This window comes from Triturus cristatus, chromosome 4_1, assembly GCF_964204655.1.
Source record: "Triturus cristatus chromosome 4_1, aTriCri1.1, whole genome shotgun sequence".
Taxonomy (NCBI): domain Eukaryota; kingdom Metazoa; phylum Chordata; class Amphibia; order Caudata; family Salamandridae; genus Triturus; species Triturus cristatus.
In genome coordinates, this window is record NC_140585.1 from 363,485,684 (window position 1) to 363,557,772 (window position 72,089).

A 72,089-nucleotide genomic window follows, 5' to 3' on the forward strand; every position below is an offset into this window, starting at 1 on the left:
AATCCCATTAGCATTTAAAGAAATTCCCACTGCTGGAATTAAAGCTCCAAAAATGTCACCCACAATTTCAGACCAAGTTTTCCTCTTGAAGCGCATTAGTAAATTAATATGTTCTACATCTTCTATTCTATCTATATGAAAAATCTTTGGAAAAACCAGGCCCACATAACACGTGCCATACCAATGGTCAGGCAACTTGTAATAAGCCTTGTTCCCACAAACATAATACACTCCTGGAAAAATTGTATCTTCTCCACCTCTGAAACCCCATCCTGTTGCAATGAAGTATGTATCATGACATTCACTAGTCCCAACAAAATATGTATCATATTGGGATTTCCCTCTTGTAATGCACAGCTTACCCTTCTGTGGTGCATCTAAAGCTAAAGTTGGACTAGCTCCATTTCTCAATTCTTTTCCCATCTCAATGTCCCAAATTGTCTCACTCACTTTATATTTCCCTGCCTTTTCATGCATACTCAATCTCCTCTCCTCCACCATGTTCAGGAAAGCTTTCTCCTCTTCTTCCAAACTACAAGTTAAATTATTCTTAAAAATGTAATCTAATGTTAATTCTTCTTTCTCAATAAAAAATCTCACCAAAAATGTTAGCTTCTTTAGCTGGATTCAGCTCTTTGTTCATTGGCAAGTGCCCAAAAATACTATCTTTGTTAGACATCTTATAATCTATTTTACCTAACAAATAAAAAACACTACTTAATACACTACAAGAAATTCCATACGTAGCTGGTAAATGGTGATAAGTAACACCCTCTGAAACGGATGCAGGTAATTGCATACAAACGTAGCAATCCCTTACTTCCGTTGTTTTCACATATTCGTATAACAACTTTGAAAAAACATTACTAGAAAAATCATTAATTGACCTATCTTTATGCATGTAAGTATTACTAATTCTAGTTGGAACTACTTTTTGCGAATTCTTTTCTACATTTGTCTCATTCTCAGTATTTATTCCAAATGTACCTATTGAAACTCTAAATGTAACTAATAAAGCTAAAATACCCCATAGTAGCATTAATAATCCAGTACAGCAGCAGCACATTCTACACCATCTTTTTAAGAAGGCACATCTACTTTGATTATTCTCTATTTTAGCCATTTTACTACTTTGACCTTGTCTTTTGACTTAGCCTCTACTACTCCACTACTGTAATTTCTCAAACTTTGGATTACTTCAGACAGCTGAGTTTCAGACTTTCTCCTTTTCACTTTCTCCAAGTGATCTCTTCAGTTCACTCAATTTGGATATTCATCACTTTTCACTCCTTCTTCTTCAGCAACATCAAATTGTATCAGATCATCAACAACATCCTGTGCATCTGACTCTTCTCCAATGTCAGTCAGAATAACTGTTAAGATTCCAACAGATTCTTCCTTTTCCTCAACCACTTTTCTCAAGATCCCTTCCGGATTATCTCGAGTCACTGTTTCTTCTTCTCCTCCTTCTTCAGACAGTGCCACATAAGACCATTCCGGTGATCTGTACTTTTGGTTGGGTCTTCTAATTCTCTTTATTTCCTCAGGTTCTCTTGACTCCTTTTGCTCCTTCCTTTTTACTTCGTTTTGACTCGATACTTCATTCACTTGTTCAGCTTTCGATGTATTTCCTCTTATCAGTCTGTATCTCAGCCTCTTTACTCTGTTATTAGGCCAAAAATCTCCTCTTACGACCTTTTTCGGTCTTATCTCTGTATTATTTCTTTCTCCAATCCAAGTTCTCTTTCTCAGAACTCGACCCTTTGATTTTTCATTTTCACCCGATTCTGTTTCAAATGCCTCTTGTTCTTCAGCAGTTTTCTTTCGCTCCACAGTCTTTTTCACCACTATTTGAGACTTCCCTACTTCTTTCCCTCCTCGGGTCTCCGACACGCAATCTTCTTGCTGTCTACTTGTCCCTTCACCTAGCTTATTAGAAGTGTTCCCTACACCTCCTCGGGGGTCTTCCGCAATCTGTCCCTCTCTATCTTCTTCTGACCCTACTTCTTCAGATATAATCTCAAGTGGTTCTTCAATCTCCTCCTCTTCTGATTCTGGAGTAATTTCTGTGGAACTGCTCTTTTCTTTTCTTTTTCCTCCACTGCTTTTTGGAACTTCAGGCTCTCTTTCAGAATCAGATCTCCTTTCTGAAATTCTCAATGGTTCTCTTGAACTTGAAGCCTTTTCTGCTTCTTTTCCTGAACCTTGATTCTTTCTCACTGGTTCTGGGTCTTCATCATCACTGGAATCTGATTCTTCAAAATACTCTCTACCAGTCCCATCCTTTGGGTTTGGAACTCTCAGAGTATGACTCGCATGCACCCAGTTTTTCACACCAGCACACTTCACTGCAGTCGTCGTAGTTAGAATGACTTGTCTTGGTCTTCCCCACCTTGGAACCAAGCAATTTCTTCTTCTGTGAACCTTAATCCTCACCCAGTCTCCTGGACTCAGATCATGAGCTTGCTTCTTCTCAAGTGTAGTAGCTTCTTCTCCAATCTGGTGAAACACAGAATGGACTGCGTCAGCCAGGCCTTTACAGTAATCCAAAATCATGTCATCAGTTATTGTCATCAACTTATTGACAGGTACATATGCATGTCGCATTGCACGTCCCATTATGATTTCATGCGGACTTAAACCAGTAGTTCTATCTGGAGTAGATCTAATAGTCATTAGCACTAGAGGCAAGACATCTGGCCATTTCATGCCAGTGGCTAAGCACATCTTACCAATCCTGTTCTTGATTGTGCCATTTATCTGCTCAACCACACCAGAAGCCTCTGGTCTGTATGCACAATGTAGCTTCTGCTGTATGCTTAATGCTTCACAAATCAAACTCATGAGTTCATTATAGAAGTGTCCACCTCTATCAGACTCAATCGTTACCGGAAATCCGTACCTAGGAATCAACTCTCTCAACAGTAACTTTGCCACTGTTACTCCATCATTTCTCCTAGTCGGATAGGCCTCAACCCATCTTGAAAACAAACAGACTACCACTAGTACATATCTCAGTCTGTTCACTTGGGGCATTTCAATGAAATCAATCTGCATTCTTGTAAAAGGACCTCCTTCTCTGCCTATTGTTCCCAGACTCACCACTGTCTTCTTCCCAGTGTTAAATTGCTGGCGAATCAAACATCTTTGACAGATACTTTCTGCAATTGTCCTGAACTTTGCATTGTACCAGGTCTGCTTAAAAGACCTAATCATTGAATCCCTTCCCAAATGTCCCTGGCCATGATACATCCTTGCCATTGCTGACAGCATGGAGTTTGGCATTACTGGTCTGCCATCTCTATAGACCCAAACATGGTCTGTCTCTCTCGGGGCACAACCTGCCTTAATCCAATCTTTCTTTTCTTCCTCCTCTGCCTCATCCTGCAACTGTTTCACTTCATCCCATGTCTCTAAGACATTAGTAAACATCACAGAACAAAAAGACATTTCACCCTCTCGTTCCCGATTAATAGATTGGTTATTTTTGGCACAATATTGTGCAATGTCGTTAGCATATCTATTGCCAACTGTCACAAAATCATCTCCTTGTCCATGAGCAGCACATTTCACAACTGCTAATTCTTTAGGCACCTGTATCGCCTCAAGCAATTTCCCAATCACTTCAGCATTCTTTATTGGAGTCCCACTCGACGTCAAGAAACCTCTTTGTAGCCAAAGTTGGCCAAAGTCATGCACAACTCCAAATCCATACTGACTATCAGTCATCACAGTCACTCTCAAATCTTTCCCAATTTCACAAGCTTTTGTCAATGCAATTAATTCAGCAACTTGCGCAGATTTCACTCCTTTCAATGATGATGCTTCCATTACTTCTGAAACCTTACACACTGCATATGCTGCACATAGCACACCCTCATCATTCCTCAGGCATGATCCATCCACAAACAACACATGATCACTCTCATGCAAGGGAAGATCCCTTATGTCTGGTCTCGGTTTTGTACAGTAATCAAGCACATCCAAACAATTGTGATCATCTTCTGTTTTCACACCTACATTCTCAATATCCGGCAACAATGTCGCTGGATTCACATTCACACATCTCTCAAGAGTCACATTTGATGCTCCCAGAATGACTTTCTCATATTTAGTCAGCCGACTATGTGACATGTACTGAGTTCTGCTTCTTGTCAAAAGAATTGCCACATTATGAGGTACGAATACCCTTACAGGATATCCCATTATGATTCCCTCACTCTGTTCTAGGCTTCTGCATGTTGCAGCCACAGATTTCAGACAACCTGGTAAACCCACAGCTACAGGGTCAAGTGTCGATGAGAAGTACGCAATAGGCCTTCTCAGTAATCCATGCTTCTGAATTAACACTGAAAGTGCACATCCATTTCTCTCACTGCAGTACAATTCAAATTCTTTTTCATAGTCTGGCATACCCAAAGCAGGGGCTTCACACATTCTGCTTTTTAACTCTTCAAATGCTGCCATTTGTTCTCCATCTAGTTCCAATGGGTCTGTCATCTCACTTTTAGTCAGCTTAATCAGTGGCTTTGCTATCAGCGAAAAATTAATTATCCACTGGCGACAATAACCCACCATTCCCAGGAACATTCTCACTTCCCTCTGGGTCTTTGGGGCTTTCATTTCCCTGATAATTTTGATCCTGTCATCAGTCACTTTTCTCAGACCTTTCTCAATATTGTGTCCAAGATAATGCACCTCTTTCTTGCAGAATTGTTATTTAGCTGGAGATACTTTTAACCCTCCATCTGCCAGATGATTCAGTAAAGCTATAGTATCTACTTCACAAGCTTCACGTGTCTTTGATGCCACAAGTAGGTCATCAATATACTGCACTAATACTGAGTTTTCAGGCATAATCAAACTCTCCAATGACTTTTTCAATAACTGATTGAACATTGAAGGACTCTCTGTATACCCCTGTGGGATACGACACCATGCTAAGATACGCTGGCCAAATCTAAATGCAAAAATCGGCTGGCTGTCATGATGCAATGGAATTGAAAAGAAAGCATGACACAAATCAATCACTGTATACCACTCAGCATCATGTGGAATCTGATACAAAATCACTGATGGATTTGGCACAATAGGACAACATGCCACCACAATTTGATTAACTTTTCTCAAATCCTGTACGATCCTGAACTTCCCATTAGGCTTCTTTAGCCCCATTATCGGTGAATTACACGGACTACTCAGTAGTTCTCTCAGAACTCCCTGCTGAATCATTTTCTCAATTATAGGAGTTATTCCCTCAATTATTTCTGGTGTCATTTTGTACTGAGGAATGTTAGGATAAGTAATTCCCTCTTTCACTGAAATTTTCACAGGATCTACATTATTCATCAATCCCACATCCTCTCCAGTAAAATCCCAAACTGTCCTTTTCACTATGTCTCTCAGCTCTTGAGGCAAATCCTCCAGATCAAACACAGCATATGCACCAATTAACTCACTTTCTCTATTTTCTAGAGTCATTCGGTACAAAACATCCTCATCTGGTGTTTCAAAAGCTATTCCATCTGGTGTACAAAAAATTGTACAGTTCATTTTACAGAGTAGATCCCTACCTAACAGGTTCACTGGACTTGTGTCACAGACGATAAATCTGTGCATGTCTGAAAATTTCCCTATTTGTACTCTTACTGGTTCAGTAAGACGTGTTCTTATTTGTGTATTGGCTACACCAACTACTTGGATTGCTTCATCCGAGAGAGGAAGATTTCTAATATCTGTTGACCTGACAGTTGATCTTGTCGCACCTGTGTCTACTAAAAAAGTAACACCTTCTTCATTTATTTTTCCATCCACAAATGGTCCTGCCTGGTCTATTTCTAGAGTTGCACCAAGTATGCACTCTTCCTCCTCTCTTCGGCACCGTCAATAATCACCCTCAGACTCACTCCCTTCATTCTTTAACAAGTACTGTTGTACCTGGTTAGAACGTCTTGGTTTGTTTACCTGCTCATCATTGTAGAATCCCGAATCCGGATTATACTTTTGTGCTCCTCTATTCTGCGGCAAGGGCGGTTTTGGCTCTTGACTCTGTTGTCTCACAACTTTCTGCTGTTGCTGCTGTTGATTTTTCCCCTCGTTCTGCACCTGTTGATTCAAGGAGTTTCCCTCATTATTCACTAATGGTGGATTGGTACATTCTGATCTCCAATGTCCCAGTTGGCCACAGTTGTGACATGGGAACTTCTTTTTTGCTTCCTCAAGATTCCCCTTTCCTTTCCCTGCATACCTAGGTCTATTCCCTGCATTATTTCCTGGATTATTCGCCTGTTCCACCAACTGTGCTTCCTGTCTTTCCGCAACTTTCACCTGTGCCCACATTGCTTTCTCTTTCAGCTTTCTCTGTTTTGCTTCAATCTCATCACTGAAGTATTTTGCATGTCTCAGAATCTCATCTATTTTCTTACTCTGCCAATCCACAGTATGCTCACGAATTCTTTCACTAATCTCAGGTGTCAGGCCATATACAAATCTGTATACAAAATGACTCAAATCCTTGTCACCCAGGTGTTCATCTCCACTGAATTGTTTAAATGCCAGTATCAGCCTCTCGTAAAAAGCATGAACTGATTCTTTTGCTTCCTGATGTGTTCGATCTATTTTAACCCAGTCTGTTTCTTTTGGAGGTACTTTATTTTTCAGGTATACAATCACCTGCTCATACTTTCTCATTACTTCTGGATCTGGTGCTCCTGTTCTCTGATCCCTTGGATATTCCTCAGTAGGCCAACTCACAACTATTTTACACTCAGCCCACAAGTCTGCTGGAACAATTATATCAAACAGACTATTCAGGTCAATCCACAGCACTTTTGACAATTTCACAAACCTGTCTACCTGCCTATACCACTCGACGGGCTTTTCTCTCAATCGAGGGAAATCATTTGTAAATGATAAAATATCCTGTCTGGTCCATGGAACATGTACATATCCTCCTCCAGGTATTTCTCTCATAGGATAAGTATCCACTGGTTTTTCCTTTTCTCTCACAGGAAATGCTGAATAAGTCCTATCCCCTGATTCTTCTCTCTTTTTGTACCATCTATCCTTCCACTTTTCAACATCACCCCATTTTCGCAATAAAGCGATCATCTCTTTAATCTGTCCTGTTCTACCAGTACCATTCAAATTTTCTATGTCTTTATCTGTGAAATCCATCCTGTAAGACTTCTGCAAAACTTTCACTTTATCAATGTCAACTCCATAGTCATTTGCTATTGCTCTTAATCTGTCATGTGTATTTCTCGCTCTCCAGGTAATGTTCTTACACATAAACAATAATTCACCATCATGATGATTTTTTAGAATTTCTGTTGGAACTGTCCCTGCAACAAGCTCTTCTAATTCTACACGTAACCTAGCAACATCAATTGCTTGTGAATCTTTATCCCTCTTTTGAAGAACTTTCATCCATTCATTCAGATCCTCAGCTGTTATTTTAGTAGATTTTCTCACTGGAACCACTTTCTTCTGCGGTTCTAAAATCGGCATCCCTGAACAACTAGCTTCACCAGCATCCAGTCCTGAATTAGACTCCTCTAATCCTTCATTACATGTGTCATGTCTGAATTTTTTCCTGAATCTCCTGAAGGACCAGCCAAACTTGTCAATCTATTCCCACCGTATGGAATAACCAAACCATTCTCACCCTTCCTCTGCTTATCAAAAACAGGCATAACCGGACCTATGGTTACGGGTACCGTAACAGCGTCTAGATTCTTTGTCAGTTCTTTGATCTTTTCAGTCAACTCCGATGTAGTTCTGGCTAATTCTCTCGTATTTTCGCCACTGCTTCTATTCTCTCTCTCCCTGAAAGGATTACCACTTCTTAACTCAGGTGTCACATTTTCTGTCTCAATGATACGATGCGTATCTCTTATCGGAGAAACAACTGGTGTACTCTCTTCTGGTTCCGGTCTATATGGAGGTGGTCTTTTGTAAATCATGTCATTTAAAACCTCATCCTCATATTCATTCACTCCATATCTTCTCACTTCTGCCTCAGGAACTCTTTCTGCTCCCTCTTCAACTGTTCTCACAGGATATAATCCCTCTGACATACTAGCATCTCGCCATCTTGTCATTCGATCATGATGAGTTTCACGACCAGGTCTCCTCCCGAACATGTACCTATAGTTGCCTCCAGACCTCTGTTTCTCCCGCTCATGTACTTCCTCTTCCCATTCCACTAAAGCCTCGAATTGTGTCGGCCTTGGTCTTGGGTCAAGACATAACATCTTTTCCCGTAAATTTTTCAACACGGCCAGATTAAATGAACCATGTTCTGGAAATGCTAAAACTCCATCTTCTTTAGTATACCTAACCCAATTTTCCAACCATATACAGGTATGATACCCATATCTCGCAGCCATGAAGGATGCAGGCGTTTTCGATGGAGGTAACAATTCACCCTCTCTCGTTTTAACATCTTTATCCTTGTCGAACCAATTTTTAATCTTTCTAAACAAAGATTTTTTCTTTTTCTCTTCTTGATAATACATTTTAACGCTTACCAAAACTTTCTAATCCCTTCCGTAATACAACTACACAATATGATTTTTCAACCAATAACAGCGCGACTCACACTAACGCACCAATCCTGGAACATTACGTCACTAGAATAGCTCCACCAATCCTTGCGCGGCTCACACCAACGCACCAATCTCAGCGCGAGCACTATTCTGATCTAATATCCAATGAGAGCGCGGTCTGTTTGACGTCAGCAGTCGCTGCAGTTTCTCGCTCCTGTCTCCTGTCAGTCGTCACTCGTCTACCCCTCCTTTACAAAATTTCTCAGTAGACTGTCAAATTTCTACAAAATCTATTAGTTACAACATATAAACATCTCCATTGTCTGCTTCGCTAACCAAAGAATAGTAAAGAAAATCTATTTCACAAGAATCAACGAAATTCTTTCATACATTCCTTAACTGTTTCCTCTAGGACTTGTCCAAAGAGTCTTACAGTCAACTAAATATACGAACATTCACGCACATTCATACAAGAAAATATAGTACATACACACAGAATCCTGCTTTTCCCGAGAACAGCGAACAATCTGCTCCACTACAGAATTATAACACACGTTAACCAAGCAGCTTACCTCTGCCCAGTTTCTCAAACAAGCTCAGAGAATACCTATTACTTCTCCCGTGATAAGCTTTAACGGCGAACCTTACGGATCCCTGGGACTTAAAACCAGAGTTTCATAGATAACCTTCACTACCATACGCACTCCTTATATACCAGAAATATCTCTAATAGTAACATATAACAATGTCACTGATTCCGAACCCAGACAATGTGAATTTTCCTGCATACGTACAGGACCAACAATCCCGTCTTTCCCGAGAGCAGCATATACTTCCCTCTGCCCTACTACGGAACTGCTACTAGCTCCCAAGTTCCAGAAGCACTACATATAACTCAACATGACGACTCCAACATATAGTATTAGTACATATACCAACATCAATCAATAATCAATAATCAATAAGCTAATGTACAAGCAATCTAATCAGATCAAGACAATCATCAATAACCATAATCACTCTGCTACCAGGAACTTGATGCAGATTGGGGTGTACAAAATCTCCCTACTTCCACGGATAGAGTAATTTCACAGTTACACGCACATATACTCACCATACACTAGGGCCCATTTCACTAACATACACTCAAATACTCTACCAGCATTGAACCTGTGGAAAGAAACCTTCTAAAACTCCTGAACCCCACACCTACACCGAGGTCGATAAGACCTAGCTATTGCAATTGTCATAATCTAAACAATCTATACATCAATAATCAAATAGAATACTCAATAATTGACAAGAAATAATCACCAACACCGTATTTAAAATTATGATTCTTTATCTAAAATTAGTCAAAGAAATTAATCAGAATAAATCATTTTCTCATAATTACCTATTCTAGCTAAATGTCAGAATGGGTCATCAGGACAAGTCTCTCAGTAGAAATCTCCCAAGTCACCGTCTTCACAGCATCGATCCTCACCAACGCAGGTTTGGGAAGAAAATGGCAAAGTGGCCTAAACGCAATGATGCAAACCCTCTCTAGTCTAGTATATTTATAATAATTCAGACAAAAGAAAGAAACATTTAATATTACTTCATCCGCCGAACCGCTGAGCAGAGCGAGAAGGAAAAGGATGTAGCATCGCTACATTTGAAAAATCTCCGCTCAGAAAAAGTCACAAAAATAAAAAGACAGAACAGGAACTAAATATTAAATGTATCTTCTCAACTTCCACACATTTCCTCTGGTGAGCTCAGAGTTTAGAGTCTTTCTTTAAGGCTCCTTTGTTTTCCAAGGCTGCCAAGGCTGTCCCAATGCATCTGGAGACTTGCCCAGATCTGCTGCTGTCCTCACGGAAAGTTTTAACCAGGCAAGGACTGTGGACAGATGACTCGCATCCATATTCAGCAAGGCCTTTTCCATCACAAATTCTCACTCGAAACCTGGCTTCAAAAGTCAGCCATCTTTGATTAGGCCACAATAGGCCACAATAGACCATCTTAATTAAAAGAGACAAAAACAACGTTACCACAGCATAGTGATTAAACAGTGTTAACCCCACTAATACCCTTATGTGTATGTAATTAATGATTATTAATTTTAATCATGACAAATAGACAAACCAGAGCTTCAAAAACCCTATAGATTTTCATTTAGAAAATCCTGCTCCAGCACTTACACCATGTGCTGCTGTCTGCACCAGACGGTCGCATGAGCAGCAAAGGACCAGACAAGGCCATGCAAAGGCTGCTTGGAAGGTTAGTGAGAAAAGGGGCTCTTTGGCTGAGTGTCTCAATGTGGAGCATGAGTGAACAAATGTGTTTGTGAGTGTTTAGGTGCATATACAGCTGGAAACGTGAGACTGACAAATTGATTGATGTTGAGCACTTTCAACGCCTTCCAAGTCACCACTGAGGTTACCCCTCATTTTGGAGAGCATCGAAAATGAAAGAACAGGACACCAACTACCTAGCTGGTAAAAGCCCATTTTTGGTAACATTTTAAAAATGAGGGGAAAAAAGAAAACAAAAGAAGTTCTAGTTATGGGTATACTTTAGAAGTACTAAGATATAGGCGCGGCAGAAGTATCCTATAGGAAGAGGCAAGGCATTGGGGAGACAAAGTGGTAGAAGAACAATGTGTAGGTAGGAGTAGAGGTACCAGATTATAGGCGGCTATAGAAGTAGACTGGTGTAGGTAGGGGTAGAAGTAGTGCGTAGTGAGAGATGTACTAGAACACTGACGGGGTAGGTGTGCTAGTGTTCAGATATGGGTAGACACCTGGTGCAAGAAGCTGTGCTAGGCTATACGTAAATGTACAAGCACAGGAATTGGCACGGACTGAAGATCGGTAGTACAGCTGTTATTAATACAAGTGGAAGTAATTAGATTAAAGGCACGGTTAAAAGTCCCCTGGAAGTGTATGGTTACAAGGGAGGAGAACCCAGGGTATGGACAATGGGTAGACTAAGTGAGGTATAGGTACTAAGGTAGGCCTAGGCGGAGAAGGATAAGCAAAAACAGAACAAAACAAAAAAACAGTAAAGGGAGAAAGTAAGTTAATCGTCAAGGGTTTAGAAGAGATTGATGGAGATTGGCAAGAATGCGAAAAGAGGACAAACTGAGTTAAAAGGAGAAAAAAAAAAAATCTACAGGATCTGGAGGAAAACAAAACTTCGACAAAAGGAGACTTCACCATGAATTACTGGACATCCTGTTCCAGAACCTTAGATGCACAAGTCCTTAAACCAGCGAACCGGAAATGGACCAGGTGACATTAATATGGCAGATTAGAAAGACATGAATTTGAGGGTGCAACCATTTCAATAACTGTTCTGGTAAGTAATGGGAACGGGAGCTCCCATCACAAGCACAGCCGGCAGAAAGACTACAGACAACTACCGAACTCTTAATACAGCGACTCGCTTTCTGGGTCTGGTAGCACAATGCCGCCCTCAGCAGGCCCGGGTTTCAAGGGGGATACGGGGGCAGCACATCAAGTTCTGAATCCTTTTAATATAGTCTGTGGGTAGCAATTCACATACACACAACTCGGTTGTGCGTAAGATCTTACCAGCCGACCTGCGCTAGCTAGCTCTCCAACTTTCCCATATTTAGGCAATGGTGGACTTGGCGATATGAAGTTCATACTGGAATGTAAAGTAAAAGCTTGTCTTATGCTTTCAGATAATGTTGAACACAACACAGCCCGTGCTGTACAGTAATGTGGACATTGGCTGGGTGATGATTGCATTGAGATTAAAGACAGAGGTTCGTGGTGTAGAAGACGGCCATGTTCCTTACAGATGTGGGCATCACTGCTACATGCACGTGTATACATTATCCGCTCATATGTAACCTATGCTACTGCTTGCATGTTAATAAGCTGGGAGAGGAATTTGTGCACCCCTTATAGCATTTAACATTTCACCATAGCTGGGGATCTGGGTTGAGAGTAATTGACCGCGTAGGACTCTAGATCAGAGGAACAACAGCTGTAACCTCGAGGTGCTTCCGACAAATCTGAACAGAGACCTGGTTTATCACCCTGCATAAGAAGTATAGGAGCCCAGCACAAGCAAACCTCCTCTTCCCCGTGGGTATACGCGCGAAAAGCCTTGAAGGATACTGGTGTTTGCGACAGGGCAAGGGAGTTGGGCAGCTGCTAGAGGGCTGCTGGGATACGGCATAAAACAGCGAAAAATATTGAATACCCAAGCTACAAACCAGTTAATTGTAACCTGCTAAGAATTTCGATTACCTAGTTTGAGGGGTGTAGTGCAGTACGATTGCTGTGCATATTAGCATTCACAATGTTGCACGTCAAAGTGTTAAAAATGAGGAGAATAATTCTCAGACATTGTAGGCATAGCACAAAGATTTGCCTATTGTAAAATACTGGTACTTCTATGTATATGGATGTATTTCGATGTTCAAGGTGAGACTATGCCAGATCACATGCAGCATACCGATTATAGGACAGGTCTGCCTTACCCACACGAGCATAATTCCAGTCATGACACAAGCCAGTTTTAATGTTAGCCTAGCTGAAATGGCACTTTTGGTTAGGTGCTTGGAAATCAACCAGGTGTGAGCCCAAACATTTTCGAGAATAGCACCAACTCGCATAAAAACTTCTACCTAGCTTTTGACTTTTCCCCCACGTGGACTAACTTGAAAAGTATAAGGTCCTCAACAGAGAACCAGCGGGGAGAAGCAAGACTAGTAGGGTGAACAGATGAGGAGACGAGAAAAACGGGCCAGTGAAGACATACAATTAGGACTAAAGCCTTTAGTCTTACTTCTATATCGGGGCTGTCCCTTTTTTTGCATAGCCTTGTAAATATGTGCACATACATATACACACACACACTGGGCTTGTAAGTGTGTGCTTATCTATGGCAGGACCCTTCCACCCCGAGCTCCCCTGCCCTCCTCCCCACTCGGTCTCTGGCAGCCGTTCCCTTCCTGTACAGCCTGACAGGAAAATATAAATTACTTAATACGTTTCAGTCTACAGAGGCGCCTGTGAATTGAGTGTATATCTGCTGTGCAGTGTGACCTGACCTTTGTCCCAAAAACTTGCCGACTTTTACCTAAAATTAAGAAAAGGGTCCGGGCACCCCTTTTAAAACCGGGACTATCCGGGGAAATATGGTCACCCTAAAGACTAGGCAGAAGATCATACATTGTTGGTCACACGGCTAGCTTTGCTATAGAGAAGGGGGCGGGGGAGAAGGGGGTATAGTGTATACTAGTGAAGGATCGGCAAAGCCAATAGGTATCGCCTGTGAGAGCTATTGGCGATGTTTTGCAGCTATGCTGCAGAGCAGCATGGGTGATTTGCAGGGTGGATAAAACTAATTTAGGATGTGCTACTAACATTTAAATTTAAAAAAAGATGTAATCATTTGTGTATTTGATGAATGCTTGGGTCTGCATTTTTAGGTCGAGCCTAGAGTCTGTGCGCATGCTCTGCAAGACTTGTAGTGTAGTATGAAATAGAGCAAACATCCCTCCCCTCCCCCACACTCTTCACCCATATTTGGCATTGGCTTGCATCACTGTCCTAAGTAAATGCTGGATTCTTATTCGTTAATAGGCTTGTTGGTCCCTTCTTAGTACCGCCATGTCTTCATTTGTAACCTCCCATGGCAACTGGCCCTTTTACTTCGGTTGTTACACGGGATGCTTTATTTAGTCTTTAAGCACAATGTTCTTTAAGGATTTTCTCTTACTGCAACCACAACGTGTTTGAAGGTAAGCAAAGCTCGCCATGCCTCCAGTAAGCATAGGGTGACCAGATTCTCAAAACAAAAAACGGGGACAGGTCATAGACATAGAAGTAGGACTACGGTTTGCAGTAACCATCGACATAAAGGTAGGACTATTTGACAGCTGCCATGGACATAGAAAAGGGACTATAATGACAGCTCCCTCCACAGACCGAGATGAAGCATTACAGACGACAAATCAGAGGTCTTTTATTGGCTGTAACCATTAATTCCATTTAAACAGACTTTGCCTCAACATTTGCTATAGTTGGTGACCACGGCTTTAGTGCTGGTGGCGCCCTGTGCGACAGTGTTTGTTGGCGCCCCCCCCAGACCACCTCCACCATGGATTCTCTCACTAGCACCCTTTAACAGTGACCAAGTCTCCATAACCACACTCTCTCAGATGCATTGAATTAGTTATATAGCGCCACTCATACCAGTGTAGGGTGTCCGAGCACTTCGCATCACACACACATTACACAGAGACAATCAATCATGCATGTGTAATCAGTGTATAGGAAATGTTACATAAGCCAAGGGACTAAAAGTGTAGGGAGTCACATGTCATCCATACTGGTAGGCAGTATAGTTTAAGAGTGCTTTGTGTGGAGAAGCACAAACGCAGAGTCGAAAAAGAAACAGCATAGTTGGGAGTTTTCTTTAATAATAAGAATCGATTTCTAGCCAAATTATCCCTTTTTGCAACATTAATCAATGCTCTAATAATGTATACTTTGCAGTGTGTATGCAGTTCTAGGATGAAAGTTAATAGCTCACTATTCTATATCAGGACTTTAAGTTATAAATTGCAAGTAACAAAAGGATATCTCTTTTGAAAGCAGTAATCTGCTGATCTGTTTACATCATACGCACTCTGTAATCTACTTGGTACAGGTTCTTTGCAGCAGGCATGTTAACCCTCTACACTAACTTCACCGAAGTCAAAACCTCAACTATACAAAATGCTGATCTCTCTCCAGGAAGATTATTAATCACACGAGTTATCTTGACATTTATGTGAGGCCTGGTAATTGCTGGGGGTAAAGAAACGCTGCAGCAGGCGCTTCAAAAGCACAATAAACTTTAAAACACGGCGCCCCCAGGAAGCCAGCACCCGGTGCGGTGGCACCGCTCGCACCGCCCTAAAGCCGGCCCTGGACACGAAGTACAAACAGGTTACTGTTTCTAAACAAGGATATAAGCAGGTCCTGCAAGTAGGCTTTTACAAAATAAAGACATTCAAAGACGCACTGCCATCAGTAGCTGTTGGAGCAGGAGCGCTGCATTAACAAAACAAAGGTATCTCTGGAAGCACCCTAAGTGACCGGCATTCAGGTGTGAATGTATGCAGATTGCATCCTTTGACTTCTCGGCCTGGAGACAGAGGTCACATTCAAAGCGCTGAACCTCACGCTGTGAAATGAAAGGAGCACCTCTCCCCACCCCCCATCCCATTCAAAGCCCGATTTCCCTTCCTGCTACAACGCTCACCTAAACGTCACGCTTTAATCAGTGCAAAGAGAGCATGCACGCGCATGCTCAAACAACCGAAACAAATGAAAAACCGGGACATTTGTATGTTTAACCCGGACACTGTTTAAAAACCCGGACATTTCATTGAATTGGAGAAAAGTGTCGGGACACGGGGACACTTCTCCAAAAACGGGGACCGTCCGGGGAAAACCGGGACGTCTGGTCACCCTAAGTAAGCAGCCGGGACAATGGCAGCCGCCTCTTTCCAATGCCATAGGTATTGCATTCAAAAGGCGAAACCCATTGCGTTGCAAATTTATTTTTATCTATAATGTGGAGCGCGGTGCCCACTTCAGGGACACTGCGCTCTGTTAAATTTTTTTACTTTATTGGTGTGGGCGGTGCCTGCTTCATGGATACCGTGCTCTACAAAACAATAGGTCTTGAGGGACGCACTCTTACACCAGATAGGATTCAAACTATTCTAAATTTTCCAACTCCTGTCACCCAACGAGATGTCCGAGCACTCATAGGACTGACCTCCTTTTGTAGACAATGGGTCCCTAATTTCTCCCTCATCATTAAACCACTTCTTTCTCTAGTCACCAGAGATGTATCTGACCCCGTCCCCTGGACCACCCAACACACAGAAGCATTCATGACACTACGCCAGGCCCTGTGCTCTGCTCCTGCGCTAGGTACTCCTGACTATCAAAAACATATTTTTCTTTTTGCACACGAACGATCTGGATGCAGCCTTTCACTCCTCTGTCAGACACATGTCACCCACAAGCGCCCGTGTGCTTACTTTTCTGCAGTCTTAGATCCTGTTGCTTCTGCTTTGCCCACCTGTCTACGCGCTGTAGCAGCCACGGCAGTGCGACAGACGGAGGGCATTGTTTTGGGATCCCCCTTAACCCAGCCACACTCTTACCCCTACCAACTAGTGATCCCCTCACACAGCCACCCCACCATGACTGCGTATTCCATACTGAAGCTGAAACAAAAAGTTGGGTGGATCTGAAAGATACAGCTTTCCCAGAGGCAGAAGGCCACTTATGGGTGGATGGGTCTGGTCTAAAAATACCGGACGGTACTACTTCCGCTGCCTATGCAGTCACTACAGCCCTTACAGTAATAGAAACAGCTAGAATTCTTCAGAAATCAGCCCAGGCAGCGGAAATAACAGGCCTTACACGAGCATGCATCCTTAGTACCAATATGACAGTAAATGTATATACCGACAGCCAATATGCTTTTGGCGTGGTACATAATTTTGCCATGCTATGGAAAGAACGAGGTTTTCTTACTTCCCATGGCACCCCTATTCAGCATGGCGACCTTATCAATGCCCTTTTGGAAGCAATCACTTTACCAACCAAATTGGCAGTAATCAAATGTGCTGCTCACAAAACGGTGACAGATGAAGTAGGGCGAGGAAATGCCTTAGCAGATAAGATAGCGAGACAAACAGCATTGGGGGAAGTACCAGCTCGAGTATACGTCCTTAAGTCACACACTGAGAAATGGCATGACGGTAGACAGCAGATAATTGACATACAGCGTTCAGCCACTCCTGAAGAAAAGGCCCAATGGGAAACAGCTGGAAAGATGGATGAAGAAGGGTGCTGTAGGTCCCAAGATATGCTCAAATGGAAATTACCACAGGCTTAAGTAATTCCACTACTCACTATGACTCACTTACCCGCACATATTGGTTCGCAGGCCATGTGTACAATGCTCAGGGAAGTATGGGACTACCACCGGCTCCGCCCGTCAGCAGAGCGGTTTGTCAAGCAGTGCCTCACATGTCTCCTGACACAACATGGGTCAGGGAACTAAAGTTCCAATGGCAGGGTTCGCTCTGCCTACTGCACCGTTTGAAGTCCTTCAGATGGACTATATACAGTCAATAGCTACAAATATGCATTAGTGGTCGTCTGTGCCTTTAGCAAATGGGTGGCGGCATTCCCCACAAAGGATAACACGGCCATCACTACAGCTAAGGTGTTATTGAAATCATTTTTCCCTAGATATGGCCTTTGTAGATTAATGCAAAGTGAAAGAGGGTCCCATTTTATTGGACAAACAGTTAAGAACATCTTGGGAGGGCTTGGGGTGAAGCAAAAGTTTCATGCAGCTTTTCACCCAGAGGCAACAGGGCTGGTGGAGAGGTACAATGGGATCCTTAAAGAAAAACTGGCTAAGATAGCAACCGAAACAGGACTGAATTGGGTCAATGCTCTTCCATTGGCACTACTATCTATTAGATCAGTCCCACATTCTAAATCCCACCTCACCCCATACGAGGTAGTCTTTGGCCGACCTATGAACATTTGGAATGCACCCTCTCCAAAGTCCATTTCTCACCTACCGCAGGAAGTTTTGACTGACTATTTGTATGAACTCACTGAAACCATGTCTTTAATCCATGAACAGGTGCGGGCCACTACTGAGGACAGATCCCAGGGTCCAGGCCATAACATCCTTCCCGGCGACTTTGTCCTGGTGAAATACTTCGCCCGCACCCAATCCCTGCAACCACGCTGGAAGGGCCCTCTGCAGGTGCTCCTGGCCACAAGGACAGCCGTCAGAGTGGGAGGGAGAAAATCGTGGGTGTATACTTCCCACTGCAGGAAAGTGGACCCTGTCACCAAAGAAGAGCTACAAGCCCAAAAGGAAGCCCTAGGGCACGAAAAACCTGCATCGCCACACCTTGAGTCAGACACCGAGTTGGAACTCTGTGACGAGGGAACAGACGGATACTACCTCCGATCCAAGGCTAAGCTGAAGAACAAGCCCAGTTCCAAGGGCCGTTAGTACTCCATTGACCGTTGCTGCAGGGCGGTAGTAAAATCTGGCCGAGGGTCCCAGGTTCCCCCTAATAGTGGTTTACCGGGGCAGATATTGGCCAGTGAAGCAACCAACAACTATCGGCAGCTTTTAGGGACATTGCAGTACTCTCGGGACACTTGTAGAGCGGTTATGGCTGGAGGTCACGATAATGTGGGACCAATCTCCCCAAAACCTGGATATGTCGCGATCCGTCCTATTCATGAGTACCAAAGACTAAGCACCCCCTTGAACAATGATTACCAACAAGGGCCATCATCCAGGTCTGCCAATGTTCCCCCGATGAAGAAAACCATCAACGACACAGGAACGGTATGAATCCAGAGGTCACATGCACCCGTGATACTACCCCAACGCTGAAGAAAGCTAGAATGAGAGTTTGTGGTACCCGTACCATAATATTGTTCATTCTGACCATACTTGCAATAATTGCTGGTATATCATTTTGGATCCTTGAAGAAATAGCCCCCGCCAAACATACTGTATTACCTCAAGCAACAGTTCCACCAACGCCACCTGAACATTCTCACGTACCTTGGCCAGACACACACCTCGACAGACACCTGGAGTTTCATAATACTTTTATTCAAATGTTGCACCAGTTTAATCAGGTTTCCAATGCAACAGACTGTTATGTTTGTGGACTCCTACCTCACGCAGTTCAGCACACCATCGCATTCTTAGTGTTTCCCGCCACTCCAGCCTACACTTGTGCTCTGATGTACAACTTGACGAACGTTTTTCCATCACGTTACGACAAAGGAAACCTTACCACATTCCAACCCTTTCTTTGGACTCTCCATGAAAAAAATAACACTATCTGTAATGCCTCTGACCCGCCACAAATGCATGCTATTAACTTCACCCCTATGCAGGACACCTGGGGTTACACTTTCTTTCCTACCCAAGAGAAAGAAGTCGCCATTTCAATTACACCACGTCCTGGTATACTGTGCCTGCAAGGTCAAGGGAAAATACCTATAGGAACCAGTCTATGCAATACTACCATAACTTACAATAACTTCACCCCATACCTCAGCCTTCCGTCAGGACTGCACTTTGTATGTGGAAACAAAGCTTACACCTGGCTGCCTTCTGATTGGAGTGGCACATGCTATATTGCATTCCTGCTGCCCCCTACATTTAACAGAAACAACTTGTACCACAGACAGAGGAGACGAGTACCAGATATAGACCAGACCGACACCAGCAACCAGCAATTCAGCGATGCCCTGAAGGGCCGTCTACCCTTTTGGGGTCCCATGTCCAACAGTCTCAACACCAGACGACTCACCAGGGTCCTGGAAGCTACTGCCAACATCACTGCAGGAATACTGCCCCAACACACAGCCGAGATCGATGCTACACAAATGGTTTCCCTTCAGAATCACCTGGTGCTAGACGTCATCCTGGCAGACCGGGGTGGAGCCTGTCGCATCATCGAGCCACTTGCTGTGTGTATATTCCTGATTCATCACCCTCTGTCTATGAAGCAATTTCTAAACTACACCGGATTGCCACTGAAATACGCCCAGACAATGGGACCTGGACAACTGGTTTTTGGAACATTCTGATCACTTGGGGATGGAAGATACTGGGGTTCCTCAAGATCCCCTTGGGTACCGTCTTCTTTTGCTGCCTGTGCATTCATTGTGGCCCAGCACTCTGCTCTGTGTGCTTCCATTTGCAGATCCACCCCTATGACACATCAGGCTGAAAACAGCAAAGTAGTATATCAGGCGGCATTTGAAGACCTCTGTAAAATTGACATTCACTAATGATGTTGCACACGGCAAGAGGAGGGACTGTAAGAACTAAACTTCTAAATGTTGCCATGTGTAAACTCCATCCTGCTCACAAAACCCTTTCTTGACCTCACAAAATAGTCTTCTACATGACCCCGTGTCGGTGCCCTGGGCCGGTTTCTACTGCACCCACGCATTGGTCTCAGGAACCTGTATGGGCAGCAGAGCAGGTCTGTCTCTAACCGGTCTGCCTCTGCCAACGGCCTGACACCTGGTCAGCTCACGAAACCCTTCTTACCCGCAAGGCATGAAAGCTGCCTCCAAACAGGAATATGTCCAGCGCCCTCCTGAACTTCTGCATACCCCGGACTTTCCGTTGCCTCCAACACCTGAATTTCTGCTTCAAACACCTGAATTGCTGCATACCAACGGACTTTGTTGTCCCCCTGCACACGAGGGGAGTGTCCACATTCTATAAAAGATGCGGCATGCCAATGACACATCGAACAGTCTCCTGACACCTACGCAAACAGTGGGTCTCGGACACTCTTCCATCTCTAGAGATTGTCAAACCTTTATATTAAATAAATCTTTTGTTTCCTTGCTTCCAGAACCGTGGTCTCCCATTTTTGGTATTGCAAAGTTTGACCTATTGGTATTGTAAATGACAATGCCTTTTAACATTATAAAAGGCATTGCCATTAACAATGCCAATAGCTCAAATCCTCGCGATTGCATTGTAAATGCTGGTTATCTATTGTTTTGCAGTTTAAATCATTGAAATGGCTTGGGTCGGTGTCCCTGGCTTCCAGTAATGAGTCAGTGTAGGTCCTCGGATTCCAAGAATGATTCAATGGAGAACCCCAGAGTCGACAGATTACAAAAGTTTAGCATATAAATGAGAGTTGCATGTTGCAGAGTGACGTGTAATTACATCACAGTAGGACTGGATATATATATTTTTTTACACTCAGATCAGCATTTTGAAGGTTAACTGGACCAGCCCATTCACCATCGGAATTTGAAACCTAGAACTTTACCATACAGAACATAACGATCACTTCCTCGTGGCTGTATTACTCCCTGTGCATAAGAGAGCATATAAAGGCACTTCAATATGTCCTTGAATTTCAAATGGAACACAGCCAAAACCAGTGTTGCGCCTCATCTGTTTTCGCATTGAAAATGTGGAGACAGTGACAAACTGTGTGCTCAGTTTTAAAAGCTAAAACTCAAACAATTGTCAAAGCTATATAGAAAAGGCAGATAGAAACTACAAAACAAATTGTAAAGGTTTATTGCAATATAAAAAAAATAAAATATATCAACATAAACTGGATGCAATATTTGTCTACACATTACCACTTTGCACACTCCAGAAATGTATGCCCGTACAAAAATCTCACTGTCAGTAAAACGTGTGAATATATTACAATAAAAAAGTGTTTATTACTAAAGTGTCCCTGTATCCAGGCATCAAGATTAGCTAACATAGCTTATATTGAAGTCTCACGTGTTCACATCCTGAACGAAAAAAATATACATAACATCCTTCCAGATTCTGGAAACCATAACTTAAGATGTCAGCGGGAGACACCCCAACAAAAGAAACCCCCCAAAAAACACAGGATCATCTAGCAGCACGTACAACCGCGTACAGGTAGCCAAGTAAATGAGCTCTGTTCTAAAAGTTAATAGTAATATTCACATGTAGAAACGCCTCAATAAAGTCACTGAGCTTCATACTTCTAAATAAAATACTGTTGGGTTTGAGACATCACAATGTTTCAAGTAGGGGAGAGCATGCTTGGCCAAAATCATTATATTTTCGCAATAATGTCATTTGTAATGCCACAAAAAAATTGATTTTCAGGTTTTGGAAGGAACGCCTCCACATAGCACACAAATTTGCAGTTAATTTGCATTACCTCTCGTGGTCTGCATTTCCCACGCAGCAGAGAGAATTAGCACTGGAGAAAGAGGCGACCAATACCAGAGACATAAAAAATGAAGGACTTCTGGAGGGGGCTAAACTGCTGCTGATAGAGCCCTTCCACTTGAACAGAAGCTTAATTAGCAGTGTGCTACACTTGAAGATCTTCACTCACTGTGTGAAAGGTGAAAGGGCACTCACAGAAGGTGGTGAAACCTGTACACGGCTTTGTGGCGAATTCACATTTGAATAACTAGGTCTTAAACAAGGCTTACAGTGAAGAAGGCTGCATTTTGCTCCAAACACTGCGCTCGACCAATAACTTTACAACTTTATGAGCCTTGAAAAAAAGGTTAGGTTACCAGTGAAAACAAATCCTCCACTTTCAAAGTGTGATGCCCATTTTTGTGTTCACCTCTTTAGTGTAAAACCGTATAAAGTGTCAACAGCATCTGCAAGTGCTAGTTTTCAATGCTCAAAAATGTCTTAACAGGCAAGTGTTTGGAAAGGCAGAAAAAAAACCTTCAACTTATAACAGCTGAAATTAATTGAAATCACATTGGTACATATATGCATGTGTATTTAGTACCCAAGAATACATTCTTGATCATGCGAACATAACAATGACATCCTTCTGACAAATAGGCAGTGCATTCATTCTTAGACTTCGGGCGTCGATTTTCTCAGTAAGGCACATTATCATTGGCGAGCAACTTTAGACATAGGTCACAAAGCTCCTCTTGGACTAAATGTTGGGCTTTGAGAAGGAGGCCCTATAAGTAAACCACTTCTGGGTACTTATCTTCCATGTACAACGGAAATAGGCTTGCAGTTCAGACTGGACTGTCCCTTCTGTAGCAGCACCAAGAATCAAGGAACGATGCAATGGAAGAACACAAGCACTAGAGTGGGCAGTGCCAGGTACTGCTTGCGTCTCAAACCAGTGGACACCAGTTAACAAAACACTGAATTCCCAAGATGGCGACCGTAACCAGTTTTAGGCCCTGTATGTCTGTAAATCGTTCTATGCAACTTTTCTGCTCTGCATCTCTAAATAGAGATTCTTGAAGGCACTGAAGAGGACTTTCGAATTGGGTGCTTGTGGACAACTTTTTTGCTCGGTTGAAAATGTACCTTGATTCAGCGTTGTTTTTGGCACATTAATATTCCCTGTGAAGAAAAAAATATAACGTGAGCTTCTATGTATAATTCAATTATTTCCACATTAATCCTAGCATTGACTTTGCAATAGGGAATCAGAAAAGTAGCAAATGTAACCAACCTTCAATATCAACCTACCATGTCAGTTACTGATCTCAAAATCCCATATTCCCAGCCATACACATTAGAATTGTGAAGTGTAGTTATTAAGCAATATTATAGGTTAAATCAGTGGTAAAGGAATATCCGAGCTAGCTAATCAATGAGACCGTACAGGTGTCTCCAATGGAAGTAGGGAAAGTCTCCTTCTGCCACAACTTTGATTAAACTTGGTCTATTATCACTAGGACTGCCAGATCAGTCTTGTGCCAGTGCAGCAACCAACCAAGCGCTTTGCATCTACCATTGCACGTGTGAGGTGACAGTAAAGCTACAGTTTGCACCACAACCTAGAGTGCTCACTCAACTGGAGACTGTCAACATTGGAGATCATAGGAGGTTGGGGGTTGGGAATGGGGGGGGGGGGGGGGGGGGGATGGGATACACGGTGCTAAAACCTTTCGGACAACAGTATGCACATAATTATTTTCAATGTTGACCTACTCAAGTTCCCCACTACAGTTTCTCTTCCAATTGTAGCGTCGCTTATTGGTTACAAATGTACCGGACATGGCACCATCACGGCTCCGGCTAATGTTGCCAGAGTTAATTGCCCCAAATGAAAAATCCACTCCTTTGGCATGATTTCACTCCTTTGGCAGTAGTACAGCCTGGAGTACGTCGTCATCTGGATTAGGGGTGTGTGAGTGGAATACTGGGGCTTCTGTAATAGCATCATTTAAGAGCAAATACTGTGGTACTTTGAAATTTGGGACCGCGTAGGAGGCAGGGCCCTACCCCTGTCTATTCGGGTATTAGTGAACCACGAATGGCCAATGCGTTATGTACAAGTGCTTTTCATTACATTTCATCGATAAATGCACTATGTATACAATATTATACATTGACTTCATGGGTTCCATCTTAGAGCGGTGGCCATCTTATGGTTGCCCTCACCTACGCTACACATTACAAACAAGTACGGGCCTTTAGAACACATGTACTTTCTGTTTGACTTCTCTTTGACCTGTGCAGCTTGGCTCCGCTGCCCCAGGTCAGTCCGGTCTCACGAGCTCCCCGTCCTACGGCCACCTGTGATTAGCATCAGGGTTTGACACACCATAAAGCCTTTTCATCCCACACAAGCCTCCGGCTAATCTCTTTCACATCTGACTCTGTTTCCTACTTTATGGCTTGTTTTACAAGCAGGAGGTGCCCGTTTTATTGGGGTCTGCTGATATCTGATGAGGGTTCTGAGCCTTGCTGGGTTAAAAGATTGTGGGCTGAACGAACTGGAATGTGGGATTGTCATCATGACTCTGCCTTTTCTTTGAAGCCAAAATATGTGAATGACCACTTGTGAAACAGGGGCGGTGTTGCCCAAAGCGTAATATTCTGTATAAAAGAGAAGACTGGTTTTTGTTCTAGAGACTGCCTCATTCAGTTGCTAAGGCTTCTGTGCGACGTAGTCTCACTCATTTGAGTTTAATAAAGATGTCTTTTCATATTTCAGCTTCTTTGCCAAATTCTTTGTTATATTACCATGAGAGTGGAATTTTATAATACTACGCCAACATGGAAAACGAAGTCATAGGGTGCTACCCCTGGCACCGCTGGGGTCCTAAAATCCCCGGTACTTCAATAAATACACTGAGTGCTCTGATTGATGTGTTAGGGGGAGGGTTTCTGGGCCGCTTAACTTGAGCCGGGGTGCTCAAGGATGCCCATACTAAAATGAAGGAAACAAACGTGTGAGATGCAGAAACCAAGCCAAACGGTTCAAACCATTTACTTGAAGGCGCAGCTTCAAGCTCAAGGTAATTTAGATACAGAATAGAATGACTTTTTTCACAGATTCACACTATCAGAAGGCACTGTTTTTATATAACTTTCAATGGAATTCAGAAAGCATGGAAATCGTTAGAGGAGAATCATTTCGGAGAATGCAATATGAAGTGAGCAGTTTAAAACCTCAAAGACACATTTGTGAATACAATATGGAATACACAACTTTGATCAAAAAGAATGCTCTGTAAATGTAAAACAGATTTTGGCTGAGATGCCAAAAAGGCACACGTTTCAACATGAGGGAAAAACTGCTTTGCAATTTGCAATCCAAGTACTGAATTCCAAATAAGAAAACATCAGTTTAAAGACAAAAATAGCAGATATAGCAAATATATGGCAAGTTAAATTGTATATTAAAAAAAAGTCAAAAGCTCTTGGGGAGTACCCACTAAATAAAGTGAAGAGCTCTTGGGAGTACCCACACAGTCCGTGACCCATAACACAAGACAGTGTGGTAGTCCGAGGAGTGACCGTTGGGTCTCATTCTTATATCTCTAAAAAGTAGTAATTAAATGCAGAACTGGTCAGTTGTACTGACATCAATAAAACCCACAGGGCGTACGTTTATCAGAAATAATGTAGTAATTTACAAGCAAGAGGAACTTAACCAGGCCAAGGGTCAGTATCTCACGCTAAGTGCTTGTCTTAAGTTTCATAGGGCTAGCGAGAAAATGGCGATAATATAATAAAAAAAATAGAACAACGCCCTACTTGCCACAGCACCCCTGTTCCCAACGGTGAGAAGTTCTCTATTCTCATGATCAGTTGTTCCCCTTTTGGTCAGAACTTCTGTGTTCTTGCGGTGTAAGAAAGAGGAACGATCATTGGGCTCACAGAGAAAGTTGACCACAAAGAGAGCAGAGGGTGTGGGCCAGGGTGCTTCGCAGAGAGAAAAGCGGTTTGTGATTTTAGGTCAGAGACACGAAAAATGGGCACCGAACTGTAGTAAATTTAACGAAGGCCTACAGATCGAGGTGGCAGGGCCTATGTAAGGGTTTCATGCTGGCTAACATGGCAAGGATGACCAAGGTCTTTATATATGGTAAAACTGGACCCTGTCTCAGATGCCCAAACATGGTTACTCAGCAACCCTTTCCACTCGCACACCCCATCCAAATGAATAACCCTAAATCCAGAAGATGTTAGTGGGTATATTGCGACATCAAACTGAATATATTGGACAGAACACCTTACGCATCCAAAAGTGCAGATATAGTACGCTATCACCACGATCACAGCATAACTCCTCCCCAAGCAACAGCACGCACTCAACACAAGGGAAATAAATAAAGAAATAATACATTGGCGGTTGACAATTTGAACAGTGTTGATGTTAATTAATTAAACTAGGTTTAACCACATTCATGGGCGTTTAGGATTAAATGAAATATTTGGGACATTGCTATAAAAGGCAAACTACGGGATTCGATTATGTGCACGCGCACAAAGATTGCCCAAAGTTTTTATTCAGGATTCTAGTTTAGATTTATTGCATAATATTGTGGAAAAGTATGTCTGTTGTCTTGCCATTAGCTCAGCCATTTTGCACTTCATCCTCCATTGCGACCTCTCTACAGAGGTCACAAATGCTCTGTGGTTTCACATCTTGATTCGCCTCACCTCTGCACTGCCCTGACCTACCGCCACCTGCCTGAACTCATGCTAAACCAGTCGAGCAGGACTGTCCGTGCCCTTGATTGCCACAATCTGACTGAACTCTTGCTAAACCCAGTTGAACAGGACTGTTCGCCCGCGCTTACTGTCCTCACCCTGCCCTTCGCCCTGCAGGGCTCGACAGCTACCATCTTCGGACTTATCAGATTGACCTCTGCTTGTTGTGTAATTATGGGTTTCACCTATACCCTGCAGGGGCCCAACAGTGACCATCTGCTAACTTATCAGATTGACCTCTGCTTGTATAATTATGGTTTTCATTGTTTTACTGTACACGTCTCCCTTTGTATAATGATGGTGTTAATCGTTTACTGTACACACAGGGGGTGGGGATGAAGGGTATACAAGACGTGGAACCAAGGTGCTTGGCAGATTGCCTCCTCAGACAAGCTGCGGGTGTCCGTTGCCGATGCGCATGCTCATGAGATTGTAATAAATATCCTTTCTCTCGGCGCTCCAGTGTTGGTCTCAGTTTGTATCCCAGACCGTGGACGAAGGGTGGACCCTGCACCTTTGGTTGGTCTTCCAAGGAGACACCCAAATCCACAATATCAGCCCACATATCTACTTCGAGCTTTTGATTGATAAACTGATGGTCCCGAGGAAAGAGATCCCCGCCCGCCCAATAGTGGAATCACCAAACATTAACAATGTTGCCTAGAGGGCCACATATATAGGAAGAAATATGGTGTTAGGACTGTATAAAATAGATGTGGGTTTCTAGGGTTGTGGAGGCATCTAACAACGACTGCCTTTTATAGAAGTCTTTTGATGACAGAATTCATGTTAATAAAAACTTGTGCTTTTAGATGCTATGAGCTCATATTTTAAGGCATGTTTGTTGGTCCCAAACCCTGCTCAAATTTGATAATTGTCAACTATACAATTTCATTAGGTTGGGATTTCGGACAGAGTAATCCCAGGTCTGAAAACCAGCTTACCTTGAAGTAGGGCCATGTCCACTTTTCTTTTCTTCAGTGGGATATTACTGGAAGATGCACCTGCTTTTTTCTGGATTTCTGTGAAACAGAGCAAGCGTGTCCAAGTAAGTAAGAGATGTACCAAGAAAGTGCAAAACAATACTGCAGTACTTTTAGAATAGTAGAGATTTAGAACAAAGTACACAATTTACATAAATAAGTGATATTGTTACAGTAATCTTCAATTACTGTCCTTAATGCGGGTTTATGTCCCCAGTAATATAGTAATTTACCTCTGAATGGTCCTGCAATAATATTTAGTAGGTGCAATGATTTTCCCATTGAGGCAGTCAAATTTGTATTGATATTTATACTCTGCTACCAGGGTGCAAAAAAAGCATTTGCAATGCAATAGGTCTCGTATTTGCAAGAGTTTAAGCTATTGGCATTGTAAATGACAATGCATTTTATTTATCGGTTTTGATAATTAACACATAAATAAAAGGCATTGTCATTTACAATGCCAATAGCTCGAACTCTTGTAAAAGCAAGACCTATTGCATTTCAAAGAAGGAGCTGCGATTGACCCGGGCTGCTTGGAAAGTGAAAGCGTGCTGAATGGTACAGAAAAGCATGTTGTGCCTGCAGTAGGAGAAGCTGAAAGAAAATAGTGCTTACAGACTAAAGAAGACATACCGTGTAACAACCGAAGTAAAAGGTCCAGTCCTCATGGGAGGTAACAAATGAAGACAAGGCGGCACTAAGGAGGGACTAACAAGCCTATTAAGGATCAGATGCCAGCATTTACGAAGGACAATGACACAAGCCAATGACAAATATGGGCGGAGAGTGGGCGGGCTTCAAGTCCATTCTCTAATACATGCCTCACGGAGCAGCGCATGTGCTACCCAGGCTCGACCTAAAAAAAAAGCACTAATTAGTAGGTGCAAATTGCATGTGATTTTTTTTTTTACTGCTGGGTGGAACATATTGGAAACTTCGGAACGATTAATTGCAGGATAAGCAAAGCCCAACATAAGCCATTGTAAAGTGCTAGAACTCTATTATTCACGAATGACTTACCTCATGCACAAAACAGGTTACATAGGTCAGTATGTGCCGAGGTAATGTTATTGTGAAGAATACAGTATATGACAAATGTTAAAATATCTGGAGCTCAATGAAAGGTTTATTGGTATACTAACCTTGGTGTACATTTGTGCAAAATGATCACCAGTATGACAGACCCAAAACGCAAACTATCAGCACAGATGTGCGATTGCTCCCAATCACTACGCAAGCGATGCTGGTACCCCGCCTATGACAACTTGATGATCAAAATTGCTCAATCATTATTTTGATCAGTCTCTTAAAGCCAGATAGAGAATGCTTGTGAAGAGCCAGATTCACAAATTCCTGCTTTCAAATATGGATATCTACTCCTATTTTTAGGTCTCGCCTAGGCTGTCTCTTCGAGACATGCAGTATTCAAGATATGGGCATGAAGCTCCGGCCATCTTTTTAATTGGCCTACGTCCCTGTCCTTTGTAAATAGTGGCATTTACTTTGTTAGTAGGCTTATCACTCCCTTCTTAGTGCCCCCTCTCTTCTGTTACCTCCCATGAGGACTGGCCCAGGTACAGGTTGTTACTCAGTATGTTTTATTTACTGTTACTGGGCACTATTTTGTGAGTTGTCTTTTTCGATATTGCTGTAGCAGCCACCGCCCATTCTCTCTTTCCTGCAACTCGTTCTGGCTTTAAAGTGCATTGGGACACTGCAGAGAAAATTCGATTTTTTTTTATTTTTATTTTTTTAATAGTGCCATATTTTTGTTCGGAATGCTCTGGGTGTAAATTGCATTCTGATGCTAAAGAGGTACAAAAATATAAGAAGGAAAAAAAAAGTGTGTGTACTTATATTTGTTTCATTTTTATTTTCAGCGTGCCATGCACACTTTCACAATTCCTTCAGCTGATTGTGAGCTTCATTGCATTAAATGTAACACCTCCTGATCCCTTTGACAGAACCTCTAAATTGTGGCTATGTTGCCTAGGCTGTCTTACCCTGCTAAAATGGTCACTTGAGCCCTTTTCAGGCACACCTTTACATGTGTGGTCATGTAATAAGAGCTACTTTATGTACAACGAAACTCCTCCCAAGCTCCATTATAAGAGCTGTGATAGTGCAAGTGTACACTAATGGCCACCTTATGCAAAATTATCAGCAGCGATCACCACAGTGCATAAGGCACGGTTGCCAACAATAAAAGCTTTGCTAATATGGAATGCCTGTACATGGGTAACACACAATAGCTATAGCTGCAATGCTCCTGGCATCAAGCTAATATTAGCATCAAGTCTCCCCAATGCAAACGGTGAATGCTCAAATATCAGCTATAAATAGGTTAGAAATTCCACCATTATTCTCCAAACATCAGCATGAATTCCGAAAACATGCTCTTGAATACACGCGTTTTAATTTGGGGTACATAGTTTAAGCTTGTAATTTAGTAGGGAGAGTTGCACACAGGAGAGCTACTTACAGCTAGCTCGAGAGCTACTTGCTGGAGAAGCCCAACCTACACACTTAAGATTGTCTGGGTGTTCAATACATATTGTATGGTTACAACCACCTCCTGCACAAGTCGGCAATCTTCTTTATGAGCCGTCTAAAAAAAGCCACTGGAATTATGCGATTTTGCGGCTGTGTTCTGCATAGTTATGCATCTGCCACATAGGCTATAATTTACAACATTTCTAGCTCAAACCGATCAAAAGTTTCTTAAAATGTAGAAACATGTCCTTCACAAAGGAGGACTGGTTAAGATTCTGGGTGTCAAAATGATACTAATGAGGTGAAACCTTTGGCCTAAAGTGTAAAGAAAAGAAAATGCCACAATAATACGGTAATGCCAACATAAAAGTGCTAGCTTATGCCGCATAATTTGCCTGTCATATTATTCCTGAGGCCCGGCCTATTAGTGAAACCCAACATTCTCTGAATCAGGAAGTGGTATAAAAACAGAAAATGCCTTTTTGAACACCTACCCAAGTTACCAATGGATGCACATCAACATTTATACATGGGGACCCATTCAGTCCAAGACTGCAATGTGCCAGTCATGACGTGATGGGTAAAGATATATATTTATATAGCTACACACACTTCTTTACCTTCAGATAAAGGGTCATCTTGGCTAACAGGTGGTCTGGCACCTTCAGATTCATCTGCAGCGTGGCGTCCCAGAAGCTCTTCGGGGCACAATTTAAATTCTAGCACCTTCGGCTCCTCTGCAGGGGCTTCAGGCTTCTTCGTTGCAGTGGGCTCAGAAGCTTTGAGCGGCAAAGGATTTTTAGACGAGTTTAGGAAGTTAAAATGTACAAGCTGTATCACTCCGTTTTTATAGCCAGTGAACGCAATTCTTGTCAGAAAATTTTCACCAATAGATTCCATTGGTTTTTGGGGAGCTTTTTTTGGATGCTCGGACACATTTTCCTCCAAACTAGCTTCAGCTTTCCGTTTCCCACCTTCTTCTAAATTCTCGAAGGTTATAGAAGGTTTTCTGTACTGCACTGGTTGCTTTGCTTTGTGGTTTTCCCGCGCCTTTTGGGTTTTCTTTCCTCCTGTGTTCTGTTCTGCTTTCCGGCGCTGAAAGAATTCCTGTACTGCAAGGTTGTGCAAATGGTCTTCAGCTGATACATGACCTAGGGGCTGTGGGTCTTTGAGCTCTTCACGAGCCCGCTTTCCTACCCCCTGTTTTTCCTCAATTAGACCCCTGTCGGTCCCTGAGCAACTTCTATTGTCTGACAGCGCAACTTGGACATCTTCCCCGAGTTCTGCACTATGTACATCACACTTATTCGAGGACAACATGCTCTTTATACAGCCATTTTCTGACACCTTGATTTTGTCATCGGACAGTTTTACCATAGCCGTTTGACACACTTCTTTAGTTTTATTGGCTTTAGGTTTCAAAAAGTCAGTTTTAACAATTAATCTGGTCTTTTTCTTTTTTTCTTTAGACAGTCCGACCAGACGGCTTTGCGTCTTGTGTTTTTTTGGTGATAGGGACTTATGGTCAACTTTATGATAAGCATGGGTGTTGCGTAGATGTTCCTTAAATGTACTGTCTTGGTAGCCATATGCAATTTGCGCTCCTCCAGCAGTAGGTGTCGTCACATGCTGGAGCATGAACACATTTTGTTCACCTTTGCTTTCGCATGTCCCAGACTTTCTTGCATCTGTAGAGTGGTAAACGTTTTGCTCAACAGGCAAGCAGTTTAGATTCTTTGCACTATTAACCCAGTCCATTTTTTGCCATCCAACACTAGTCCTTGGAAAGCCGTTTTGCAGTATTTTGCCTTGGTGATTCAATTGAAATGTTGCTGGATCTTCCATGTTTTCAGAGTTAGCATTTATTTGTGATGAGCTATTCACATGAAGGTAAGAATGCTCATTGGTTATGTGGTTTACAGGTTTCTGGTAAGTGGCATCATGATTAAAGGGAATTGTCCTACCGTTAGCCACCATGTTACTCAAATAAAAGCCTTTTTGCTCACCACTGTAAACTGATCGTAAGAAATTGGAAACTGGCTGCATTGTGTCCATGCCAACACTCTCATTAAAGCTTATTTGGTTGGAGTTGGCACCAGTTACATTTGTCATAGTTGCATTTTCCCTGTCCTTCCTGTTGGCATCACAAGGGGGTTGCCTAGTATCGGCTGGGAAAAGGAAGCTTGGGTGTTGAGAATTTAATAAAGCAGTCATTGGTTGTTCCAGAGAACGCAATTTCTCACACTGCATAGAATAAACAGCACTGTCACTTTTAAGCCCTGGCACCAGCTCAAAATCTTTGGATTTAGGTTTGCCTTTTTCTTTCTCCATTGTGTCCCCGTCTTTAGGATCAATGTCTGGAGAACGACTACTGCAATCGTTATTGCACTGCAACCCTTTTACCACTTCAGCTTGTTTTGTTGGTTGGGTCTTCTCAGCCTGGTTAACTACTGGAGAAGACACTGTATTCTCTTGATCTGGCTGGGGTTTTCGCAGCTGTGAAAAACTACTTCCATCTTGGTCTTTTTCTGAGACTTTGCTATCGTCAGAGATAGCTCCTGTTTCCATTGTATCTATTCCAAAAGGAAACATTCTTAGAAGCTCAGACAGTTGAGAGTTCAGATATGGTTCAGATGAAGCCTCATAGCCGTCTGGCATTTCGTCCAGAACGCCGTCAGTCATGTTTGGCATTTGCTCTTCAAGTTGTCCTTCATTCCTACAGCTGTCTTTCTCTGTTTGACTGGTAATTGGATTAAATGGAAGATCACTCTCATTTGCTCTACTGAGTTCAACAAATGTCTCTTTATTTAACGTGTCCAGGACAGTTTGTTCTGGTTCAGAGCTGGAAACCAAAACCTTTTGGTTGGAGCAATTAGATCTCCCCGCAGGATTGCTTTGGTTTCCCCCCGTACAATTCTGATCTAGATGTGGCCGTTTAGGGGATGGTTCAAGAACTTCTGCTTCACAGATCTTGTTTTTGACCTCCATGGTTATGTTTCCTTGTAATACCACCAATCCTTCCGATTCAATATTGGTCTCTTTTGACTGTTCAAGCAGATCAGCATCAAATATTTTTGCCATTTGTGAATCATAAAATGTACTACCTTCAACAAGTGTGCAGACGCTGGATATTTGCAATTGCTCTTCACATGAACCATCGACTAGCAGCAAGGAACCATCTCCAGGTTGTAATTCTGGCTTCTCTTGGCACGAAGGACTGGCTGGAGGTGGAGTAAATTCATTGCTTTTTAATTGAAGCAAAGGTTTTGTGGAGTCCAGAGCTGGCACAGACATTTTAGCCTTGCCTTGGGGGACATTTAGTTTTGAATTTAATGCACATGCCATTTGTATAATTTTCTGACTGCCCGGACAGTTTACTGAAGCGTCTGAATCCAATATATCAAGCAGCGTGTTAACTGAAGATATATGGTCAACATTTCCATTTGTTGAAACAACTGCCAATTTTCTTTTTCTTTGTTGTGACAAAGGGCCTCGAAGAGCGTCTTGAGGAGCGTGATACATTCCATTCATTGGAGGCACGTTTTCTTGGTCTTTACTGGGACTTTCTGACTTGGACGGTGTTAACGGATTAACAACAGCAATTTGAGGTTCAGCCGTCTTTCTCATATTTATACCAAACAGCTCAGGCTTACGCACAGTTACAGCACGGTCAGAACACAGATTACCAGCACGGTCAGAACACAGATTACCAGCATCCATGCTAGATGCAGTGTTTGGTTTTTCATTCAGGAATACTGCTTTTTGTGATTTATTCAAAACTCCATCACTTTGTTCACAAAGACCCCGAGGTGGCAAAGTTGGTTTTGGATCTACATCTCTGCTGGGCTGCAGTTCATCGGACCCTTTAACACTTGACGCCATCTTATTGCAAGGGCCAAAATTGGACACGTCTTGGACTGTATCACTGGGTTCTTGTTTCACAACGATGTCACTAGGCAAAGATCTAACCTGCCCAGTCTCCAGCTGCGAGACCATAGTGTTTGTAACACTTTCTGAAGCAGTACATTTTGAATTGGGACTACGCATATTAGTGTCTCTACCAGGAGTTTCATTGTGCCTTGGTTTACAAATCTGATCTCTCGCACTACACGAAAGAGACTCTTTCTCCATTGGATTTCCATTCCTGTCCGGTACAGTACAAAAGTTTGAATGGCCACTTTGAACGTTGGTTTGGGTCTTGATAGCACCTGGAGACAACCCACTTGCTAAGGCGCACTCTTCGTGTCTTTGCTCGGACATAACACTGTTCCTGAAATCCGAAGGAGATTTTGGCTTTTCAACACTTTCACATGACTTCTTCATCCCCTCCGACGTTTGATATGTATTTCTCAAATAATTAGAAAATGGATAAGAGGGGGCTGGTTCATTCTGATCCTGGACACAATGAGAAGAGACTACAGTCAATGTTGGAGAGCTTTTGACAATCTGCGGACCATTAGCAAGCACGCACAGTCCTTCTGTGTTGCCCATGGGTGTCGGATTGCCAGAGTTTTCTTCTCGAGGACTGTAGCGCTCCATCTGCTGGTTTTGCTGGCATGCAGATTTATAAGATGGAGGCGCTGCAGGATTCGTATTGATTGTGGCAGCATGTGGAACTGTGTAGTGCCACAGAGCATTCATGTAGTCGTCTTTTGCACCCAAGACTTTCCTAGGGAGTGGACCCATCGCTTCACGTGACACTTCAGACTTCTCAGTGTGATTTAGATTCTGAACCATACTGTTTGAGAAGCCATTGGAACCATAAACAGAATAGTTTCCCTGTGCCGGCACGGTGTCCATGTGAGGATTGCGCGTGTTAGCAGGAGCACTAGAGTACTCGTGTCCATATCTCAGCACACGCTGGATGAGGTCGGTGCAGGCTTGGCTTGATACATTTGAACCAGTGTCCTTAGGACTGAAAGATGCCGCAGAGTTTGCATTGTGAGGTTCACGCGGTGAAAGAACGTCACTGTTACAACCATTTTCAGTCGAACTTTTGTGAGGTTGATGGTGCCAGTCATAATATGAATTTGGAGCATTTGAATAGAGGTGTGGCTGATTTTGCACACTCTTATCTGCCTGCTTATACGATTGCTTGGCCTGCAGCAGTTTAAGTACTGCCTCTGGAAGCTGGACGTGCCGTTGGTCTTGCTCTGGTGGTCGACTTTGCATTTGTTTAGGGAGGGATTCCCCATGTTGGTGATGCACTGAATCATGGTTGAATGTCTGAGTTGACAATTCAGAGGACAGATTAGGTGGCCATTCACTCTGTATATCGTAAGACATCTGAGAACCCACATGAGAATATGGCGGAGGCACCTGCATGTTGGAGTTTGGACCAGAGGTTTTTCCAGACACGTCTCCTGCATTTGGGAAAGGGACATGCCCTTGCACTTTCTGATAGGCAACAGCTGGCTGGAAACTGAATTGTCCAGTTATGGACTGAGGAGGAGCAGAAGTGTCGTACTGATAATAGGCAGGCATATAGCAGTTTTTCTGATTCATGTATTCTAAAAACATATTGTTCGTATTCCGGTTGCATTTTTGGTTAGAGGATGCCTCTTTCAAAATACCTGCTGGGTTATTTGCTTGTTGAAATACTGTTTGACATGCATCAGCATAGTAGTTTTGAGTTTTATACTGGAGTGACTGAACCTGCTGCATGTTCTGCGCTGTCCCAGGTATGGATTGCGATGATAGAACAGGCCCACTCCTCTGATAAAACTGTTCGTTGGAGGGGTACTTAGAATGGCTCACGTGCATGTTTTGATGCTTGTATCCAACAGCCCCACTGGAGATTTGTGGAAAATACTGCTGACTTTCAAACACGTTCTGCTGGTTAGCAACAAGGGCCGCTTTCAGGTTACACTCCATCATCTTTTCACGTTTGCTTTGGTTTTTTTCACACCCTTTTTTGACCATGGTGAAATCTGAAACAACGAAGAAAAAAAAAACCTATAAACAATTGACTCGCACATGTAAAAAAAAGCAATGCACTTGCAAATTCTGGTTTATTAAGTTACTTCAATATACAAGAGCATTTACATTTGGGGGAGCGTAAAACTACACTTGACCCAATCAGGCACGATTCGCTATGAGCTCTACCCAGCACATCATGATCCACCAGTCAGTACCAGCCCTACTCCGACTCCCACTGGACTGAAGTGAAAACGTCGAGCGTCTCCAGCTGGGCAGGGCGAGGGAGGGACTTTACCCAGTGTAGATGCACGCCTTTTCTTTTAAACGGACTGAAATAAATACAGTAGATTGAGCCCATACGCATGAATGTGATGTGTGTAGAAATGCTTCGTGGGCAAGTCAGGCATGCTGTTTTTAAACTCGCTTGCATTTATAACCGTATGATGTACCGCACATGGTGTTTGTAAAGAGCAAAACCGATGCTACTTAGCTGGCCTTTGAGACAGATGTTTGCTCTACTTTTAAGCTTACACAGTTCTAGCAAACGAAAACTGTTTTAAGTAAGATTATAAACTATAAGATACACGACAACGTGTGATCACCTTTACATTCGCGGAAAGTGAGACCTGTGCTGGAAAGCGGCAGAAATGCTAAATGTCGCACTACAGAACAAGACAAGTTTTACGTTTGAGTAATTATCGAATCAAATAGGTAATTCCGAAGTAGTGTCTGGAGGCGAAACTGAGGCCTCATTCGCAGGAGTTCAATGACAACGGTGCGCTCCACTGGGGGCACACCAACAAGAACATCGACAAATACTTTTTTTTTAATCGCAGGCTCAATACGACTTTAATTAAATATGTATTAAGTCCACCAGCTGTTTTGACGATCCAAGCCAACACTTTTACCAAGTGATGGCAAAGCAAATAAATGAGTCTAGCGTTTCCATTCTGGTATGCTTATTTTTAATTGCAAGAGGATGCAACAAAAAGAAGTTTATCTGCCTAGATGGTGCAGCAACAAAGTAAATTAAAAATTACAATAACCTAAATACAGTTTAAATGTAAGAATACAAAAGTCAATAAATATAAATTGGCGAGAGAAAAAAATACTGACACCAGCTTTGGCAGAAACGTGATTAGGGAAATTCTGTCACTCATTGTTTAAAAGAGCCAATCACCGAGATGGGCTGTGTCACTGCCCCGGTATATTGGTGCGAAAGCAAAATGTGACTGACGACGGAGCACGCGCCAATTGAAGAGGAGGGGCGAGTCAGAGCCTTCCCACGTGTGCATGCATTTAGTTGATGATTGTCCACTCTAGGCCCATCTTAACAAATGCTCAGGAGCCCGAGAGCAGGGACACAACACTATGCACTCTGTTCATCTTATACAATTTTCCTTTCAGCACCAGGGGCATGATTTTGATGCCCAAGATATTGCTCTTGAACGGATATTGCACTTTGCCAGTGTAAAGCCCTGCTTTTAATATCAAAAACAGACGAGGAAAGCTGCCTGACAGAGTTTCAACAATTGTTCTAAATTATTCACCGACTAACTTAAAAACACTTCTGTGGACCCAGATAAGTGAAAATAACTAGGATCAAAAAACGCAGTACCGAGAGGAACTGTACTGTAAAAATGCAACCCGTTACCTTCCTAACACGGCAGTCCACGCCATTGCTGCTCATGCTTTCGTGAGCGGCCTGGGGATTGCTATTCTGAACGCCCTCTAGACTCTACCGCGGCATATTCTGCAGGCTTTTGCTCTAAGCCCCTCCCACTTCTAGGAAAGACAGACAACCCCTCCTGCCATAACCACGAAAAGAACGTTAATTAGTAACCCGCTCATGGACACAGCAGAGGCGTCCGAATGAGGAGCATTCAAGAATCCAGCCAGTTAACAGACATAATGGAAAATAAATGACTTTCACATGCGAACGCTAGTCATCGAATATTGTATCGCTTTGGAACTATGAATTAGGCAAACAAAGCAGTTGAGTTTTACATACTAAAAACGTATCTTAACATTTAAAATTGCGGGAACATTTCTACACCATGCATAGGACATGTTTGAGTGAATAATAATGCGACATTTCCACTGGCAGTTTCGCCGGTCTGCAAACAATACTAAGAAAAGAAAATTCGAGAAAGCAGTTCTAAACTGGTGAAAATGAAACCCTCCCCCTGCCCGTGTTCCCATTAAATATATTACCAACAATTACAGATCCATGTAAAGACTCAATCTAGAATAGATAGAACATGCTCACTGTTTTCCAATTGAGGGGCACAGCAAGCATCCATGTGTTCAAATACCAAGCCGTAAATAAACCCATGGGTGTTTACTTTAGCCCCAATATCTCGAGTTTGGTGGATCTAGTTTTGTGTGAAGCGCTTGAATGGTAAGGGGAAACAGACATGCCACAACCGCAGGGGAGGAGTTTAAATGTAGAACTGGCCCAGCCGGGTCATAGGGGACCTTTCTGCATTGTTCCACTTGTAATTTGACCCCGGAGGCGGGACTTAAACTAAATTTTAAACAGGAAGTGGGATCAGAACTTAAAATACAAAACGTTGAGGCAGTTAGGGCTCGTCCCTACATTCTTAAAATTGAGTGGATTTCTAATCCGTTCATGTTCCAATAGGGTACATAAATTGTAGGGCCTTCTGAAAAGGCTTACACGTCCACATTTTTATTTCACGTCAATACAGATACATGAATTTTATAAGACTCAATGTGTTACATGGCGCTAACCACTCCTGATGAGGCATTCAATCAGTATACATCATAAATTTACATTATTGCAACATAACAAAACTATGGTTGAAAGTGACCTAAAAATTAAAAATAAGAGACCTCAAGTCTAACTAAGTGTGTCGCCAAGTCAGAAGGACTAGAAAAGGTACTCTAAATGTAAGGTTATTTTTGCTCTATTATTTTATAATTTCACTTTTACCACTTTCCATGTCAGCACTTGCCTGATACCAGCTCCAGAGGAGTTGAGTCATATGCCAATTGCTCTCTCACATAAGATTTTTTTTTAACTGGAGAAATCTGCGAGGATGGGGTGGGAAAGGGGTTCACTGAACCATAGCAATCAAATTAACTTTTAATCATTCCAAATTATTCTTGCTTCAAATTACAACAGACTTAACAGGAGAATATGTGGGGAAATAAAATTAGGTTTGAATATAGAAAGAGAAAAACGAGCGCAACCGCCTTTAAAAACCAACAGAAACCATTTAATTTTTTACATCTTTTCCCCCCTTTTTATGGTTGTACATATTACACCACAGAACAGGTTTGCTAAATAGCGAGCATGCAATGTAAACAAAATGCGTGGTGTATAACATGATCTGTTCCACCACAGCCAACACCATAAAGGTAACGGCCCCAGGATATTGGAACATAATCACCCACAAGAGGCGGAGCTTGGAAGCAAGCAGCAAATAGGGCGTGGCGAAGGCGTGTCCGCGCTAAATCCTGCAGCAATCATTTCCTCTTCCGGTACTATACAACCCTAAGGTAGTGTTTCAGGTAAGAAACCAAAATTAGCTTTTTTAAGCAACCTCTTAAGCCAAACTGAAACCGGTAAAAAAAATTAACTAATACTAGCAGTGCCTTTAGATACTTGGGGGATCTGCAAAGCTTTTTGTAACAAGGGCAAAAGTCCACCGATATTGTTGGATAGTTTGTTTGCTATATGAGCATTTTTCCTTAAACTATGCCCCAACAGATTTGAAATTCGACCCGCACATTTCTCAGTTAAACATGTATCCACTTACTAAATGATGATCGGGTTAAGCAGCAGTAATTGGTTAGAAGAACCTCCGCGTTAGACGAATACCATGGCTGTTATAAATAAGACAGCAGGAGGACACCAGTTGTCATTTCTATATTTGTTATTGGGAGTTTGCTATATTTAGAAAAGGAAGTGTGCCAAAAGCTTATAATAGCCCACGTCTCAAATTATTAGTTAACCTTTCTAATAGCAATTTCGTAAACCACGTGTATTACTTTGCTGTATTATAGCCAACGGCTCTTACATCTTGGGCTGGGAACATATGGATTGCTTTTGAAATGCAAAGGATTTTTTTTTATTGGATCAATACAGCGTAAAAACTATTATCTGATCGAGAGAGAAGACCATGTACTTAGAGTATAGTTATTATAAAAACAGGTAGATAAATAACACATGCTATTGCTCGCCTAAAAAACAATAGACAGCAGAATGGTATGTGTAAATACAAAGCGCGAAACATGCTTTTACCGAACTCGACATAGGGGTCGCTGTTGCATTGCTTCGTGCGATCTGCGTGAGTGCAGTCACACTGTAGCGCCAGCAGAAGGCGCTTTGGTAAAATCCTAAAGCAATAAGAGAATAAATGCGTTTCCTCGTCACTGCTAGATATACGGCAGATTCAAACATTAGAACCTGGTCCTTCTGTCCGAAATGTACACCATTTCAAACTAGGATTCCCGCCAAAGTATTCACAGCCACAAACTGCATGACGTTTCCTTAACCCCCCAAAAGATTACATAGAAATAGACGAATACGTCTTTTTCCTCTAGCAAGAGAAACATCCAGTGCAGCGGTTGGAAGACCGAATAAAGAACAAGAGCCGTCGGCTTCGCATGTCTACCGGTCTTTTCTCGGCAGACACATTCCGAAGCACAGCAGCTCGCCCTGCACATTAGGTCATTAAAAGTAAAATGCGGCATTAATATTAAATACATTAAAAGAGTTATCCAAAAACGCCCGGCTAACCGCAGGCAGTTTTTAGGTTTGCAGTGATAAGGGAGCAAATACGTTTGAACAGTTGCCGGCCACTGGATCCTGAGCACACAAGCCCCGCGCAGCTGCAAAGCAGCGTTTCAGCTATATACTTACAATTGTTTGATGCAAAAAAAATATGTTGCAGGTATCCACAGTCTTGGAAGAGGAATCCCACGCATAGTGTTGAAAAACAAACAAGTGCACGCCGCAATCACAGCTGCATTTCCTTCGGGTTTACGCCCCCAAACCAAACAGACCGCCCGCGTCCTCAACAGCTAGGGCAGTGTTTCGTCCCTTGGGCGATCTTTGTTTAGGGCTGAAAGGAGGCGGAGTTCTGAGCAGCACGGTGGCCAATGGGCACGAAAGGCATCAAATTTCACCTTTTTTTTTCTAAGCATGAAAAATTTGTATTGGCGTCGAGTCGTGAGCAGACTACTGCCAGGTTCTGCGAGGTGGCTGAAGGCATTCTCAGCACAACAGGGCGCTGCCGCGATGCAGTCTTTTCCGCCCATATGTAGAAAAGCCAGATCTTTCCAGTTGTATCTTCAACCTTTCTATTCTTCTGTGGCAGTTATATAATATATTTTCTCTGTACAGTGGCCGTTGGTAAATGCTTTCACGTGCTTTATTTTTTTCCATTCGGGCATTCGCGAGCGAGTTTGTTCATGACATATTTGGAGCGAGGATACAATATCTGTTTTTAGAGGTTTTGGGTTACCCCTTTTTCGTTATGTCTACCATTTACTGTTACATGTTGTGTCTTCGACTGCCTCCGTCCTATACATTTGCCCGGGGAAAGAAGAGAATAGGCGGCTGTCCGATTTTGCACGTGAAAGCGGTATCTGGAATGACATCTCAAGAAAGTGTCTCCTGCTCAAGCATGCAGAACTGCGCATGCGGGCGCCATTTTCTAGGCGTGAATCTTCTTTTGGAAGTATCCAAAAGGCGGCCATTTTCAACCTAATTAAGGTGGCTTTAGAACAGGATTTGCTTGTTTTTTTATTTATCTATACACCATATGATATGAGGTCATTTTCCGGTGGTTTTATTAAATGGGAATGATTGCTGGGTTTGATATATTTAATTTAAAGGGAATTATTTAAACATAGTAAAAACGAATCAAAAATTGGCAGTAGTGCACGAATCATCAGCCAAAAATGGCAGTAAAATAGATGAAAGAATTCTATTGAAGAGAATGATGACATGATTAATTAACCCATTGAATTAGGGCTTTGTGAATACATAGAAGTAGATGATGCTTCAGTCATTTATGAATATTAGGATGTCTGTGCTTACAGTATTCAGAAGACTGATTCATTTGGAAGAATGTTTTAATCCTCCAGAAAGCAATACACGTCCTCACTTTCATTAAAGGTTAACAATTGTGCAAAGCAAGCCTTCATGCGACATTGTATAGTACATGAGCCATAGTCCAACAGTCGCGTTCAACATAATTTTTTTTTAGTCTGCATCGGTCTGTTGAAGAGGAGGCCCGTCTTTCTTAAAGTAAATCCCAGGGTGTTGTGCGTTTGGCCTTACAGTAAAGAACCAGTGTTGCCACAATTAATTTTGTGATTACTCTCAATTATCATTGAGAGAAGGCTACAGGATAGCAAACAGGGCAGAAACCCAAGTGACACTACAGTGTACCCTATCCTTGCTTTTTACGCCATAGTGTCGTGTAAGCAGCCTCGGAATAGAGATTTGGTCACACTGGCCAATTTTGGAGAGTTTTTAAGATACACCACATAAAAGTTATGACTTTAAGGGTCCTTTTTCCACAATGTCGTCTAAGGAGACTTATGCAATAGTATTCATTGAGTCTTACTCCAAATGGGCAGAGGTAGTGTGACAACAAATGTTGTGATTGAGTTCCTGGAAGATGTATTTGCATGGGAGGGTGTTCTTGAAGTTCTGGTTTCGGATAATGAGGTTCAATTGACGCCTAGTTAAATGCAATTTTTTATTTAGCGGAATCTGGTATTAAGCACGTGAAAACATATCACCTAGAAGACAATGGTCAGGTCAAATGTTTTAATAGGGTGATAAAGGAGGCCATCCAGTTGGCTCTTGCTGCCTGACTACCATGGAGAAAAGCATTACAGGAAAGAATGTTGTCTTACAGAGTTACACTGCATTCAGGGACAGGTGAATACCTTTTAAATTATTAAGAGGAAGTAAACCGTCCACAAAGTTGGAGCCCTGGTGTTTAAAGAGGTGGAATGAGAAAATAAGGATTGGGAAACTATAGCACAGTATGAAGATGAGGGTAGAGAGGTTGCCTGACAGGAACAATAAACTAGATGACCTGTGGTTATGATTGGTCAAGATGTACGTGTGAAAAATCCCAGGTTTGTTGAAAAAGGTGCTGCTAATTGGTCAGAACCGTTGAGGGTGAGGAAAGTGTTGGGTAGTGCTCTGGAGTTGGAAGATGGTATACAATGGGATTTAGTTTGAGTAAGCCTATGCAGTGCAAAGAGCGACAGTGTTATGTCGTGGGATTGTGGGTAAGGTGAGTCTAGTAAGGGTAGTGGTTACATTTTAGGAAAGTAAATGGTTGGTGATATGTGGAGAAGTGGTAGTGAGGTTTCAGGAAGTAGCCAAGAGGTGAGTGGTGGTGTACGTGTACCTGGAGGTAACAATGAAGTACGACAGATGGGAAGAGTGAGGAAAACTGCTCGTTTTGACGATTACCCATTAGGCTAATTATATTCACAAGATTCCTTGTTTTTATTTTGTATTACTATGTTCTCATTCCATATTGTTGTAACTGTTAATGATTAGTTGTGTATATAGTTTTGGGGAAGATGTGTGGGATAGTGATAGATTGCAGGCAAGGGTGAACATAGAACATGTAATAGTGTGGGGTGGGTTCCAAGGCAGGCGGTTGGGAAGGCAGTCACTGGTGGCGTGTGTCCATGCCACAGGCTGGTGCCACTTCTTACGAGGATCATTTCAATAAATAAAGGATTACAATCCTCTTACCATGTTATGTCAATATACCTCCAATAAATACCAAGAGCCTGTCCTCTTATTTTTTGTATTTTTACAGATGCTCACTGTTTACTGTACTATCAAATTAACATTTATTCCATTCACAGCAGCGTTCATTGTTCTTTTTAAGCCCAGAGGACAATATTTTGATGCAATATAAACAATAGGTCGATCTCCACCTTGGCCTGAATCTTTATCTTATTATTTTTACCACTGAGGCCTGAATTTTTACCTCGTCACTTTTTTGCTCAAGACACTGGATCCCCCAACTTTTGTTGGATTTTGTTTGAACTACTTTTAGTATACCCAAGTTTAACTATTTCTGCTAGAGTGCTTATGCACATTACAGCAAGTCAGAGAAGCTGCACTGTACTTATTTATAGCATTATGCCCCAGTTTAGGCCAGGGATGGGTCAGAGTGTCTGTGGTAGAAAGTCTAAACGAATACCTTATTAGGTTGACTACCTCCTTCTGAAGTTATAAGATTTGCATTCACAGGCAGATGAAGAGCCAGTGTATCAAACATGTTTGCAAAGGAACAGCATGTACAAGGCTAAATGCTCCTTTACCCACTTCTATGTGAGCATTCCTTGTGTTTAAGAAGCTAACTGAGGGGACTCTTCTCTTCCCCCTGCAATAATATTATTATGGTTGGTTGGCACTGGCCCACATTCAGCGAAATATCCTGATCATAGAGCATCTCATCTTATAAGCTCAGTGGGCGAGTGATATCACCCTAACTGAAACAGAACCTACTCTGCCTCAGACTTAAAGGACAAAATTACTTCTCCACCCAGGGCAATCTTGCTATTTGTTAGAAAATCATTTTGGCTGTGTGATTAGACAAAACGTCTTCAATATCTTTTCCTTTTTGCATTTTGAAAATCCCCTGCAAAATACATAAAAGAAAAAGTTACTTAACTTTTGTAAAAAAAAAAAATCTTCTGGCTAGTAATACTATAATAGATGAGAGGCCAGATGCATCAAAGGGGTTTGCCCATTCTGTGTCTATGGGAAAATGTGTTCATGCATATGGCCCGAGATTCTGTAATCCTTGTATAAATGCACGTCTCCAATTTCTTTACAATCAGTGATTAGCGACGCACTTAGTCACCGAATATAAAGAAAAGCCACTAAAACTCAACCATTATGAGGTATTGCAGTCGAGGTCTGATGTCACAATGCCTTTCTGACAGAGCCAGCAGCCAAGGTGACTAGCAATTCAGGTCATGGATCGTAACTGAAGCAACTGTTTAAAGCAACGAAAACGTAACATTGCCTTTCTTTTTCTGCTCTATTTTAATTGCTTAAAATGACAACCAGAGAGAATATATTTATATTTTGCACTCCTTGGATAGAGAAAAATTAGAATCTTTCTGCATGTTACTACACACTCTACTGCAGCTTTAAAAAAAACCAACTTGCTTGTATTGAGCTGTTTCTAATATCGGTTTGCTGCAAATAGCTAACAGGTTTTTGATGTGTTAAATTTTGCACTAGTGGTTTTATTTTTATTCTTCATGTTTGCAAACATGCTTGCTCCTCCATGTAAAAGAGCCGTGCACCAAGGTTATAAGTGGTTTGTGGGAAAGGTGAATGCTGTGACCATGTACTATATGGGATAAAGTACCCCCCCTGGCGTATATGATAAGGATATTGCAAGTCACTTCGAAGTTCCATCACCTTATAAAGGAGCTCGGACTTCGGCCTTGTTCCTCTATATGATTATGGAATGCCTCTGTGATTTACAATATCCTTATAATGTACGACAAGAGATACTTTATCCCTTATATAATTTCCTACAGATTGTCCCCTTTATGAATATCTGCAGATACCAGATTTAATTCGTACATCATTCTTCAGGTATAGCAGATGGCACCAATAGGCTGTAGCCCACCAAGGAAGTGATGATACTGTCCCATAAACAGCTTTTTGGTGTGCTGGTGCCAGTTGCTTCCATTTTCTTCCATTCCTAACTAGGTCATCTTTAGAGGAACCAAAAGAACTTAACCACAGCAAACAGTAAAACTATAATATATAACTATTATACAGATAATATATTTCCACGTGTGCATACTTTCAGTTTGGTAAGTTATACATCTGACTGTTATATTTTCCAACACTTTCTTTAGCTCCTCAATGCTGGTCGAGGGATCAGTCTGTGTCATCAACCTTCTTGCAGTCAATCCATTCTGTGCACTGCAGCACATACTTTTCTTCCACTTTCATTTGAACAAGGTCTCTCCTAAATGTCCTTCGAGTTTTTCACCAACATTGTGCTAGTGGCCTCTGCAGCCTCAAAGCGTGCTGTCTTTCAGGTCACTATAGTCAGGCTGCTTCCTTTTATGGCCTGCTGTTCTTCTCACTGAGCATCCATTCTAACAAGATGGTTACCTGGCAGGCGGGGAAGCTCTTCTTACAGTCGGCTTCTTGAAAGGCCAGAAAACTTTTAATCCTGAATCAGAGCACAAAGAGCCATAAACTAATAGCACTGCATGGGTTCTAACATCACCCATATACTCTGGAAGTAGGGGTGTGGGGGTGCTGCACCCCCCTCTAAAATGTCCCTGCTGGAGTTACAATGGTCAATGACAAAGATGCTTTTAAATTCAGTTTTAATCATGTCACATTTGCTGTGCTCAAAAACAGGTCGAATGTCAAGCTATGTTTTCTGACAAATTGCTGGTTATTCTTTTAACATGAAAATTGTTTTGTACTTTTCCTTCTCTGACTGCAGTGAGAGCATTTTGGAAAGTGAACTATGTGATAATCGTGCTAATGATAAAGGAAAGGCTGTATAATGTCATTGTTTTCTAACACCCAACAAACTTTAAATATCTATAAAGGAATTTCACAAATATTTCAGAACATAGCAGCCCAAAAAGCACAAATGAGGCAATTTTTTTTTAAAATTCTGAAATGTGATGGAAACAAAGATTTTAATGGGAGAAAAACAAATCAAGAAACTTTGCTAGATGATGCTCAAAAGATAAACAGTCACTGAAACCCGATTCCGTATCATCATTTGTGCACTATATAGTCTTATAGGTAAAACTGTATGTGTAAAATTAGTTGTCATTACAATAGATAGTGTGCTGCCTGTAACTGACAGTGCACTATCACTTCATGCTTTAGTAATATATTTGTGACAGTGTGCTCTGAATAGAACCACCAGCTAAATACTACACCATTACCACACTTCTGCTGAACGGACATTGCTAATTTGCTACACTTGTTTTTGGGTGACTCTTGGATTTCTCATAATCCATATAACTTCAGTGATGTAACATTGATGGCACCACCCCATCTCAGAAAATTGTTTTAGCACCACTGACAACCGGTCCACCCTCTCTTCTGCTTCCCTACCTGTGGCTTTTAAAAGACTATAGCAGGGTCAAAGACCTGGGAAAGTTCTCCTGCATTAGGCACCCACCCACGCCCCCAGCTTCCACTCCTTAACTTTTCCACACGTACCTTCTACTCACGGTAGCCAGGGAAAATCATCTCCAGACACATACTTCATTTGATTTGGATGAAAACACCAGGCAGCTATTCTACTTTTTGTTCTCCACAGTTTCAGATTTGAGAATCCCCCTTGTGATGGGCAGATATTTACAATTTTAATGGTATTAAATGGCGCTGTTCTGTCGCCAGAAACTGGATTGATGACGTACCTAGATGAGTTTGGTAGAGTGGTAGGGCTGAAGACCAACGGGAGCAAGAGCATTCTATTTCCCTTGGGGGTGCTTCGTCTCCGACATGTGAATGTACAGCTTCAGCTGAGTATACAATGGGAGAAAGATAAGTTACCTTACCTAAGTTTAAGAGTGGCATCTACACCTGAGGAGCAGTATGCCTGAAATATTGAAAGGAGGATATAGGGGCTGTAGAGGTCCATACAATTTTGGACTGGTTTATCCCAGTCTGTTATGTGAAGGGTAGCAATCACCAAGATGGTATTTCTGCCCAGGGCTCTACATGCGCTACAAAATGACCTGATCACATGCAGCGGGACACGTTTAGGTGTGTTAACAGTCTGCTAGATCGGTTGGTCTGTGTAGGTGTTGGAGCAGGGTTTTGCAAAAAGAAACCTGCTCGGATTGACACCCTCATAATACATACTAACAGTGTGCAGTGGAAACTAACATCCAAATCACATGAAATACATGGGAAACTGCTTTGCTCATGCGTGCACTAATGTGAACTAATGCATGAAAGAACGAGGCAGCATTTTACATTGCGCTTCGAAAGAAATGAGAAATAATGCATGACTAGGCTGCATCTTGCATCTCGCTTTTAAAATAATAATAAATAGTGCTGTTTTTGCTTTAAGCTTTGCTAAGAAAAATATTAACATGGGTAGTGCAAAGGTGGGTGGTAAACAGTGAAAAGTGCATTTCCATGTAATTAATGAATGCTTATGTTTTATTTGTCATAGTGAGCCGAATGGGCCTGCATTTTCCAAAAATTGACATGATAGATGGGGGCTGGAGAGAGCATGAATAACCCGGCAAATAGACAGAAAAGCTGAGCTCTGCAGAAATGCCTGAGAAGTCAAGGTTAATCAGCTACAGAGAACATTGTCTGCCAAAAGATGAGACTGGCCGTGGGACCCCAAGACTTCTGCAGACGTAGCTGAAAGACTCATGTGAAATAATTAAAAAGTTACAAGTATTAAAATGAATGAATGAGTCAAGAATTATGTCACGTGAAAGGATGTAAAACAATGAGCTGCAGAATTATGAATGTGCTCATGGTGGTGTGATTGAACACCTTCTAAACCATCCAATAGGAGAATCCGTTTTATGACTTGTTTCAACTAATGTGGGTTGGACATGTAGATTTTAGGATATAACTGGGGTACCTTTGGGGGTATGGTTTTGGAGTTATATCGCCTGGAGAGGAGAGGAGGAGATTCGTCACTGTCCGTCGGTTTGCAGAGAGGCCTAGCTGTTCCTGTCCCGTCCCTGAGACCTGAAATCTTTGTTCCCTGACTATTTCAGGGGACCCCCACTACCTCCTTGACCAGGGTGGTGGTATTTCACTGATCCTTTGGGTTAGTATTATCTTCATGACTCGTACTTTGCATAATCATTTGCAAATGTATTTTTGTCTCTGAAACATATGTCTCTTGATCTATCCCCTCCGTCATATGTATATTGTTTAACATTATTTTGTTGAACCTTATGTCTCTACATCTATCCACTACTTCATATGCGTTTCGTTCATTTGATGAGTATGACACTGTTTGGATTTTGTTGGTTTTTCTCTCCCTCTTGTGATATTCTTTGTTTGCATTTGTAACCTGTATGCGCTGAGCATTAATTATTCACAATTATTTGAGATAAACTTTATTAATCTTACCAAGAGTCTGTGATTATTTAGCTGACTAGATAGTTAGATAGTACTATTATTACCATCAACTACTCAAATAATTGGTCCATCGACCAGAGGAAAGAGAGTTGATATATAGGTCTAGTTATGGATTTAGAATTATTCGACATGAACCTGTGAAGGAAACACATTTTCACGTCAATAAAACTTGATCCCCAGCGCAACAGGGATTTCATAAGTTGGGTGAATGTGTATTGTCCATTTATATGAAATGTTAATGAGTATCGATCCCTGATTAAATGTAGCGCTGGATCACAGGTAAAAGGCAGCTGGTGGCTCTGGACAGATTAAAACTGGACCTGGGAGAGGGAGGGTTCGGATTACCAGATATAGAGTTATAGTATTATTGTGCCCCTATTCAACACGCAGCAAAATGATTGGTGGACACGGCTAACAGTGAAAAGAGATTGCTGGAAGGGGCACACAGGGGCGTGCCTCTCTGGTGGATCTGTTGATGCAGGGGGCTAGACTGGGGGCGAGTTCCCTTACCTAATGTGCCATTCAGCCTGGGTCTAGGAGTGGATTATAACCAGAGTATTGAGATGACCATACTGTTTTAGGGATCTGGATGGCTGGATGTTGAAACACTTTGAGGAGATAGGATTCGTTATGGGGGCTGCAGAAGTATGGGAGACTTGTAACCAGGGAGCAATTCCTCATCTATCAGGAGGCCTCTCTGGGATGCAGGGAATATTTACAATTTGCAAAAATTGTGCAAATGGCGAGAGAGTTCTGTAGGGAGGTTCCAGAGGTGCTGTCAGACTCTGAGACATTGCAGACGTTACAACATATAGGTTGGGGGGATACATAGTTTCCTGGGTGTACTGAGCTCTTAAGTCGGACAGGGACAGAGGACAGTTGGCAGTCAGAGAGATATGGAGGGAAGACCTGGGGGGACAACTCAGGGAAACAGACCTGTGCGTTAGTTAAAGCGGTTTCCGGGAATGCCAAACTTTAACTACTACATTTGAACTATTTGCACTGCACATATCATACACCCATAACCTAAATAAAATATATGTGGGGCATTTGACTGTGTGTCTCCATTGTTGGTGTGGGGTATTGTAGCTACATTCTTACATATGGCATGGGAGTGTGTGGAGGTGCATACCAATTGGCTGGAGGGTGTGACATGGTTACAGCAGACAAGGTTGACTTTGGACCCCGACCCTCAACAGTGCCTACTGGGTATCTTGCAACATCCCAAATGGAGTTAAATGCACTATAAATTTCTGCAGTTGGCACTGTGATTGACTAAAAAAAGCAGGTGGCTGCTTCAGAGCCCTACCGTGGTCAACTGGGTACGAGACATGATTGAATGTGCTTTGACCGAGGAAATGCACATTCGCCTTTCTCGTAAGGAGGATAAGGTCCTCGAAGATCTAGAAACCTGGGGAGAATTGCTGGATATCTTTGAAAAGGCAGGAACACGGGGCGGAGGGTGGATCATGTCCCGAGGCTGCTGGGGAGGCGTAGCCCTCCACACAAGAGACTCGCAGGTGAAGCAATCCCACAGTTAGGATGTGCAGGAGGGATCTCGGGTACATCCACGGGCTAAAGAAGCAAAGAAGTATGAAGGATGTTCATGTTGAGGAGGAGATCAGGGTGATGCATCAATGTACAAGAGGGCAACAATAGGCGGGTTGAGTCGACATGGCACTAACTAATGACATGATGGCTCAGAAATGTGAAGGTCACAGTCTTTACTGTTCTATATATTTTGTGAAAGCATAAATAAAGATTTTTTTTAGAAACGATATTAAATGATATTATTTTTACGGCTAGACATTTGGAGCTACCTACTATCCAGCCTATGTCCTGAAATACCAACCCCATTTCTCCTTTTGAAGTGTTCTCGACTTTCCGCTTTAATCAAACAAATATGTTGTTGTTGTTCTATGAAACATTGACACCCATGAGGCTAGCTGAACTGCTAATGGGCCTGATTTTACATACCCCTATTGGTGATGAAATCAGCTAAAGCCTTGGAGAGACAGCTCTGTTGACAAACAATTTTCCAATACAATTTGGCAAAATGCATTTCCACTCTCAGCTCTAATAATGTGTCATTGATATGGGAACCTATTTTTATTTATTTATTTATCAGTTGTCTATATCAAGTTGAGTAAAAGGGGTTAGGTATATTGGCCTAGCATGAAGTTGATACTATTTGAAGTGTTGAGGAGAATAAACGCAAGGTAGCCCCAGGTTGTTTACCAAAGTTGAGGAGAAGAATGACAAAGTTGAGCATGTGAATGACAAGGATTTCAAATGAGACTGGGTGAGAGGTAGATTAAATCAAATGAGAGATGGTTAAAAGTTTAGAAGGTGGCAGTAGTGGATGTTAAGGTGGGAGATTTAACACAGGTGAAACTTCCTTGGGTGTGGTTGAAATGAAAGCAAATGAATTCGGATTGTTTAAATACAGTACAAATTCGATAATGCTGAGAAGATGGCAGTTGTAAGTGTGTTGAATTTACAGATGGTGAATATTGGAGGGTTAATGTGAAAGCACTGAAGGAGAAACTTGGTAGTGAGGAGTGTCAATCTAAGGAAAAAATAAATTTGGACAGGCCAAAGTGGCTTGATGATTTTGTACTGGAAGTCGTGAATCATCCTACTTCTTGCCACCTATGGGTTTGTTGCTAGTTTATTGGGCAGATGAGGACTATATATACTTATAGGGGTGTGCTTGGGCTTCCACAGGCACAGAGAAAGGCATGTGGTATCTGAGTTCCTTAACTCAGATACCACACTGATAGTGATGAGGAAGATGGAATGTTCTTTTGTTCTTTTGTATGAGTCAGGTGAATGAAACCATCCTGCTGGCTCCTCGAAGTTACCAGACCTAATATAGCTGTGATCTACTCAATATATTTTTCTACCTGTGGCTGTTTTAAACCTAGTGTCCAAGAGCGCAACGGGCATGTTCGCCCATTTTTTTGCACTGCCACAGCACTATGGTATTACAGAAGTAGTAGCTACAGCGCTATCTTGAGGGGGCGCTCCTCATTTGCATGAGGGCGTGGCCTCCCTCAAATGAGAGAATCACCTCGCCTCTGCACCCATGCAGTATTACCACGTGGTCACCAAGGCAACCATGCCCTTAGAAGGTACGCTGACAGTGTGCCACAAACAGCTGGCACACTGTCAGTGTGCAGCCTGAGGGCAGTCTTCTCGAGAGGTGAAATGGGGTCCCATGGAGCCCCAAGATATCCCCCCGGGAGGCGGGTGCAGTGGCTCATTGCACCTGCTTGCAGGGGGATCTCTAATCCCTCTATAGAGTGCAGACGGGTTGCCTCCTGCACGGAGAAACATGGAGCTGCTTTGAACTAGCTGCTCCACCTTTCTCTGGATGAGCTTCCCACAGGGCGGCTCATTCATTGCTATAGAGCAAACTGTCCCTGTTTGCGCCTGGTGCACCTGCTTAAAGGTACGCCATGGTGCGAACAAGGACAAAGCAACCTATATGTAGTACGCTTCCAGGGAGTTTGTTTTCTATAGAAAGGTTTTTAGAGGTTTCTCAATATCTGATTGAGATCTAGGGTGACTTTAACAAAAAACAACATATTTTATTGGTTTCCATAGTGCGACAAAGGCCATTGTCGAAGGCATATACATTACCAGTACGAGATACATTTAAATGTTGTCTGGTATCAATACAATTTATACATAGTATCAAGCGTACATTATTTACAGTATATTTTCAACAATAGCAATGAGTATGCATATGAAATGTGCTTCAGTTTCCTTATTGAAAAAAAAACAATCATTCCCTCCCACCCTCAACTATTAACAGAACAACTGAGTCCAACCCCCCTCCCATCCTCCCTCAGACTCATTCCATCTATCACTGTGGATTGTTAGTTCTATTCTATGTTGTTCAATAACTCCTGTGAAAGATTTGTTGGTTCTGCACCATCCAAAGACACAGCACGGGAGCCGGGACGAGCCCAGTCTGCACCTCTAGATACGCTATTCATTGTGTGGATTTACACATCCTGTTGTGCTGGGAGTTCCGTGGCAATAAACCCCTCCAGCATTGCATTACATTCCAGCGAGATAGGATTCTTCCTCAATCCTCTACTTTCTTCCCGTTTAATCTCCATACTTTCGGCTCTACCCCATCTAACTACCTCATCATGCCATTGCCATCCCTATACTGTCTGTGCCTTAGCAGCTTTCCACCTCAGTGTGATTGAGCGTTTGGCAAGTATCCGTGCCAAATTAGCGAATCTATTCTGTGTTCCTCTTTTCTTGGGTTAAGGGCCTAATCCTAATATACTATATTCAATAGTATCTACTCCCACCACGGGGGCTATTTCACAAAGTCTTTTGTGCACTGTTGTCCATAAGTGTATCTGCCGCACAACATGTGCAGGAAGTCCGCTTGTGATGCGTGGCATCGGGGACGTGTGTCTACCATGTCTGGAAACATTCTATGTAGCTTATGGGAGGTTAGGTAAGATCTATGTACTACCATAGACTGTATAAGCTTAAACTTAGGGTTGCGAGATTTCTCTTATTTGGGTTCTCTAATATTACCCCCATTCCTTATCTGTCAGCTCACGGCCTATGTCTCCGTTCCATTTATCTCTAAGCACCTGTAATGAAGTTGCAGCGTGTGTTTGTATCCCCTTGTACAACCATCTGGTCAAGTGCCTCCTGTTCCCCATTAGGTATTGCTTGTGTTGGGGGTTCCTTTCCATCTGGGGCCAAGTATTTCTAATGTATCTGCAAAGGCTCGCGTGTAGAAAAAATAATGTGTTGGGGAGTCCTTGCTCCCTCACGAATGTATCCTGATTCATTAGCCTATTATCTGAAAACAGCATCCCAACAGTGTTTACTCCTTCCGCTGCCCATTTGGACGTACGTTTAGTGGTGGTTATCCCAGTCGGTGTGGGGAGACCCAGTAGTGGGATATTGGGGGCATATAGGAGTTGCCCTTTAGTGTATTGAGTCGCTTTTCTCCAATATGTCAGAGCCACTCTGAACAATGAGGGCGCTGTCATTGGGGGTTTACTATTCGGTAATAACAGTGTATGGAGCGCTCCCCTTTCCCATGTTCGCCTTGTCATACCTATCACTTGCAGATGGCGGCCTGCAATCCAATTCGATAGCCATTGTAATTGACTAGCGTAGCAGTATGCTTTAAAGTCCAGGACTCCCAGCCCTCCTTTGTCCGTGTCTAATTGGAGTTTTGACAGTCCCATTCTTCTACGCCCCGTGCCCCAGATCAGTTCTACCAGCAATGTATCTAGTGTTTTAAACATGTGTGCCAGAATGATTATTGGCAGATTTGCAAAAAAGTATAACAACCTGGGAAGCATTACCATTTTAGAGATGGCTACTCTTCCTGCCACAATATAATGGCAAGAATGTCCAGAATGCTATCTGGACCTTGAGCGCTGAGACGGCCCGGGTTAGGTTACCATCCAATAGGTCCCGCGCCTCCCTGTAAATGTGAATGCTGAGGTATCTGAAAGTGACTGGCGCAGTTGGGAACGTCCAGTTGCCAAAGCTCAGGTGGTCTATTTGTGTTGAGTCAGTAAAAAAGTATGCATACAATTTGGTCTCATTAATGGATAATCCTTACAGTATTTGGAAGTTATGAAATATTGTGGGAATAGGTTCATGATCCCCTTTAAGGTTGTTGAGGTAGAGTATTATGTCATCTGCATAGGCAGAGATAATATGTGTTTCCGTTCCGATTCTAATTCCCTTGTCTGCTGTATCTGGCCGTAGTTTGATGGCCAGTGGTTTAGTGCTAGTATAAAAAGCAAAGGTTATAACGGACATCCTTAACGGGTACCTCTTGCAATTTTATATTGTTGTGAAATGTGGGCTCCTGTGCGGGCTCATGCCGTCGGGTTAGTATACAGTAAACTTACCCACCGCACATATTCGTCTGGGATTCTAAACCTCGTGAGGGTTCATAACATGAAACTCCAGCGTACGGTGTCCAACGTCTGTCTTAGGTTTAGGGACACACACCCCATTGTGGCGGTATCTATTGTTGCTTGTGTCATCACTTGGTGTAACCTTCTAATGTTGAGAGCTGTGCTCCGTCCTGGTACAAACCAGCACTCGTCCATGTGTATCAGTTTTGGTATATATTGGAGAATTCTATTTGCTAGTATTTTACTTAATATTTTATAGTCCGTGTTTAGTAGTGAGAGGGGGCGGTAACCTGACCTATCCTTGGGATCCCTACCTGGTTTCGGGAGGGATCTCACCAGTGCCTGTAATGTGGTAGGTGGGTGGGAGTCCGTTCCTATCGATTCTTGGTACAGTTTTTGCAACTGGGGAACTAGTAGTGCTGAGTATGCCTCATAAAACTCCACTGGCAGGCCATCGATGCCCAGTGTTTTGTTGCAAGGGAGATCTTTAATGGCTGCTCTGATTTCAGCTGTTGTTATGGGTTTTGCTAGGTCTTTTTTAATGGCCTCCAACAGTTGGGGGAATTGCATTCCATCAAAAAAGGACTCCTATTCCTCTCCTTGGGGCTCTGCTGGGGGCGCATACAGTGTCTCGTAATAGCACTTGAATGCTGTATTAACATATAACTGCGTTCGTACAGGTGTGCCATCTTGCGTAATATTCTCTATTATGGGGACCGCCGTTGGCGCATCCCTAATGATCCTAGCCAGGAGGGAACCTGCCCGGTCTGCCTCCGCATGTTGTTTTTGTGTGTAACAGCGGTAGTCAATAATGCGTAATTGCTCAAGGAGCTCTGCATGGAGGATATGAGCCTCCTGTAGGGCCTCTTCGCGTGGGTCATCCAATGCTACCTCCAGCTCAAGCCTATGCAGGTTACCTTCTAATTCTCATAGCTCTCTTTCCAGTACACAGCAGGTTCCCACTCTGGTGCAAATAGCCACCTCACGGAGTATCGTTCAAAGGCCTCCCATTCCATTAGCCGCGAGCTAGCAGTGTCCGTGTTTTCTGTAAAATAATTAGTGATGGCTGTGGATAGTGTACTGCGGAATATAGGATCCTCGAGAAGTAAAGGCTGCAATTTCCATGTCGGGACTGGTATGGGGATTTTCCCCCATGAGAATATGATCTATAGCGGATTTTGTTTTTCCTAGATATGTAGTGCTATCAATGTTAGTAAGTAAATGTTGTGAGCAAAATACTCTTATCTATGCGTGTATGTAATCTGTGTTCGGGCGCATAAAACGAGTATTCTTTGCTGTCAGGATTGCGTGCCCGCCACACATCCCACATATTCCACCCTTGTGCCCAGCCTTTCAAAGCCTCTGCCTGTTTTTTACAACCAGTTCCCTGTAGTGGTAGGTGCGAGCGGTCCAGGTCTACGTCCAGTACTGTGTTGACGTCCCCTCCTAAAAACCAGAGGTATCCAGCCCATCCCGCCATTAATGTGTTAAGTATCCCCAAGAATTTGCCTTGTTCCAAATTCGGGGCATAAATACTACCCAGTACTATGTGCTTTCTGTCTAATGTACCATGGAGTAACACGTATCTGCCATTCGTATCAATTCTCTGCTCCAGCATTACAAAAGGGGTGCCGCTCCTAATCCATATTGCAGCCCCATGTGCAAAGGCAGAGTGAGATGTATGGAATAACTGACCCCTCCACTTCTTCTTCAGTTTAAAGGCCTCGGATTGGGTAAGGTGCGATTCTTGTAGAAAGACAATTTCAGTATTTCTCCTATTGAGCTGGGTATATAGTCTATGTCTCTTATACACAGATCCCAGTCCCCTAACATTCCAGGACGTGCATGTATATTTACCTTGCGGATTCATGTGGTGTTGGGTGATATGACCCTTGGAGTGCTCCTGTTCTTGTTTGCTGACTAATTAAGGACACAACTATGACTGAGTCTGCACATACATGTCCCCTGAGAACTCCCAATCCAAGGTTCCCCCATAAAACGATAGAGGACCAAACAAGAAAAACATGTTCAACATGAACCCTATACATCTTATAACATTGTGCAGTTGCCATGGGGGGATGGTAACCGCCGTCCGTTGGATGTGCATTGGTACAATACACCCTAGTAACATTTCTACTAACTGAGCTCAGGCCCTATCATTTCACATTTTCAAACTTCACCAAGACCATCCACAGTCGTGTTTTATACTACTTGTACTCATCTGCAACACCGGGTATCTGCATAATCATAATTATTTGCAGTCTGTGGAGTAATTGAAGTGAATAAAGCAATGCTGTTTTCAGAGTCTGAGTGTAAGTTCGGATCTTCTGATGAATCAATTGATTCAGCTATGGAGTTTGCATCTTGGTCGTCTCACGCTGCCACCACTAGTAATGCTGCTTTCTGGCTCTCTGATATGTCCTCCGGATATGGGGTCATTTTTGTTGCAGGACAAGTTTTCTGGCCTCTACCTGGCTTGTTGCTCCCAGTCCTCTGGGACTTGTATGGCTTCTGCTGGTATACCTGGGATGAGTCCTCTGATGTCCCCGGTGACCGTGTGATCTCCGCCCATTCCGCCGCTTCTTCTGGGTTATCAAAAAAGTGGGCTCTCTGTTCATATAAAACCTTCAAGCGAGCAGGGAACAACAGAGCATATTTCAAATAATGGGTTTTGAGCGTTTTTTTGACATCTTGAAATATGGCCCTCAATCTTTGGACCGCCAGTGTAAAATCCGGATACAGTGAGATGCGTTTATTTTCAAAGTAAATCTGAGTTTTTTCTCAGGCAGTGCGTAGTAAAGTATTGCGGTCTTTATAATTCAATATACGCGCTATTATTGGTCTGGGTGGTGCGCCAGGAATGGGAGGCCGAGATGGTATTCTGTGCGCCCTTTCTACGCTGTATAGGTCCGTGAGGCCCTCCGGCACAACATGATCATGCAACTATTGCTCTATAAATTGGGTAGGGTTCGATCCTTCACTTCGTTCCGGTATGCCAATAATTCTTACATTGTTACGCCGGGACCGCCCCTCCGCATCATCAACTCTGTCCTGCAATCCTGCAAGCTGCCGTCAGAGTTGATCGATTTGTGTCGTGTGCGCCTTGTGTTGTGGTGACAACTCCTCTAGTAGCAATTTGTTATTCTTGACTGTTTCCGCCATTTTAGTATGGTCTGCTTTCAGTAGTGTGACGCTTGTGGCCAGTGCACTCACTTGCTGTTTTAAGGTTGTTCTAGAGTCACGCACTTCATTAAGGATTAAATCCATTTTATCCATTGGTTGTCCCTGCGCTGTTGGCGGGATAATATCCTGACCAGAGCATTGCATCTGTTCGTATTGCATTGTGGTTTCTGACCCTCCAGTAGTGAGAGGATCTGGTTGCTTGCCCCTGGTGCCTCCTATCCCTCGACGCGGTATAAGCTTTATTCTGTTCTCGTAATAGTTCAAGACGTGACACACTGTCCGCTAGTCCGCGTACACTGACTTTAGAGTGTAGCTCCTCTGCTGACTGTAGGCCTCCGCCACACTATGTTTCCCTTTTACCACCTATGTTTATGGCAAGGGCTCACCCTTCTATTTCTCTGATAGCTTGTGGGGCTCTTTTCATGGTATGTGTCTCTGGCCTATGTGTTTTGTGTGGTATTCGGGGCCCAATTTGGCTGTACAAGGGATCACACAGCCCGAGCATTCCGAGGCAATTTCATGCAGGGGGCCCCCTCGATCGCACCCTCTGTACTGTATTCCAGTTGTATTTTGGAGCAGAGCACGTTCTCCTTCTGCAATTCAGCTTACCTGTTGGCGGCTGTATCACAGGTCTCTATTTCATCTGAGTTCTCAGTCTCACTGCCCCCTATCCGCCTCGGTAGTTTTTAGCTGTTTTGCAAGCCGTCCACGCTCCCGGTCTCAGCGCGTCTTCCCTCGCTGCCTGTCCGGCTCCGGTATTCCTGTGTTGTCATGTGTCCCTTCCTCTTCAATCCTTAGTTTGATTCCCGGATTTGTGAGCAAAGGCGTTACTCTGCGCCCGTTACCTTATAGTTGCCCCAGCAGCCAGTTGTTTCTCGGTGAATCCGGTATTGTTATTGCCAAGGTGTGATGTGTGTACAGGCCCGTTACTGACACTGCCAAGCACCTGGTGTATGGCTCCCAGTCTCCACCGCCCCTCTGATCCAGGCCGCAGTCTCAGCGCCTCACACCGCAAAGCACCAGGTGTATGCTCCTCAGTCCTCGTCTCCCTTCAAATCTGGGCCGCAGACTCTGCACTGCGCTCATCTCCCCTCATGGCCTCATACCTTAAGTCGTATGTCGTGGCCGCCATTCCTGCTGAATCGCTGATTCAGGCGCTTTGGAAGCCAATAGGTGATCGGTATAGCAGTCTTCACTGTTGCAAAATATATATGTATTACCATATAAATTCATATGTATGCACTAACATGAGGCCCAGAGCTCCAAAGGAGAGGTTTGGCGCTGCGGCCAGGGAGACTGACTCCGGAATCTGGGGATCACGGTTCGATCCCAGGCACCGGCAGCAGATTAGCCCAGCACCATGTGACTCTGGGCAATAGCTTGCTTAATCTTCCCGACGGCCCCCAGCTCCTAGAGATCCTTATGGGTGATTGTTCTCGCTTTACAAAGGGCTTCCTATCTGACTTTGCCTGGACAAGCTTCCAGCAGCTATTCTGAATCAGCCTTAGAGCTCACTTTCCTTGCATTGACATCATCATAAGTTCCCTTATCTGGTTGTGCAAGTTGCTTACACAGTGCCGAGCCAGCCTTTCTGGTCTGCCCATATCTGGCTGTTTATAATTTGCATGGTGCAGACATTGCACATCAATGTTAGCCATATTTGGCTTGGTGCCTTATTCTAGTTCCGCTGACATGGCATTACTCAATATATATAGCACCTAGAAACCTGTCACTCTGGGAGGAAGCAGTCTGAGAGCCCCTAAGGTGGCAGATCTGACTTCTTCCTTGCTAATTAGCAATGATGCATGCTTTTGGTACCAATAAATACATTTCACTCTGCTTCTGAGCAAACCTGCTATGTCTGGTGAGTTTCATTCATTTGCTCTTGGGAAGGTGCCAGTATTTCCCCATCAGAATGGTGTCAGAAAGTGGGACATTGGAGGACTGTGATGTCACCAGTAGGTAAGTGAGATGTAAGCCAAATAACTGACTTGCCTTGCTGCAAGTGACCTTTCAGTCTTTCAAATGTGTATTTAAAACATAGTATTAATAAAAGGGGCATTGACTGGCCTTTAAAATAGACAGGTGACTGTAGAGAATGTTTTTAAAATATTCTCTGTATCAATACACTAATTGATATGTGGCATACACTGCAGGAGAGCCTGGGTTAGAGAATAATGTATGTGTACCTACACATAAGAATTAGTGAAACAGGTGACTGATAAGTAACTAAGCTACTTTATGTCAATAAATATTTACAAATGGCTAGACCCTTCGGGGGATTTATAAAAATCCATTGCAGGAGACCCTATGCTAGGATGGGGTATTGATTTTACCCACAAAAAGAAACCCTCCCAGAATATAGTGAGTGGAGCTTCTGATTTGCTGGTTGCACAGTAACACAGGAAAATGATTTTGAAATATGCGTTGTTATGTCATGGATGAATGACTGCATTTGAATAGGGTATTGATCTTCAGTACTGGACCTCTATGTTTCCTTCAAATGTTTCTTAGATTTATATTAACAAATGGAGCGCATTAGTGTATTAGAAAAGTAAATGGGTTTTATGTGATGTCTCTGGCTGGTCCATAACTGTGATTTTCCTCTTTTTAGCTCATTTTATCCACAACCTAACAACTTTTCCTTTGTAGGAGACCTTTTGTATTTATCTTTCGGGGTAAGTGCACATTGTGAGAAAACAAAACACATTTCATGAGAGGGGATCTCAGAAGAAAATAATGGTAAGCCCACTAGAAAATTGTTTAAAAACTGGCAGGAGGAAAAAAGGTTCAAAACAAATCACCAACAGATAGTCCTGCAGATAAAGGTAAGAATTACACTTTAAATTTCAAAGAATGAATTATATAAAATATGCTAAGTAGCTGCGCGCTACTATGGAAAGTGACGCAGTAACAAAGATAAACAAAAAAAAATTTGAATTAAAACTTGAGGCAGAATTGCCAAGTATTCCATATAAGAAGAGAATGGACTTTGCATACATTGTCCTGTGGCACATAGAAGATATTTTGTGTTTGTTTCTGTACATAATTGATGTATTAAGGATTACTCATGTTTTATGTACCACTTGAAAATGTTATCTCTTAACAAATAAAGCACTCTGAAACCTTTGAGTATAGCTAGACCTATATAACATTAAAAATAATAATAATTGTAACATGGTAATGTTAAAACTAACTTTTCCTAAGAAAGGGCACTAAATAGGAAAAGAGTAGGCCTCACAGAAAGAAAAAAAAAACACAGGCCTAGAGTTTCAAAAAAAGGCTGCTGTGCAAAATGTTACATCACTCTCCTTAGATTCAATATTAATTATTAAAAGCATTCACATTGTGTGAGTAATTGGTGGCTACTGTATGGGTAAAATGCTAAAAGAAAAACGACAGATTTTGACTGGCTTTGAATGCCTGGGTTTTAATAGAATGAACAGAGCTGACTCCCAGCACCAGCTGCTGCTTTCTCTCCTGAGAAGTTTAGAAGGTCACACCTGCCGGTCATAAAACAAGCTACAAGTTAAGACATTGGCAACTAGGTTTTAAATTAGTATCAATTAGCACTTACAAGCCCGTGCCTTAAAGACAAATAGTCTTGAAAGTTTTTAAATATAAGTTGATTATTTTGGATAAAAGAAAAGGGATAAAAGTCAGGACTTCCTTTCCTGCTTTTCCTAAAAATTACATTTGTGGATCTCCTAGTAAATAATTACTTATTTCTAAAGGGTGAAACAAATTTCTATGTTTAAGTAAAGCTTCTGTGCTTAGTTTCAAAAGAAGTTCTGTACGTGTTATAAGGCATTTAAAATAAATATTTGCTAAGTATGTATTCAGATTTCAATGTGCACATTAAGATTTCTATGTCCAAATGGTTAAATATGTTGTTCCACCAAATAAAAAGGGTGAGTATTAGTTTATCTACTAACACCAACATTATTGTCTCTCAGTGACAAACTTAAAATGTAGTATGGCCTAATGGCTGCAGTGTCAAATACAAAGGCTATAAGTCATACAAAAGGTAGCTTTGGAGACATGTGGATTGCATTGCGCGCCTTAATGCACAATAGTTGTGGGCACATTATGGTATTCTGAAAACTGAAATTTTTAGCCAGTTTTTTAGGTACTAGAACAGCGCAGTACACAAGAATAAAACAAATAATAAAGAGAAAAAGTACATCCTACCTTTAAAATATCACCATCGCAGTCAGCCCTCCAGTCATCCTTCTCGAGAGATACTTTCAAAAGTGATGGCCACATGATGTAACCTCGCTCAGACAAGGGACAACAGGTTTAAGGGTCAGAGGCCAAGTTCTGTATTTAGCCCTAACTAGCACGGCAAAAGCAAAATGTCGAGGTAGGGGGTTTTGAGCATTTTTTTTTATCTGAAGGGAGCCACTGTGACAGTGTGTGAGTTCTACATTACAGTATGAAAGCTTGTAATGTTGAAGAGTAGTTTAATAAACTGATTCCTTTGTATTAATTAAATTTACGGATTCTAAAATTGTAGGGTACAACACTACAGGTAATGTACATTTTGCTCTAATGGTGTCTAAGGCTATAATGTGCCTAGGAAAATTAGGGTCAAAATTAATTCTCAATTCATGTTAATAATTTTTAGGATATCGTCATTAGTAATTTAAGAAATGGAAGAATTTACTTAGTTGTTTCAATAAAGTTATGGCTTTGATTAAGCCTTCCTAGAACAAGATTGGACACCACAGATCTGTTTTAGGTACCATTAGCTAAAGGAATTATTGCATATTATGTTAGGAGCAGATGGGGATATCACTATTTTCTTGAGAAATAATACCTTTGTAGGAGATATGCTGGGTGGGGTTTATCCCACTGAATAACATTATCAAGGGGCACAACTTAGATACCAGAGAGTACATAAGAGCAGGATATCAGTGTTATTGTTGCACAGTGTTTCAGGATGAAGGTATCGGACACGCCCAAGGAGAATGTCATGTTTCCACTAAGATAGGATATGTTTCCACTAAGGTGGGAGATAAAGGGATACATTTCACAATTTTTATATAAATAAATATAATTTTTTGCAGCAGTATATATATAAACATACATATATATATATATATATATATTACCTACTGGCGGTCGCCAGTAGGTAGTTATAGTTAGGACCCTGTTTCCATAGGAAAACCGCAACATTCTATTTGGAATAACTTTGGCGCCGGTCGACGAATCCTCGCGAAGTTTTCAAAACTAATGGGGCGCTACGCTCCGACCCTGAAAGTCTCGGGGGGATTCGTCAAGCGGGGGCTGAGATAAAAGGGGGGTCCCAAAACGCGTTTTTCCCATGCATTTTTCCATAGGACCTTTTGACACAGCTACAGCCCGAACGGCTGAACAGAGTTCCTTGAAATTTGGCAGAGAGGTAGTCTACAGGTCAAGGAAGTGCCTTTTGTAGGTTTGGTGTAAATCTGTTCAGTAGATTCTGAGAAAATAGCCTTTAAATCAATATATATATCTGAGCCAGCTTACGGTGCGCTTACGGTGCGCTTACCGTACGCGCACGCCGCCGTGCGCGAGCGCGATTCTGATTGGCTGTTAGATCTTAGTAAACATTCGAATCGGTCGAAACCAGGAAGCGGCGGCCGCCATTTTCTCTCTCGCAGTCTGAGAGGGGGTTAAAAAACAAAGGCCAAAAACATGTAAAGGGGCTGTTTAGACAGCTCCTAAGCACTCAGCCATGTTGAGGGAGTCCTCAAAGACCCCCCAAAGCCAAAAACGGAATTTTAATTTTTTCGATAATTTCGCCGATTACGCTTACCGTACGCGTACGGTAAAAATTAATAAAAAAATAAAAAATCCATACTCTCCCCTCCCCACCATTTGTGCATGGCATATATCTCATGTGAAAAATTAAAATATTACCTTTCACAACGAAGCGCATCATATGTCCTCCATGTGCGCACGGTGCGCGAAGCACATCGTGCGTACATGGCCCATCTAGCGTAACGTGGGCACGCGGTGCGCATAGCGCACCGCGTGCCCACCGTGCGTGCACGGCACTAACTGCGTAAAGTGGGCGCGCACGGTGCGCGAAGCGCACCGTGCGCGCACGGAACGAACTGCGTTAAGTGGGCGCGCACGCCACGAATGGTGTAAAGTAACTTAGCATTTAAAAAACCGTACAAATTCACTGAAAAAACCATAGGTTTCACACACGTTATAGTTAGGAATTAGCATTTAAAAAACCTTGCAAATTCAGTGAAAAAACCATAGGTTTCACACATGTTATAGTTAGCTGGAAATTTTACTGATAAAAAACCAATGAAATTCCCCCGTTATAGTTAGTGCAGGCAACTATACCTCACGCGACCGCAATCTTCTGCTGATGCTAATACTGTATTTAGACACTTATTTGCCCATGTCTTCTTCCATTAAATTTTAGCTATACATATATTACAAATATTTTTTTTTCATAAAGACACATATGTCATCAGCAGAGGATTGCGGTCGCGTGAGTTATAGTTGCCTGCACTAACTATAACGGGGGAATTTCATTGGTTTTTTATCAGTAAAATTTCCAGCTAACTATAACATGTGTGAAACCTATGGTTTTTTCACTGATATATATATATATATATATATATCAATCCAAGTTCCTCCTTAAGCTTTCCCAATCCGTTGAGGGGTGGCGCGAGACCGGCGGAGAACCGGTAAACAATATGTCGAAAAAACGGGATTCCACTCGTGCTCTCAAAAACCTCTGACACAGTAGACCAGGTCTCTAGTTCATATCCAAGTGGGGGTTTATTATATTCATAAACCCACCGTGACGCGTTTAGCCACCGTGGTGGCTTGTTCACACAGTGATTTTCAATAAAGATGCCGATACATATACTTCCGTATTGGTAGTCAATAAACATGGTAGAAGGACATCGTTAGTACAACAGGTAGCCGTGTTTTTTGGGCGCCATCTTGTAACGTCTTAACAAGATATAAAACAATGCATAACTGTTCTTAAACAAAGTTTTCCATAAATTAGTCCACAATTGTAAATCTAAATTGATAATCGGACCATGTCGAAACTGTCCTATGCACATTTGTATCTATGCGTAGAGAATTGCTGTGAGGTCATGCTAAATTCCCTAATAGTGGGTGATACTATCATAGTGAGTGAGCAGCCTCGTGTGGGCTGGACTAAGTGACCAATTAATCTCGCAATTACACTCAGGGTATGCCAAATTGCAAATGAATAAAAAAAAGAAAATTAAAAGGAACACCCTGGATAGTGGGTATAGTGCGGACCTTCTTTTACGTATTACTCGTTTCATATGGAAAAAATGCTCGAATACACACATCCTTAAGTCATCTAGGTTATTTGTGAAATACCCTGGCTAGTGGGTATAGCGCTGTCCTTCATGTAAGATGGCTCATTTGTACAAACATATAAAAGTATAGTAGTCTTGATTATAGGCAACAGATAAATATATATGCTACCCATTGGTCCTTCAATAGACTCAAATGAGAAGTAACGAAACTGATACACCGGCATCCAACTTAATACCCCCTATTCCTAAGAGTAACCCGTGGCTTCCCAATAACACAATCAAAATAATATAATCAAAAGTGTGTGTTAAAATCTTATCTCCGTGTTGTAACTTCAGGATGATCTGAAGAAAAGGGTAGGGATCGCGTTGGCACCATAGATGACAATTCCCTTCCTTTCCTCCTGTGGGAAATAGAAATGTAGTTGTCAGACTCATGAGGTAATGTTAGACAAAGACCTTTAGCAGCCCACATTTTTCAGAATAAAAAGATACAAGATAAAAGATAAAACAATGAATAACACAGATATACTGATATGTACAGTACTATGCACAATAGTTATATAGCGATGTGAATCATGACTGTTTATCATAGTTTACAGATTGAGCATCCAGTATCATGAAGCTATCATTCCTCTTGTAAGTGAATGGCCATTTCTTCATCCAAGTTATGGCCTTCGGGAAAGAGGGTGCACATACCTATGATGTGTCTTGATTCTCGTTGCCTAAGTCTTAGCACACGATTTCCACCTCTCACTTTCGGTAGGACCTGCTCAATTGCATAATATCTTAGTTTTTTGTAATCTGAAAAATGGTGACTTGCAAAATGGCGGGCTATCGGGTATTGTTTATCATTGTTAGTGATAGCCCTCATATGTTCAAGTACACGTTTTTTTGCCATATGTGTTGTACTGCCCACATACCATAGTTTGCACGGGCATTCCAGCACATAAATGACAAAGGTGCTAGCACATGTGAGAAATTGGGAAATGGTGATCGTGGTGTTTGTACTTGTATTCCAGAATTCCTTCACCATTTTGCTGTTACTACACGCCTTACAGTGGCCGCATGGATAGAAGCCCTTTATATCTAGACCCCTCCCTTCAACATTAGTTGTCAGATCGCTATGCACCAAAGAATCTCTGAGGCTGCGGCCCTTTCTGTATGTTATACTGGGTCTTTCTGATAACGACTTACCAACTATGGGGTCATTTCTTAGAATGTTCCAATGACGATTGATTACCTTGCGAATCTGGGTGGAATTGCCATTAAACGTCATAATCAAGCGTGTGTTGTTGCCCTCTTCATTTTCGCCTTCAGGTGCTTCTTTCTCGGTTTGGGCTAGAGTGCTTGATCTCTCAACCTCGGTTACCCTAGCGACTGCTCTTTTGAGAACCCATGCTGGATAACCTCTAGCTTTAAATCTCTCTATCATGATTTGTTGTTCACTCAGGAAGTCGGCGGGCGAACTACAGTTTCTCTTAGCCCTGAGCAACTCCCCATAGGGGATACTCCACTTGAGATTGTCGGGATGGCTGCTTAGAGCATGAAGAAGAGTATTGCCCGCTGTGCATTTGCGATAGAGAGTTGTGTGGATGGTATTGCTTTTCACCACTACTTGTGTGTCCAAGTATTCCACTTTCTCCTTACTTATGGTGCAGGTGAGAGTGAGATTTTTTTCATTGTTATTTAGTTCTCCTATGAACTGTACAGCATCTCTTTCTGTGCCCTCCCACACAACAAAAATGTCGTCGATGTACCTGAGCCACATTTTTACATTTGTAAGGGCTTTCTCGAAGTTCTTGTCTTTCTGGATTTCCTCTTCCCAAGCCCCCATAAAAAGGTTGGCAAAGCTGGGGGCAAAACATGTGCCCATCGCGGTGCCATGTCTTTGTCTGTAGACTGACCCATTGAACAAAAAATAGTTGTTCGTGAGACAGTATCTCATCATTTCAAGAATCATATTGGTGTGTTCTAAATATCCAATATTTCTGCGTTTCAAATAATGGGCACAGGCCTGTACCCCTTGATCATGGTTAATTACTGTATACAGCGAATTAACATCCAAAGTTATAAGGATATAATCCTCTTTCCACACCAAATTGGCTATTTTATTTAAAAAATCTTTGGTGTCCCGTACATATGAGGGAAGGGTACATACAAACTCCCTCAGAAAATGGTCCACATACCTTGAAATGTTTTCCAGCACACTCCCTCGTGAGGAAATAATGGGTCTGCCTGGGGGGTTTTCTTTATTTTTGTGTACCTTAGGGAGCAGATACATCACTGGTAAAATGGGATAGTCTTTCTTTAGAAAGCAGAATTCCTCCCATTCTAGCAATCCCATCTCCCTCCACTCATTTAGTAAATCCCAGATCTTGCAGACACTGTTGTTGTAATCTGCTTTGGTGGAGATAGTGTAGGTGTTACTGTCACTAAGTTGGCGCTGAGCTTCGCTGACATACATTTCCCTAGGTAGAATGACAATATTGCCACCTTTGTCAGCTGGTCTAACCACCAGACTTTCATCGGTTGCAAGTTCATTGATGACGTTTTTCTGTGTGGCTGTCAGGTTGTGTTTGAAATTTTTCATCTTTTTGGGCCAGTTTTTCTGCCTAAATTTCAACATTTCATTATTTACGACATCCTGAAAGGTATCAATGTTGTCGTGTCCTAACTTTGGTACAAAAGTTGACCTGGGTCTGAAAAGGCTACATGCAGATTTGTCATATTTTATTTCCAGCTCATCTAAAACGTGAAGAGATTCTGGGCTCATAAGTGTTTCATCCTGATTGGTTTGGAGCTCATGTAAGGCAATCACGGTGTCAATATCCCCTATCGATAAATCATCTTCTTGTGTGTTTCTTGTTACCTGTTGTTCCCTACTCTTCACTGGTTTCATTTTGTGCCACTTCTTAAGTTTCAATTTTCTGCAAAATTTAAATACATCAATTTTACTATTGACATAATTCATCGGCACTGCAGGGCAAAATGACAAACCTAAACATAGTGTTCTTTTGTCTTTGTTACTCAGAGTTTTAGTAGTTAGATTCACAATAGTCTGATATACCATTACATCATCCATTATTGGTTCTTCTTGGAGTATGTCTGTTTTCTTCCCATGTACTCCATATTTTTCTCTCTTCTCTCTTCTCTGTCGGGACCTTTTCCTCCTCTTCCTCTGGTACCCCTTCCTCTTCCTCTTCCCCTTCCTCTCGGGGTCGGTGAGTCCTCCTTCCGGTTCATCCTGGACATCGATCTCGTTGTTTGCCGGCTCTCCTTCATGAGCCGGTATTCGTCTAAAAAAGTTGTTTTTGGTCTGGTTCCCAAGTCCGGATCTGAAATTGAACCCTCCGATGTTCTTGTTGTTTCTGAGTCCTCAGTGTTGGTATCACTGTGGTCTGTTAGTTCCTCCTCACATTGTTCCTGTTCGTGTCTTATACTCTTTTCCGGGACTGGACCCTTTTCATACAGATGATCGTATTTCTTGCTGTATGTTAGGACCCTGCCAGATTCGTAGTCTCCACAATCTCTGTGCAGCTTGCGTTGTTTCCTCCTTTTGATGTCGTCCTCCATAAGCTTTAGACGTTTCTTCATTTCGTCTAAGAACTTCTTGATTGTTTCTTGGTCATCATGTGCACTGAGCACCTCCTTTATCTGTTCAATTTCTTGTTTGATCTTTTCCCTATCAGACCAGGCATACTTCACGAGTATTTCAAGCATGTTTCTGGAACTTGTCGCAGAGTTGGTTGACCAGTCCTCCAACATTCGTGGGTCTGGAGAGTCATAAGAGGGGGATATATAAATCCTTAATCCTCGGGGAACCATAGATTTATCTATGTAATCTTGCAGAGATGTTGCCTCCCACCATTTGGAGGTTTCTTGTTTATGTAGCTTTTCAAATTTTTTGAGAGCCTCATGAATGGTTTTCTCCTTGGGTGTGATGGTCTGGGTATGCTTCCCAACTCCTGGTGCCCTCGCAAATAATGCCTGTGCCGCTTCCCTGCGTTCCCTTTCTTCCTCCATCCTTAATTATCAATTTTCTGGGAAACCAGAGGAATCCCTTATGAACTAGGTACCCGGAACTGCTATGCGTGTCAGAGAGTTCTCCTCTATAAAGTATAGAGTTCCCCTAGCCCCAGGGTCATTGCCATGCGCTTTCTGAATGATATGGAATCTGGATAATCCCACAAACGTTCCGTTTCACATGGGGTATTTCTTGACGATCCCTCCGTAAAAACGGCGTTCGTTGCTTTGAATCCGAGTGTGTTAAGATTCTTATCAGGAATAATGCGCCCGAACACAGGACAAACGACAAAACAAAGGAAGAGAAAAAGGGGGGGCAGTGTCCTTACCTGCACGGTGTATCCCGTCTCCTGTGGATAGCGTGCGGTACTCCAGGAGCTGCACCCGTTCGCCTCCGCGTGATTGCTTCGTCAAAGATAGATCCTCATGTCGTAATCCTCTTCTGTTCGTAAACCCAGGGCCGATCTGGTCTACTGTGTCAGAGGTTTTTGAGAGCACGAGTGGAATCCCGTTTTTTCGACATATATATATATATATATATATATATATATATATATATATATTTTTTTTTTTTTAATAAATGGAATTTACTCACAAATACCTAAGAATAGGTTAGAACAGGGCACATACTGCTTGCAGCTTCAGTAAGGATTCTCTGTTGTACGCACCCCCTGTAGAGCACTTGTGGATGTGTTGAGAGATGATGAATGATGCTGTTAGACTGCAGTTTGTTACATATGAAAAGGAAATGGATGGATGTACACATAACTAACAATAAGGTTATAGAACCAGGGAACGAGAGGTTTGAAAAAATGCCCTCACCATAAAGTGATATTTAAAATAAATAAAATAAAACAAGAGAGGGTGGTGAAAACATGCTGTCCCCATAAAGTGATTACCTTATGAACCTGTGGTTCCTTTAGAGCCTGTTATACCTGACACCAGTACTATATTATTATTCATACCTGTAGAGGCAGAGTATTTTTCTCTCCTCAGTGGGTTTTAGCATTAAAGTCCATCTACAAAGTGAAAGCCTCTTTGCCGTCATGCTGGGATACCCAGTACACTTCGTTCACTGTGAGTCCCAATGTCAATGCGCAGGCAGTAAAGAGAGACTTGGACCACCTATGCCTGGAAGGTGGTAGCATCGTCTTGCAGTAGGCTGATGACCTCCTTGTGACATCTCCATCACTTGAGGCCTGTGAAAGCCTGTGAAAAAGACACTGTAGCTCTGCTGAACTACCTCCAGGAGAAAAACACAAAGCCTCATTGTCAAAATGCCAGTGTTGCCAAAAAGAGGTGACTTACCTGGATTTTGTGATATTCCAAGGTACACGCCACATGCCAGCTGACAGAATAAAATGGTTTCAGGGCATTCAGCTCCTGCCCACCAAGAAAGGAATGATGTCCTTCCTGGGGATAATGAACTGCTGCCACCAATGGGTCCATGAATGCAGATGCTATAACTAATGAACTTGCGAACTGTTTCAAGAATTTGAAAGATACATTGTGTACTGCACCATCATGGAGACTGCCTGACTACAAACTGCCTTTCCATCTCTGTTTCAGAGCAAAATAACATTGCACATGAAGTGATGTGCTGACACAGCTGGAAAAGAAAGGCCTGTGGGACACAACTATGTGACTTTGCTTTCTGCAGTAATTAGGGGTAAGCAGCTGTGATGGTGGAGAGGACGGCTCTCATTGTGTTGGACTATACTTGGATTGTCTAGGTGCCACATTTGGTATGGTTGTTGTTGTTGCCTGGATCGACACAACATTTTTCTGCTGGCAGGCACACAGGTTATAATGGCACCATATTGTCTAATTGTAATGTCCTAATAAGAGGCCCACCTGTTAATTTGGCAATGGTATTACCTGCAATAGGTTATTCTGATAAGATCCATTCTCTTAGAAACAGATAAGACCCATAAGTAAGTTGGTGTTGAGAATGTAGAAAACGGCACCACGCCCAGATTAGACACTATTAGAAAAGG

At 42.4% G+C, this 72,089-nt stretch overlaps 1 protein-coding gene and 1 pseudogene across 2 annotated transcripts; one reads left to right on the forward strand and one right to left on the reverse strand.

Moving 5' to 3' along the window:
- The first annotated feature begins 18,973 nt into the window (after nucleotides 1–18,973).
- On the forward strand, nucleotides 18,974–20,376 carry LOC146854955 (syncytin-1-like; annotated as a pseudogene).
- A 1,302-nt stretch (nucleotides 20,377–21,678) lies between these two features.
- LOC146854956 (uncharacterized) lies at nucleotides 21,679–41,761 on the reverse strand. 2 transcript variants are annotated; one of them, XR_014981257.1, is made up of 5 exons: nucleotides 41,406–41,761; nucleotides 31,216–36,525; nucleotides 28,736–28,958; nucleotides 28,061–28,138; nucleotides 21,679–23,507 (listed from the first exon to the last, which is right to left on the reverse strand). XR_014981257.1 is itself a non-coding variant. In XM_085652390.1 (4 exons), exons 2-4 carry the CDS (start codon nucleotides 36,515–36,517, stop codon nucleotides 23,362–23,364), a joined length of 5,526 nt encoding a protein of 1,841 aa, XP_085508516.1. In that variant the 5' UTR covers nucleotides 36,518–36,525; nucleotides 41,406–41,761; the 3' UTR covers nucleotides 21,679–23,361. The 2 variants fall into 2 exon arrangements, 1 of the variants encoding a protein (XP_085508516.1); XM_085652390.1 differs by lacking the exon at nucleotides 28,736–28,958.
- Nucleotides 41,762–72,089: the final 30,328 nt, after the last annotated feature.

Coding starts and splice junctions, on each gene's coding strand:
- LOC146854956 (XM_085652390.1), bottom strand. CDS start 36,517: ATGGTCAAAAAAGGGTGTGAAAAAAACCAAAGCAAACGTGAAAAGATG. Junction 28,139..31,215: donor AGATGACCCTTTATCTGAAG/GTAAAGAAGTGT, acceptor TCTGTTTCACAG/AAATCCAGAAAAAAGCAGGT. Junction 23,508..28,060: donor GGACATGGCCCTACTTCAAG/GTAAGCTGGTTT, acceptor TTTTCTTCACAG/GGAATATTAATGTGCCAAAA.